This window comes from Eumetopias jubatus, unplaced genomic scaffold (genome assembly GCF_037043125.1).
Source record: "Eumetopias jubatus isolate StellerSeaLion01/CBP00866 unplaced genomic scaffold, mEumJub1_p1.0 scaffold_12, whole genome shotgun sequence".
Taxonomy (NCBI): domain Eukaryota; kingdom Metazoa; phylum Chordata; class Mammalia; order Carnivora; family Otariidae; genus Eumetopias; species Eumetopias jubatus.
The window spans coordinates 16,902,049-16,974,137 of NW_028274818.1; positions in this window are offsets into that span (position 1 = coordinate 16,902,049).

The window sequence follows — 72,089 nt, forward strand, 5'->3', positions numbered from 1 at the left end:
AACATGACAGATTTAAAAACAAAAAAACATTTTTATGATTCATTTCTGAAAATGCCTTTATCTAACCTCATCTTTGAGTTATAGTTTGATTGGTCATGGAAGTCTTAAGCTAACAAGCAGTTTCTCTTGAAATACTGACAGTATTACATCTTAATCTTCTAATATTCGGCCGAGCTTATTGCTGAGAAGATGGATGCTATTCTTCAATTCCAAAATGCTTTTAAGATTTTTCCTCCAAAATGAGATGTTCTGAAATTTCACAAAAACGTGATATGTGTGTGTGTGTCTCTATGTTTGTGAGATTCATCATGCAATGCATGTGGCAAGCCCATTTAATCATCTAAGGACTAAAGTCTGGGGAACATTTTTGTATTTTTCTTTTATAATTCCTTTCTGTTCTCACTTCTTTTTCATTCCATTTTTTTTTTTCCACCACACGTTCCTATTGTCAGAGGTTGGAGTGTCTAAATTTTCTTTTCTAAAGTTCATCTGTTGATCTTTTTTACTATTTTCAGAGTAATTTTACTGACTTTATCTTCCAACTTTTCCATTGCTTTTATGGTTTTGCCATTATTTTTTCTTTAATATATTTAAATTCTGAACTCTAAGTCTTGTTACTATAATGTGGTTCTATATATCATACTGTTCTAGTTTCACAAATATAATATTGCCTCATAATTTGCATTGATTTTAATGACCATTTGGAAACTTCCTATACTAATCTCTTTTGTTAAATCTCCTTTCTGTTGTTGTTGACATTGCCATTGTTTTATTGTTGATGTTTTTATCTGTCTCTTTCATCTTGGACATTTTTCTAGGTCCCGTGATTATTGAGTCTCCACTCCCAGTTAAAATGGAGTCTTTAAAAGCTAATTTAAAACTGAGGTCATAGGTCTCTTATATAGAGGGTAAGTTAATATAAAATTATGACAAGGGTTGACATACATTTACAGAGAATGACTAGATAGTTATATGTCTTTTTGTTGGGAAATCCCAAAAATCATGAACTGTAACTTCTCAAAGAGTCCAATTTCTCAAGCTAAAATTCTTTCACATATTGGCTGGAGTGTTTGTGGCATGAGGTGTGGGAAGAAGAGAGCTATGCTTCACTGCCCACATTCTAGTGCTATCACATATACTTTCAAAGTCTTCCTGCCTTGACCACATGGTTCCCCACCATCTACATGGTATCTGCCACTTTTGTGTCTCTCTAGGATTTTGTAGCAGTGGAATGGCTGACTCCTCGTTATTTTTCTCTGTAGGGATTAGGCTGGAACTTCTTTTGTTGGTTGAAGTCAGTTGCCATTTCCCCGTCTGTTTACTCTTTCTCAGAATGTTGTCAACATAATTCAACTCCTATTATCAACTCTTACATTCTTGTTTTGTGGATTTAAACAATTGTTCATCATTTTATTGACTGAATTGTTTGGGAAAATTTTGGTGATTTCTCATTTTTATAAAGCCAAGTTTGATCATTTATATTTTCCTCAATTATTTTTGATTATATCATGACTTTAATATGCACTGCCACAGAATAGAACATAATTTGCACTGAATTTTAGTTTCTTTTGTATCTGTGTTCATGTCCCCTTTTTATTCATAAGTTTGTTTTTCTTTTGATATTTTTATTCAGTTAGATAAGGTCTGTTTCAGTTTGATTCTTTCTTAACACAATACGCATTTCTAATACTGAGTCTATTAGTGATTGAAACTTTGACTAACTGTATAAGTTATAAGTGTTAATCCTGAGTGCACAAGAGACCATTGAGAACACAATTTTCTTTTCTTCTAAAATGTCATATCAGAGATCCTTTTTTTCCTTTTCTTTTGTAATGAGTTTGCATGGTTATTATTACCTAGCTTATTCTTTGTTTTGGATATTTCATTTGTAATTCTTTTAGTTCACCTATAATTCAACTTGTAAACATTGTAAAAACAAGTAAAAGTTAATTTAGATCCCATGTTCTACCCCTCATAGTTATTACTTATTTAGCCAAATACATTAACCATATTATTTAGAGCAATTATATACTCATTCATTTCTTCCCAACTTGATTTGTCAAAGGCTGAGTCATTTTTATAATTTCATATATTTAATTTCAGAATTTCTTCTAGTTGTAACTTGTTACTCATGCAGAAAGGTACATGATTATTATATCTTTATCATGGATTTAATATTACAAAAATGTAAATTATATATGTTGCTTTATTTAATGTTTCTTGTCTTAGAACATAATGACTTAGCCATTTAATAAATGCCAGTTGTTACTATTATACTTTTCCAAGTTTTACATTTTATAATATGATGATAATAATGATGCTGACATTATTCATTGCTTCTGAGAATTGTTGCATGTAAGGTGTTTTTAAAATGCCTGACAAATATTAAGAACTCAAAAATTTTAGCTTTCTTCTTCCTCTTCCAGTTTCTCACCTCCCATCTTCTTAACTTTTAAATTTTCTTTTCATCTCTTTTATACTCTTATAATTATATTTTATTCTTTGAGCCAACTTTAAAGCTTTGCTCTTAATGGAACACAGGAGCTTAGCTGTAAATCAAACTTTATGTTCATGATATCAAGCTCTCTTCTGTACTCTATAAATTGTATTTGTTAGATTTTCTTTAGTAATTTTCAACAATGCATTTAATTTTTATATTTCAATAGTTGCTTTGTTTAAGGAAAATGTTTCTCTAAGTATCAAATCAAAATTAAATCATCTTTTATCACCAATAACATAAGAAAATTAACTTTTTATTTCTACACATTACTCTTTCATTATCCTGGTTATGTTTAAATGACTAAATTGCTATGTGTTTTTATTATGTGTATTTTATTATCAGGATACTTTTAACCTTAAAGTTTGTTTTGGAATCTATATATGGCATGTATGAAAATAAATTGATGTAAATTTACTTGTGCTTTTTCCTAATCTTGCATTCTATTTTGATTTGTCTCTGGTTGGCTGTGATATAAGCAAATTCTGATAACTGTTTTCAGAAAGCTATATATTCTGAGTCAGATGCTTAACCAACTGAGCCACCCAGGCATCCCTGTTTCATTTAGTTTTTGCAGTAAACATACCCGAGGATAGCTTTTTAAAAAAAATAAAAAATCTTTCCTTATTTTTAATAATAAATAAATTCCTTTTATTTAGCCATTGTTTTTTTTCTTCCCTGGATATCTGTATCATTCTTTATTTCCAAATTCCAAATTTTTAAATTTTCTAATCTGCAGAAAGTTGTCGCATGAAGAAGCTTTTCACTTCAATTAAGTTTTGGGACATGTTTTTTTTAATTTGTCCTTGTGTTTTATTATTTTATTTTATTAAGTTTTTTCTTTATTCATTTGAGACTGAGAGAGAGAGAGAGAGAGAGCATGAGCAGGAGAGAAAGAGGCAGAGGGAAAGGGAGAAGTAGACTCCCCATTGATCAGGGAGCCTGAGGACCAGGGCTGGATCCCAGGATCTGGAGATCATGACCTGAGCCGAAGGCAGATACTTAACCATTTGAGCCACCCAGGCACCCTGCCCCGTGTTTTATTATAGATCTACGTAATTGACATAATATTTCCTTTTTATTTGTTATCATAACTCTCATTTTTTTCACATTATTTTGACTTCCTTAATTTTCTTTCTTTTGAATCATTTTGGAATCCATCTTAGCTTTATTTTTCCCAAAAAATTGTTTTATATTTTTCTGTAATATTTATTCTATACTGTAATGTGATTTTTTAGTCTTATTTTTTAAAATTAATGATCACATAATGATCTTGAGATGTCCATAACACATAAATGATAAACAAAACCCTTCAATACAACTTTAAGCTCTTGGATTCTATAGATACATTTTAAGTATACTGTATGTTTTTTGGCATTTTGATGAAGGGGTCTTGTCTTCTGTTTATATCTTTCTAAATTTAATGTTAATTGTACCCATCCAAATCAAACAAGATATTTGATGGTTTTATTTCTACTTGATCCCACAATCACCAAACTGCATATTTCTTTTATTATAGTAATGCCATTTTTAATGCTTAACGATGAAAAAAGTACATTTTTTTGATTAATGGGTAATTCTTACTAAATATGAAGAGTGAGAGTAATAGGTTCTAGGTAATTATTCCTAGAAAACCTGTACTCAAATTGATTTTGGTAGGCTGTAATAATGAACCAAAAACAATATGTTAACTTTCACATGGTTAAATGTAAAGATCTGCATTAAGATTTTTTAAATTGCTTGAAATTATTTTCTATCAAAATAACAAGTCATTTTCCCTCAGTAGGGGGTCATTATGAGATAAAAATTTTTTTAACAAAATATGACTGAGTGCACTTATAGTTTTTCTCTGATAAAGATAATAACACTATCACTGTATATTGTATTGATCACACAAAACCTGGCACATTATGTTTATATTAGTGACTCCACTAAAGTAGTTCTTTAGAAACAAGAAAATCCAAAAATCAATCTGAATGTAAGAAGTTTGAAGATCTTGTCTTAGAAAATAATTTAATGAAATGAGTAAGTGACCCCAAATGTTTGAAGGCACATTAAATGAGAGAAAGGATTTGTCTTGTTTTGTTTCTCCAGAAGGCTAAAACGTGAACATCCGTGTCAGTTCAACATAAAGAATCGTCTCAAAATTAGCTTTGTAACAAAAAGTCAAACGTTCCCTAATGGGGTGAATTATCTTCCTAGAAAGATTCATATAAATACAGGGTTGTAAAAGGGGTTTTCCAGTTTCTTTTTCTTCCAACGTCAAATCCATACTTGGACTCTAAAATAGGATTTGGTTTCAATGATAAAGATATTTTGATAAAATCTGACAAGTTTTTAGTAATGAACATATAAAAATGGACAATGGACTGATTAATTCTTTCATTTAAAAATATCTATCAGATATAAATAACATAACAATGAAGGAAGGCAGATATGGGTTTTGCTTGTTTGGATCTGTGGTAGGTGGAATGATATCCCTCTCCCCAAGATATCCATGTCTTAATCCCAAGGATCCTGCGAATGTATTACTTCACATGACAAAGGGGGATTTGCAAATGTGATTTAGTTAAGGATTTTGAGTTTGGGAGATTGTCTTGGACACTTCAAGAGGGCCCAATACGATAAAAAAAAAAAAAAGTCCACATAAGAGGGATGCAGGAAAGTCAGAGTCAGAAGGTGATAAGGTATTGGAAACAGAGGGAAAAAAGGTGATGTGACAATGAAATGAGAGTTGAGAGTGGGATGGGGCCATGAGTCAAGAAATATAGATCACTGCTAATTACAATCAATATATATAACTTTCTTTCTTTGACACTACATTTGGTTTTATCAATAGTTTTTTTTTATTTTTTTACAAATTTTTTGTATATAATCTGTAAATACAAATTAAAGAAGTTAGTTTTTCAGAAGTAATTTATGACAGATAATTAATCCATCTGAGATGACAAAAATCTTCTGAACTTTGTCTTCATGTATAGCATTCTTAACAGGTGGTAAATTTTTTAAGTAGGATAAAAATAAAAATAAGACTATGGATCACTTATTACTGAAAGGTAATACATTTTCTATACCATGTTATGATCAGTCAGTTCATGGGCTTAAACTTGTTATCTGGTTTTACCTCTGAAAGACCTGAATGCCCCCACTATCCACTGCTCATAACTAGAAAACTAAAATCTAATTTGTTTCATGTTTTCACCTCCTCCCTGGCCATTTGGATTTTGTCCATAGGTGACTTTGATTGTATCCATCCACCGTTTCAAGATTCCATGGACTAAACTGGCTTCTAGCTCTTAACTAACTCTTCCTTTGTTCTGTGCACCTTCTGAAATCCAGGTCACATACTCAATTTGCTTTACCAAACCACCAACCTAACTCCCAACTAAAATTCCACAATTTTAGATCAGTTTATTTTCAGATATTGCCTTTTCAGGTTTTGACCTAAAAAGTTAGATGTCAAGCACTCAATTATTTTTTCATATCCACTAAAATCTTTCTGCTATTGCTGAATTCTTCTCTGAGAATTAGTTTTCTTGATACACAACAGTCTTTTATAAGTTTATTTCAGATTATATAACATTTAAAATTAGTGTAGATATATAAGAACAAGGAATTTGGCCCTTTAAAGTATAACTAATTATATTAATTGGTTGATTTACAAAGATATTTCAAAGTAACATATCTATCATTGATCCAACAATATAAAATTTATTTTTTAATTATTAAATGTTATACTGAGAAGTTAAAATGATCTTTGACAGGTGGTATTATTAACAATTTAATATTTTCTCTTTGAACTTTTCAAAATTTTCAAATAATTCATTTTTTATAAAAATGCATGATAAAAAGTCTCTGAAATGATTCCAGTAGTTAGGTCTAAATAAAGCATTGGATCAAGGTTTTTTTTTTTAAAAGAGAAAGCAGAAGTTGTTAGTAAATTAAAATTAAGTTGTCATGGGATATCAAAGACTTCTATCCATTAAAGATCCTACTTTTTAAATTTTACATATTACCCTAAGTATGTACATATTTAAATTAATTTTAAGAAAGAAGTAAAGTTTATCACTTTATAAAACATCTGCAAATCTATTAACAGCATTTCTGCAATCATATAATTAAGAATTTTTAAATTTCACTATTCCTCAAATTGCACTTGTAATGTACTTCAAATCACATTTCCCTAATAAAAGCCCATATGATAGTTTCTGATTACTTTGGTTTTTGTCACTATTAGACAAAGTTCAAAGAAAGCTCTGTACTTCTGTTCTTAGCTTGAACTTGACTTAGTCTAAGATTAATGTAATTATTAGTGTTTTTTAAATGAATAAATGGATGAGTACTTGTTGCATTTAGCTGGAAGTATCACAGTACTTTTTGATTATTATTTGTGTGTATTACTGATTCTTTGAAGTAACCATATTCCTTATTAATAAGTCATTGGGACCGTTGTTTTATCTGACTTATCTAGAACAGGATTGCCAGAGGATCTATTTCACAGCAATTGGTTATTATACTTTAAACACAAATCTTTTATGTTATTATATATTCATATATGTTAGAACCTCAAAACAAAATGAGGAATGCAGGGTTACCAAAATTTTTCCTTCCTTCACTATTGCATCATGGCTTGAAATGAAAAATTTTGGAATTGTTTCCCCATTGAAATGGCTGTGTTAGTGATGATGAAGAGGATCTTGAAGTCTAGAAGGCTTTTTGTTTTCCAGGTTTATTAAAATATAATGGATAATATTGTATAAGTTTAATGTGTACCATGATGATTTTTTTTACCTATAGATTGTAAAATAATTACTACAATAAGGTAAGTTAACACACCGATCACCTCACATAGTTACTACTGTGTGTGTGTGTGTGTGTGTGTGTGTGTGTAGGGGATAGGGTGGGGAGGTGTGTGTGGTAAGAACAAGATCTACTCTTCCAGAAAATTTCAAGGATACAATACAGTATCATTAACTATAGTCACCATACAACACATTACATCCCCAAAACTTATTCATCTTATAATAAAAAAATGTGTCCCACCCACTGGGCCCTGGAAACCACCAAACTACTCTCTGTTTATGAGTTCAACTTTTTTAGATTTCTAGGATGCTTTGACAAGACAGTCTTTTGAATATCTCTCTGAATATCAATACCAACATGTTATTATCTAAAATAATAAACTTTAATCATTTGTTGACAATTACATACAATTAGATAAATTGCCTTGTTATCTGACAAGGTTTATATATTAAGACTAGCACTGATGAGGACTCATTTTTTCCAAAGATGTCAGATCTCCTAAGGGGTAAATCATTTATGATGCTTCATGAGTTAGAGCCAAGTGTACAATTTACACCTCTAAGGGTTAGATTTGGAAGGCAAGGAACACGTCTTCATGTCTTTATGATTTTCACTTGATCTAGATAAGAGCTCAGTGCTCAGGGGAAACAAAATATAAACAGCAAAACAAAATAATTAAAAACTGAAAATAAAAAAAATGTTTTTGTGGTTTACCTTAGATTAGTTAAAAGACCATCAGGGCACTCAGAATTGAAAGAGAAACCGATTGATAAAGAAGGTCACTATATCATAATAAAGGGATCTATCCAACAACAAGATCTAACAATTGTAAATATTTATGTCCCTAACTTGGGAGCAGCCAAATATATAAATAAATTAATAACAAACTTAAAGAATGCCATTGATAATAATACAAAAATAGTAAGGGATTTTAACACTCCATTCACAGCAATGGACAGATCATCTAAGCAGAAGATCAACAAGGAAACAAGGGCTTTGAATGACACTGGACCAGATGGACTTACAGATAGATTCAGAGCATTTCATCCTAAAGCAGCAGAATAACACATTCTTTTCAAGTGCAAATGGAAATTCTCCAGAATAGATCACATACTGGGTCACAAGTCAGGGCTCAACCGGTACAAAAAGATTGAAATCATACCATGCATATTTTCAGATCACAGCACTATGAAACAAAGTCAACCACAGGAAAAAAATTTGGAAAGACCACAAATATATGGAGGTTAAAGAACATCCTACTAAATAATGAATGGGTTAACCAGGAAATTAAAGAAGAATTAAAAGAACACATGGAAGTAACAAAAATGAAAACATGACAGTCCAAAATCTTTTGGATGCAGCAAAGGTGGTCAAAAGAGGGAAGTATATAACAATACAGGCCTTCCTGAAGAAGCAAAAAAAATCTCAAATATGTAACCTAACCTTACAAACTAGGAAAAGAACAGCAAAGAAAGCCAAAATCCAGCAGGAGAAGAGAAATAATAAAGATTAGAGCAGAATTCAATGATATTGAAATACAAAAACAAAACAGTAGAACAGATCAATGAAACTAGGACCTCATTCCTTGAAAAATTAACAGAACTGATAATCCCCTAGCCAGACTTAACAAAGAAGAGAAAGGACCCAAATTAATAAAATCATGAATGTCACAGGGTAGAGCACAACCCAAACCCCAGAAATACAAAAAATTATAACAGAATATTAGGAGCAATTATATGCCAAAAAAATAGGCAATCTGGAAGAAATGGATAAATTCTTGAAACATATAGACTACCGAAACTGAATCAGGAAGAAATAGAAAATCTGAACAGACCCATAACCAGCAAAGAAATTTAATCAGTAATCAAAAACCTCCCACCAAACAAGAGTCCAGGGCCAGATGGCTTCCCAGGGGAATTCCACCAAACATTTAAAGAAGAATTAATACCTATTTTTCTGAAACCATTCCCAAATAGAAATAGAAGGAAAACTTCCAAATTCATTCTATGAGCCTCACCTTGATTCCAAAAACCAGACAAAGACCCCACTCAAAAGAAGAATTACAGACCAATATCTCTGATGAACATCGATGCAAAAATTCTCAACAAGATAATAGCTAATTGAATCCAACAGTATATAAAAAGAATCATTCACCACAACCAGGTGGGATTTATTTCTGGGCTGCAGGGGTGGTTCAATATCTGCAAATTGATCAACATGATACACCACATTAATACAAGAAAGGATAAGAACCATATGATCCTCTCGATAGATGCAAGAAAAAAGCATTTGACAAAATACAGCATCCTTTCTTGATAAAAAAAAAAAAAAACCCTCAAGAAAGTAGGGATAGAAGAAACATACTTCAACATCATAAAGTCCACATACAAAACACCCACAGCTAATATCATCCTCAATGGGGAAAACTGAGAGCTCTTCCCCTCAGGTCAGGAACATGACAGGGATGCCCACTCTCAACACTCTTGTTCAACATAGTACTGGAAGTCCTAGCTTCAGAAATCAGACAACAAAAAGAAATAAAAGTCATCCAAATCAGCAAGGAAGAAGTCAAACTTTCACTCTTCACAGATGGCATGACACTCTATGTAGAAAACACAAAAGACTCCACCAAAAAATTGCTAGAACTGATACAGGAATTTAGCAAAGTCGTAGGATATAAAATCAATGCACAGAAGTCCGTTGCATTTGTATACACCAATAATGAAACAGCAGAAAGAGAAATCAAGGAATCCCATCTATAATTGCACCAAAAGCCATGAATACCTAGGAATAAACCTAACCAAAGAGGTAAAAGATCTGTATTCTGAAAGCTATAGAACACATATGAAAGAAATTGAAGAAAACACAAAGAAATGGAAAAACATTCCATACTCATGGATTGGAAGAAAAAAATATTGTTAAAATGTCAATACTACCCAAAGCAATCTACACATTTAATGCAATCCTTATCAAAATCCTAGAAGAGAACACAGGTAGCAACCTCTTTGACCTGGGCCATTAACAACTTCTTACTTGACATGTCTCCAGAGGCAAGGAAAACAAAACCAAAAATGAATTATTGGGACTTCATCAAGGTAAAAAGCTTCTGCACAGCAAAGGAAACAACAAAACTAAAAGGCAAAAAACAGAATGGGAGAAATATTTGCAAATGACATATCGGATAAAGGGCTAGTATCCAAAATCTATAAAGAACTTGTCAAACTCAACACCCAAAAATAAAAATCTCGCTAAGAAATGTGCAGAAGACATGAACAGACATTTCTCCAAAGAAGACATCCAGATGACTAACAGACACATGAAAAAAATGATCAACATCACTCATCATCAGAGAAATACAGATTGAAACCACGAGATACCACCTCACACTGGTCAGAATAGTTAAAATTAACAACTCGGGAAACAACAGATGTTGGTGAGGATGCAGAAAAAGGGGAATCCTCTTACACTGTTGGTGGGAATGCACACTGGTGCAGCCATTTCGGAAAACAGTATGGAGGTTCCTAAAAAAGTTAAAAAATAGAACTAACATATGACCCAGCAAGTGCACTACTAGGTATTTATCCAAAGGATACAGAAATATTGATTTGAAGGGGCACATGCTCCTGAAGTTTATAGCAGCATTATCAACCATAGCCAATTTATGGAAAGAGTCCAAATGTTCATTGACTGATGAATGGATAAAGAAGATGTGGTATGTACACACACAGACACACACACACACACACACAATGGAAAGTCACACATCCATCAAAAAAATGAAATTTTACCATTTGCAACAACATGGATGGAACTAGAGTATATTATGTTAAGCAAAATAAGTCGGTCAGAGAAAGACAAATACCATGGGATTTGAGTTCTATGTGGAATTTAAGAAACAAAACAAATTAACATAGGGGAAGGGAAGGAAAAATAAAATAAGGTAAAAACAGAGAGTGAGGCAAACCACAAGAGACTCTTAACTATAAGGAACAAACTGAAGGCTGATGGAAGGGAGGTAGTTGGGAGGATGGGGTAAGTGGGTGATGGGCATCAAGGAGGGCACTTGTAATGAGCACTAGGTGTTATATGGAAGTGATGAATCACTAGATTTTACCCCTCAAACTAATAGCTATATGTTAACTAACTTGAATTTAAATAAAATGTTGAAAACAAAAGAGAAACTGATTTATTCAGAAGCAAAATATTGTATTTCTGGTACACAGAATGATAATAATAGAGATATTGCCAGGTGGCATTGCAATTCACTCACGATACAAATAAACAAATTATTTAAATTACATACATTTTTAAAAATAAAACAATATATTTAGAAATTATTCTTTTCCTCCAAACTCATTCTAGGTAATATTTCTTTTCTCAATTTTTGCAATTTTCAACAGACTAGAAGGAAAGTGGTTTACGTTTTAGTGAGTCGATTTGGGAGAAAACTAAAACACTAATTATATATAGGGTTTAAACAGAAACAAATAAGTGTATTTCTCATAAAAAAAAGAAAGCTAATCTGAGCTATAGATCACTAGATTTTTGTCCATAATATCAATATTTTTTAAACATGCTGATTTTTTACAAATAATTTTTAAATTACTACTAAAACTTTAGAGATAGTGTTTTTACAAATCCGCATTCATAGCATAAAAGTCATTGGACTGCACAAATCAGTTTTGCTTTTTTTGAGATGAATATGAGTTTTCATTCCTAAGATGGTCTCAAGAAAATTACAGATGTATTGTACAGAAGATACAAAATGAGTAGAAAACATCAATTATAAGCATCAGGGCATTAAATTAGTTTATACACTTTGCTAGTTTTAAACAAAGAAGTTCTGCTCTTTGTATTGCTCATAAAAAGTGAGAGGTAAAATACAGTGTGTCCCCTTCTCTGTTATACCATAGGTAAGCAATGTGTCTAGAAGAGTAAAAAAAAAAATGTTTCTAGTTTGATTGGCATGCATTTACTTTTTAATACATTATGATATTTTTAAAATTTCAACAATATAGATCTTTTTATATGGAAGTTTTATTATTCTGTTAAAGATTCTTGATATTGTATTTATGAGTTTTTCCGAATTTTGTATTTTGGTAGGTGACAATTACATTGGCAAAATAATTCTTTTATAATTTCATGTGTGGTAGGGTCAGTAGTTTATCTGTGCAACTGTTTGGATGATTTCCAGTTATTAATCAACCCTACATGTTTCTTCAAAAACCTTATTTTATAACTAATAGACTTTCTCATAATTCAATGAGCTTGCCAATATTTCAATGCAAATTGGTGTGACACTATTAAGTTCTATACTGAGGCAACACTAAACTACTCTTGACTCATAATTAAACACTTGTTCTAAGCACGTAAACTCCTTGTCCTCAAAAGAACAACTAACTTGCTGCACATATTTGAACATTGGGAACTGGCTTCATAAGTTGAGTCTCAGGTCAAGATATTCCCAGGCTTATCAGAGAACACCTGCACAAAATTCATTGTGACCACTACCCTCTTGAGTCACTTTACCAATATTCTGGTTATGAAACGTATTCATACTAAGATATTTGAAAAACTTTTAGTTATTTGTCATTATGACTGATTCTAGAGGGTAAATTACATCATACAAAAGAAAGACAAATGGAAAACATTCACAGCTCAGTCTGAGTAAACCACAGGGCCCTGGTTATCAAATCAAATGATGTGAAGTACTATAATGATACACTGTATTACACTGTACTATACTATACTATAATGATGTACTATATGTTGGCTAATTGAATACTCATAATTTCTTAACTGGGTAAGAGAAGTAAATCATATAAAAAGTAAAATGTCATTATGTATATATATATATATATATGATGGTTCAGAAAAAATTACAAGCAAATGAATCAATGATAAAGCCAATGAGATTAAATGTTAGCTATAGGTAAATTTTATAAAGCTTCATCATTTTTTGTCCGGATCCTATTCTCACAACTTTTCTTCAAATTTTTAGTTATTTCCAAATAAAATGAAGACCAAGACCAAAAGAAGAACAGAGATTTTAATCTTGTTGAGGAGAAATTATCTTTTCAAATGAGAGGATAATACAAAGCTGTAGAAATAAAATAAAGTTCCAAATTATTTTTACAAATAAGGACTGTAACAGAAGGAGACAACTGAGGATCAAAATGAGGATGAGGAGAGCCCCTCAACACTCATCAAATCAGGACTTTGTCCCCCCAGCCTTCCATCACTTGTCTGAGTCATTAATTTCTCGTATTTTAGTGAATTATGAGCATATAAATTTGTTTCAAGATTACCCTTCTTTTTAAGATCTTGGTCTAAGACAGGAATCAGCAAACTATAGCACACTAGGCAAATTGAAGCAAAGTTTGTGAGTTAAGAATGGTTTTTACACTTTTCTTTCTTTCTTTCTTTCTTTCTTTCTTTCTTTCTTTCTTTCTTTCTTTCTTTCTTTCTTTCTTTCTTTCTTTTTCTTTCTCTCTCTCTCTCTTTCTTTCTTCTTTCTTTCTTTTTTTTTTAATTTTTAAAAGGTTGCAAAGCCTGGAGCAGGAAAAGGAGAAGGAAGAGGAGAAACGTGACAGAATCCTTATGTGGCTTACAAAGCTTGAAATTTTACTATCTGACCCTTTATATACAAAGTTTGTAAAAGTTTGTCTATAAATTTCTTAAAGACCAGAACTGTGTGTTCCACATAGGAGTGTTTGCCAGTTACTTATTGAATAAGGAAGAGATCATTCGGATCTAAAATTATTGAAGACAATTTCACATAGGACATAAGATTTATACTCAACACTCAGAAATATGCATTGATTATATAAGTAAAAAAAAACAAAACTGCAAGATGCTGTGGCACTTCTGGGAAGAGGAATAATGCAAAGTCACTAAAGTACAGAACACACAGCACTTAGAGCATTTAGAAGGAAGTCTCAGTCATATTTCTGAAAGCTCAGAGACCCATTTTGTAATTGGCATTATATTTTTATGAAATGTTCATGTGGTTTTATTTATTTCTTGTCTTCACAAGTAAGGCTCTCTCCTTAGTTAACCCAAAGCTTCCATCTCCCTATGGTAGAAATAAGGGCAAGTATTTTACAATTAATCTAGAAAGAATGAAAATACAAACTGTAAATTAAAATTTAGACTGTGAGAGTAAAAATATAATTTTGCAGCAAGAAAATAGTCTTAAAATAGAAACTATTGAGAAAAAAAGTATATGTTGAGTTCCTTTAATGTTATTTAAAATTTTATTACATTGGGCAAGTAAATAAAAGTCTGCTCTTTTTAGGCTGAGGGTTTGTTGTTGTTGTTGTTGTTGTTTTGTTTTGTTTTTTGTAAATCAGGGTAACAGGAAGATGGACAGGAAAGAGGGGAATAGTGTCTTAATAGTGCATTTCCCTGTCCTCTGGGCCCTTAGGTCCATGCAGTAAGGGAGAGGCACATAATACAGTCTAGGTAAGTAAGGTGGAACCCAAATATATCTTTTAGGTGGAGACCTCGATGTTGGAATTTCTTGTAAGTGGTGAGGTAATGGTGTACAGACAGTCACTATAACTAAATAGATGTGTCTGTATTCTCATGGCCAGGACAATTCCTGGTGTGTGGTGAGAGTCACAGAAAAGGCAAGGGATGCTATTAGACCACTGGGTCAAGCACTGGTACTTGGGTACCTAGAGCAAGTCTGGGGCTCTGGGTTCTACAATGGGCCGCCACATAGAACCCCATTCAAGCCACGTGTGACCCGTTCTACAGGCCAGAGATGAGACAGCTTTAGTGACCAAGAGCAAAGATCAGTGAAGATCCTTTGGACACTAGTGGATACCTTTTCTACTGTACATCCTTTCCACCATATCATATATGTTCCTTCCCTCCCATATGAAAAGCAGGGGAAAGAGTTAATATTTGTTGAAACAATAACAACAATAACAGAGCAATTCAATCCAAAAACTGTATTAAATTAATGTCTCAGTCAGCTGCAATAACAAAATGCCAGAGACTGGGTGACTTAAAAACCACATTTATTTCTCACAATTCTGGAGGCTGAGAAACCCAACATCAAGGGGCCAGGAGATTCAGTTCTTGGTAAGCATCCTCTTGGCTTACAAACACGAGCCATCTAGCTGTGTGTTCTTATGACCTCTTATTTGTTCATACGTGGAGAGAGAGGATGCTCTCTCTCTAACTTTTTTTTCTCATTTTTTTATTATTATGTTAATCACCATACATTACATCATTAGTTTTTGATGGAGTGTTCCATGAGTCATTGTTTGTGCATAACACCCAGTGCTCCATGCAGAACGTGCCCTCTTTAATACCCATCACCAGGGTAACCCATCCTCCCACCCGCTCCCCTCTAGAACCCTCAGTTTGTTTTTCAGAGTCCATCTTCTGTCATGATACGTCTCCCCATCTGACTTACTCCCCTTCATTCTTCCCCTCCTGCTAACTAATTCCTCCTCCTCTTCTTCTTCTTCTTCTTCTTCTTCTTCTTCTTCTTCTTCTTCTTCTTCTTCTTCTTCTTCAACATATATTGCATTATTTGTTTCAGAAGTACAGATCTGTGATTCAACAGTCTTGTACAATTCACAGCGCTCACCATAGCACATACCCTCCCCAATGTGTATCACCAACCACCCCATCCCTCCCACCCCCCACCACCCCAGCAACCTCAGTTTGTTTCATGAGATTAAGAATTCCTCATATCAGTGAGGTCATATGATACATGTCTTTCTCTGATTGACTTATTTCACTCAGCATAACACCCTTCAGTTCCATCCACGTCGTTGCAAATGGCAAGATCTCATTCCTTTTGATGGCTGCATAATATTCCATTGTGTATATATACCACATCTTCTTTATCCATTCATCTGTCGATGGACACCTTGGCTCTTTCCACAGTTTGGCTATTATGGACATTGCTGCTATAAACATCGGGGTGCACGTACCCCTTCGGATCCCTACATTTGTATCTTTGGGGTAAATACCCAGCAGTGCAATTGCTGGTTCGTATGGTAGCTCTATTTTAAACTGTTTGAGGAACCTCCATACTGTTTTCCAGAGGGGTTGCACCAGCTTGCATTCCCACCAACAGTGTAGGAGGGTTCCCCTTTCTCCGCATCCCCGCCAACATCTGTCGTTTCCTGACTTGTTAATTTTAGCCATTCTGACTGGTGTGAGGTGGTATCTAAGTGAGGTTTTGATTTGGATTTCCCTGATGCTGAGCGATGTTGAGCACTTTTTCATGTGTCTGTTGGCCATTTGGATGTCGTCTTTGGAAAAATGTCTCCTCATGTGTTCTGCCCATTTCTTGATTGGATCATTTGTTCTTTGGGTGTTGAGTTTGATAAGTTCTTTATAGATTTTGGATACTAGCCCTTTATCTGATATGTCATTTGCAAATATCTTCTCCCATTCTGTCGCTTGTCTTTTGGATTTGTGGACTGTTTCTTTTGCTGTGCAAAAGCTTTTTATCTTGATGAAATCCCAATAGTTCATTTTTGCCCTTGCTTCCCTTGCCTTTGGGGATGTTTCTAGGAAGAAGATGCTGAGGCAGAGGTTGAAGAGTTTGCTGCCTGTGTTCTCCTTTAGGATCTTGATGGACTCCTGTCTCACGTTTAGGTCTTTCAACCATTTGGAGTCTATTTTTGTGTGTGGTGTAAGGAACTGGTCCAGTTTCATTCTTCTGCAAGTGGCTGTCCAATTTTCCCAACACCATTTGTTGAAGAGACTGTCTTTTTGCCATTGGACATTCTTTGCTGCTTTGTCAAAGATGTGTTGACCATAGAGTTGAAGGTCCATTTCTGGGCTCTCTATTCTGTTCCATTGATCTATGTGTCTGTTTTTGTGCCAGTACCATACTGTCTTGATGACAGCTTTGTAATAGAGCTGGAAGTCCAGAATTGTGATGCCGCCAGCTTGGCTTTTCTTTTTCAAGATTCTTCTGGCTATTCGGGGTCTCTTCTGGTTCCATACAAATTTTAGGATTATTTGTTCCATTTCTTTGAAAAAGGTGGATGGTGTTTTGATGGGGATTGCATTGAATGTGTAGATTGCTCTAGGTAGCATTGACATCTTCACAATGTTTGTTCTTCCAATCCATGAGCATGGAACGTTTTTCCATTTTTTGTGTCTTCTTCAATTTCTTTCATGAGTATTTTATAGTTTTCTGAGTATAGATCCTTTGCCTCTTTGGTTAAATTTATTCCTAGGTATCTTATGGTTTTGGGTGCAATTGTAAATGGGATCGACTCCTTGATTTGTCTCTTCTGTCTTGTTGTTGGTGTATAGGAATGCCACTGATTTCTGTGCATTGATTTTATATCCTGCCACTTGACTGAATTCCTGTATGCGTTCTAGCAGTTTTGGGGTGGAGTCTTTTGGGTTTGCCATATACAGTATCATATCATCTGCAAAGAGTGAGAGTTTGACTTCCTCTTTGCCGATTTGGATGCCTTTGATTTCTTTTTGTTGTCTGATTGCTGTGGCTAGGACTTCTACTACTATATTGAATAGCAATGGTGATAGTGGACATCCCTGCCACGTTCCTGACCTTAGGGGAAAAGCTCTCAGCTTTTCCCCATTGAGAATGATATTCGCTGTAGGTTGTTCATAGATAGCTTTTATGATATTGAGGTAGGTACCCTGTATTCCTATACTCTGAAGAGTTTTGTTCAAGAAAGGATGCTGAACTTTGTCAAATGCTTTTTCTGCATCTATTGAGAGGATCATATGATTCTTGTTCTTTCTTTTGTTAATGTATTATATCACGTTGATTGATTTGTGGATGTTGAACCAACCTTGCAGCCCTGGGATAAATGCCACTTGGTCATGGTGAATAATCCTTTTAATGGACTGTTGGATCCTACTGGCTAGTATTTTGGTGAGAATTTTTGCATCCATGTTCATCAAGGATATTGTTCTGCAATTCTCCTTTTTGATGCGGTCTTTGTCTGGTTTGGGGATCAAGGTAATGGTGGCCTCATAAAATGAGTTTGGAAGTTTTCCTTCCATTTCTATTTTTTGGAACAGTTTCAGGAGAATAGGTATTAATTCTTCTTTAAATGTCTGATAGAATTCCCCTGGGAAGCCATCTGGCCCTGGGCTTTTGTTGGTTGGGAAATTTTTGATGACTGCTTCAATTTCCTTAGTGGTTATAGGTCTGTTCAGGTTTTCTATTTCTTCCTGTTTCAATTTTGGTAGTTGATACATCTCTAGGAATGCACCCATTTCTTCCAGGTTATCTAAATTGCTGGCATAGAGTTGCTCATAAAATGTTCCTATAATTGTTTGTATTTCTTTGGTGTTGGTGGTGGTCTCTCCCCTTTCATTCATGATTTTATTCATTTGGGTCATTTCTCTTTTCTTTTTGATGAGTCTGGCCAGGGGTTTATCAATCTTGTTAATGCTTTCAAAGAACCAGCTCCTAGTTTCGTTGACCTGTTCTACTGTTCTTTTGGTTTCTATTTCATTGATTTCTGCTCTGATCTTTATTATTTCTCTTCTCCTGCTGGGTTTAGGCTTTATTTGCTCTTTATTCTCTAGCTCCTTTAGGTGTAGGGTTAGGTTGTGTATTTGAGATCTTTCTTGTTTCTTGAGAAAATCTTGTATTGCCATATCCTTTCCTCTTAGGACTGCCTTTACTGTATCCCAAAGATTTTGAGCAGTTGTGTTTTCATTTCATTGGTTTCCATGAATTTCTTTAATTCTTCTTTAATTTCCTGGTTGACCCATTCATTCTTTAGTAGGATGCTCTTTAGCCTCCATGTATTTGAGTTCTCTCCGACTTTCCTCTTGTGATTGAGTTCTAGTTTCAAAGCATTGTGGTCTGAAAATAGGCAGGGCATAATCCCAATCTTTTGGTACCGGTTGAGACCTGATTTGTGACCTAGGATGTGATCAATTCTGGAGAATATTTCATGGGCACTAGAGAAGAGTGTGTATTCTGTTGCTTTGGGATGGAATGTTCTGAATATGTCTGTGAAGTCCATTTGGTCCAGTGTTTCATTTAAAGTCTTTATTTCCTTGTTGATATTTTGCTTAGATGATCTGTCCATTTCAGTGAGGGGGGTGTTAAAGTCCCCCACTATTATTGTATTGTTGTCAATGTGTTTCTTTGTTTTTGTTATTAATTGCCTTATATAATTGGCTGCTCCCATGTTAGGGGCATAGATATTTACAACTGTTAGATCTTCTTGTTGGATAGACCCTTTAAGTAGGATAGAGTGTCCTTCTTCATCTCTTATTACAGTCTTTGGTTTAAAATCTAATTTGTCTGATATAAGGATTGCCACCCCAGCTTTCTTTTAGTGTCCATTAGCATGGTAAATCATTTCCCACCCCCTCACTTTCAATCTGGGGGTGGCTTTGGGTCTGAAATGAGTCTCTTGCAGACAGCATATTGATGGGTCTTGTTTTTTAATCCAATCTGATAGCTTGTGTCTTTTGATTGGGGCACTGAGCCCATTTACATTCAGGGTAACTATTGAAAGATATGAATTTAGTGCCATTGTATTGTCTGTAAGGTGACTGTTACTGTATATTGTCTGTGTTCCTTTCTGGGCTATGCTGCTTTTAGGCTCTTTCTTTGCTTACCGGACCCCTTTCAATATTTCTTGGAGGGCCTGCTTTGTGTTTGCTAATTCCTTTAGTTTTTGTTTGCCCTGGAAGCTTTTTATCTCTCCTATTTTCAATGACAGCCTAGCTGGATATAGTATTCTTGGCTGCATATTTTTCTCGTTTAGTGCTCTGAAGATATCATGCCAGTTCTTTCTGGCCTGCCTGGTTTCTGTGGATAGGTCTGTTGCCAATCTAATATTTCTACCATTATAGGCTATATATCTCTTCTCCCAGGCTGCTTTCAGGATTTTCTCTTTGTCTCTGAGACTCGTAATTTTTACTATTTGATGTTGGGATGTTGACCTATTTTTAATGATTTTGAGAGGGGTTCTCTGTGCCTCCTGGATTTTGATGCCTGTTTCCTTCCCCACATTAGGGAAGGTCTGTGCTATAATTTTCTCCAATATACCTTCTGCCCCTCCTTCTCTTTCTTCTTCTTCTGGGATCCCAATTATTCTAATGTTGTTTCATCTTATCGTATCACTTATCTCTCAAATTCTGCCCTCGTGATCCTGTAGTTGTTTCTCTCTCTTTTTCTCAGCCTCTTTATTTTCCATCATTTGGTCTTCTATATCGCTGATTCTCTCTTCTGCCTCGTTTATCCTAGCAGTTAGTGCCCCCATTTTTTATTGCACCTCATGAATAGCCTTTTTGATTTCGACTTGGTTAGATTTTAGTTCTTTTATTTCTCCAGAAAGGGTGTCTCTAATAACTTCCATGCCTTTTTGAAGCCCAACTAGTATCTTTAAAGTCACGATTCTGAACTCTATGTCCGACATCGTCCTAATGTCCGTATTGAGTAGGTCACTGGCAGACGGTACTACCTCTTGTTCTTTTTGCTGAGGTGATTTTTTTCATCTTGTCATTTTTTCCAGAGGAGAATAGATGAATGAGAGAACAAAATGCTAACAGGTTAACAACGTTTCCAGCAAATATACTCTATACAAATCAGAAAGACCTGAAACCAGGGGAAAAGAAAGAGAAAGAAAGAAAAGAGAAAGAAAAAAGAAAAAAGAAAAAGAAAAAGATAAAAACAAAGAAAAACAGAAGAAAACAAACAAAAAAACAGAATATGATCAAATATGATCAGACTAGTGTATAGATCAGTGCCACACACTAGATTTTGGGCGTATTTTAGTCTGTTAGAAGAAAGCGCCTCCTAAAATTTTAAAGGAAGAAAGACTTATATATGTACAAAATAAGGGTTGATACAATGAAGGGATGGAAGATTAATGTAAAGATGAAAATTATAAAAGATTTTATAAAAGGAATTGATAAGAAGTTGTTTGAAAAAAAGAAAGAAGAAGATTAAAAAACAAAGAAGAAAAAGAAAAAAGAAAGGGATAGAATGTGATCATGCAGGAGACTAGAACAAAGCCATATACTAGTGATTTAGGGTATATTTTGATCTGTTAGAAGAGACTGTATCTCAAAATTTTAAAGAGAGAACAACTTATATATATGCCAAAAATGAGGGTAACTACTATGAAGGGATAAAATATGACTAAAAAATGAGAAATAAAAAAAAAATTAAAAGAGGGATTGATAAGGTGTTGGTTGAAAAAGGGAAAAAGAAAAATTCAAAAAAAGAAAAAAAACAGTTAAAAAAAATCAACTTTGAAAAACTAATGAATCATGGTAAAACAGCCATGAATTCTATGTGCAGTATTCCCCTAGCGCTGGAGTTCTCCCTTTCTCCTTTATCAGTAAACTTGGTCTTGGCTTGCTGGCTGTTCGTGCTGATCTTCTGGGGGAGGGGCCTGTTGCCGTGGTTCCCAAATGTCTTTGCCGCAGGCGGAATTGCCCCGCCCTTGTGGGTCCTGGCTAAGCAAGCTGCTCAGGTTTGCTCTCTGGTGCTTTTGTTCCCTCCAAGCTCTCGGTACAGCTTTGGAGGACGAGAGTGATAATGGTGGCCTCCCAATCTCCACCCGGAGGAGCTGAGACTTGGGGCCCCGCTCCTCAGTGCGCCCCCAGAGAAAAGCAGTCACTCCTGTTTCCCCGGTCTCTGGCCGCACTCCATACTCACCTGGCTTGTGACCGAGTGTTTCTATCCCTGGCACCCGACCCCGTGTGGAGTCTCCAAACCCAGCAGATCCCTGCAGTGTGCTCCTGCGCCGCTCCTCCCAGGGAAGGAAGGGGAGTCTCCCCGGATCTGCCGCTTGTTGGGTCCCTGCTGGAGGAGCAGTGGCCCGACTGGGTCACGGATCACAGTTTATGGAAACCCCGAGCTGAGAGCCCACGCCTCGGCTCCGTCTCTGCAGCCGGCTTCCCCGCTCCGATCCCTGGGAACTCTGCGGCACTCAGGCATCCCCGGTCTTTCTGTGACCCCGAGGGTCCTGAGACCACACTGTCCCTTCAGGGTTCCAACCCCCGCTTAGCCACTGGAGTGACGTCCCTCATCGGAGCCGACTTCTAAATGTTCCGATTTTGTGCTTCGTGGCTCTATCACTTGCCTACCTTCCAGAAAGTGGTCGCTTTTCTGTTCAGAGATTTGTTGCTATTCTTCTCTTGGATCTCCTGTTGAGTTTGTAGGTGTTCAGAATGGTTTGATCCCTATCCAGCTGAATTCCTGAGAGTAGACAAAACCCAGGTCTCCTACTCCTCTGCCATCTTGCTCCACCCCCCTCTCTCTTCCTTTTCTTAAAAGAACACTAATTCTGGGACACCTGGCTGGCTCAGTCTGTGGAGTGTGTGACTCTTGATCTTGGGGTTGTAAGTTCAAGCCCCGCATTAGGTGTAGAGATTACTTAAAAATAAAATCTTAAAAAAAATAAGACTAATTTTATGATGAGGGCTACTCCTTCATCACCCCATCTGAACCTAATTACTTCCTGAAGGTCCCACCTCCAAATACAGTCACTTCAAGTGTAAAGGTTTCAACATATGAATGGGGGGGGCAGAGGGCACAAACATTCAGTCTATAACAATGAACAATTGTTTAAATAATGTGATGTCAGAAGTTTTAAAACTGAATTGGCTAACATTAGGTCCCTCTCCCCACCCCTACATTCCAGTAAGTGGGATTTTTAAAGGAAATATGATTTAGAAGTTTTAATGAAATATGGCTTATGATTTAAACAAAATAGCAAAAACTAATGAAAGAGTATGGTATAACAAAGGAAACATAGATTTTAGGGTTCATTCAGCTACTTAGTTTCATTGTTGTTGTTGTTAATATTGGCTCTAGCACCTATCTATAACTGCACAAGGTACTGAGCTGCTTTGATTTGGAATTTTCTCTTTCTTTAATTGAAATAATAGCACTTAATTCACAGGGTTTTTTGAGAAGATTAAATAACATCTCTGCCCAGAGATTTCTCAGAACCTAGTAGTTTCTCAATATTTGTTATGCTCACATAGCACAACATTATGGAAAGTATACAAGAGAACATTTTGGGGAGCCATTTATTAATGTTTCAATTTATCATTGAGAGACACATAACGTCTCTACTGTATTTCTCATATCTCCAGTCATATAACAATTTGTTACATACACTAAAAAAGTTTCTAAAATTAATTTCCTAAAATTAGGGAAAAAGTAAAAATCAATCATAATTCTACAACTTAGAGAAAAACCACTGCTAATGTTAAACATTTTTTATATACTTTCAGAAACATACCTCCTCGTACAAATTTTTTTTTCCTGTGTACATATGTTTTAATTTCCTTGAGTAAATACTTAGAAGATTCATATAATGGATGGATATTTACCTTATGAGAAATTAACAGATTAATTTCCAAGTGGGTTGTCACATTTCAGACGCAATGATATTTGAAAACTCCAGTTGCACACAAAAATTAACTCATTTAGTCCTCCCCCAAATCCTTTGAGGTCGTTATTATCACCATACACATTCATAATGAACAAGTCAGGCTTTGAATCCATCCAGTTTAATCCCTGCATGGGGTTCTTAACCATTATATCACACCAGCTCTCAGCAAACTCTTTTTAATTCTATCCATCTGATTGAGAAGGTAGAAATTTAATGTGATGGGGAATTTAATCTCTTGGCTTTCATATGGAGCCTCCCATTTCCTCTGGCAACATTTGCTCATGCATATGAACCACTCCTCTGCTATCCAGGCTTCTGCTTCAATATCTGCTCATTTTTTATTCTTCATTCTAAGGGCAAACTAATCCAATATCCTGCTCAAGAAGGGTTCCCTTTGCTGTTCTGCTTTGGGTGCTTCTCTCTGAGTCTCTAAGAGCCCTTGAGTGATTCACAGTGTCCTCTCTTGAATGAGGGAAATCATCTTCCCCTCCCATAATCCTACCTTTTAGTCATCAGGTCACAAAGCCTACAGTCTCATGTTCTCAGATTCCTAGATCTTTTAGTAAGACAATTTCTTAAAATTGTTCACTTCTTTGCTCTCCAGGCTATCATACATGACCCTGGGTGCATGGAAGAAGCCAAAGAACAATTCAAGCTGTGCAAACTCTGACCTTGAGCCATCCTAGTACATCAGACTTTTACCACCATTGACTGAGTTAAATAAATCTTGGGATACCCTGTCAGTCACTCTCCCTTCTGCTATAAACTACTTGGAAATGCTGAAATCAGTTTTTTAAGCTGAAGTGAAACCCAAAAAACAAATAAATTCAGATTAAAAAAAAGTCAAGATTGCTATCTAATATTGTGCATATGTCTTATTTGCTTGAAATTTTCAGTTTTTCAGTTATATTAACATTAAAGCTATATTGACACGGTGTGGAATATCCAAGGATTAGTATTGTGGTTCAAATACTCATTCTAAAAATACAATATCATTACCAAAATGGTGGTTCTGACTTCTAAGGCATAGGTATCACATCAGTTATAAAACAAAGCTCCTTTTAGTCACTACACCATTAGACTGAAGACAGTACCAAAGCTGTCAATAACGGGTCTTGCTCCTTTCCTGGCATGTTCCTGGAAGGTAAGCTATGTTTTCAAGGTTCTTGATGTCATTGAAAATAAGCTTTTGAAGTCATGGAATTGGGGATGAATATATACTTAAAATAGTAACTTTTATTCAAAGTCCTGAAAACATAAATAAAAGAGAGAGAGAGAGAAATTATACTTAAGTGGCACCTATACTGCACCCATCTATGTTCTAAGCACATTTATAACCTCAACTAATTTCAAGAACAACTCCGTGAAATAGCTACCATTTTTATTCCTACTTTCAAATGAGGAAATGAGGCAAAGATATAAAGTATCTCATTTAGGATCATGTAGCTTTTGGGATTTGAACACATGCTTTCCAGTCCCAATGTAAAAATAAGTAGGATCTAACTCCATTGGCTTCTTTTCATTCTTGGGAGGAAAAAACATATTTTCTTGGAACCAAAAATAGAAAAATCACTAATTTTGAGAATATGGGTAATCACATTTTTGGTTCTTTCTCTACACACTATTTTTTGAGATATGGACTTAATCATGGACTAAATGCAGACTGATCATTTTACAGTCTTTTATGTGTTTTCACAGAATGGAATGGAAAGACTTTTTTTTTATTATTATTGTTATTATTGCTAACCTCCCTAACTACTTATGCTTTAACTTCATCCTGAAGGAGAATTTCCAAAATGGAGAAATAATAATACTTTCATGCAGATCCAATCCTTGTGTGGCAGAAAGGAAAAGTCATTCTTACTCTTTCAGGATGGAGATGAATGCACTAGATACCACTTCTCTAGTCAATTGTGCCCACACGTTTTTGATAACCTGGGAAAATTTGTGAAAGTGGAGAATAGAGGATCTTACTCTGTGTTTACTATGTCTCAGTACTTACATATAAGTAGCCTTAGCAGTTTGGCACGTTTTCTAGAACTGGGCACTAGACAGTATGTTTTAAAGGGAGGAAAATACATTTGCTGATATGACAAGTGGACAAATTTGAAGCTGGTTAATGGATGACAGATTGGATGGAGTCTAAGGGTATTTGATCTCTGTCCCAACTGCCTGGCTTCCAGTTTTGTGTCTGATGCTTATTAGCTATGGGACATGGGAAAATTTGAATAAATAATCTCTTTAGGTCTCAGTTTTGTTGATAGTAAAGTGTTAGTGATAATAATGCCTACCTAATAAGGCTATTGGGAAGATTAAATAAGATGGTCCATGTTGAAGGGCTCTGTGTTATGTCTGACTTATGGAAAGTCCTAAACAAGGATTAGCTTTCATTTCCTCTTGATAATTAAACTTCACCTATCATATCTTCTACACTCATTATTTGATCTATCTCAGAAACAATAGATATAGACAAAAAAGTACAAATCATGGTTTTCAATGTAGTCTACTGATAACTGGATTTCTGACCTTTGTCAAGTCACTCATTTCTCAGACTTTCAGTTTAATTATTGGCAAAATGGAGTTAGACTAACCAATTTTAGTCTCCACCAGCACTATAATTTTATGCTTTTTTATGAAGTGCATAATTCTTCACATGATAGTCACCCAAAACGTTGGACATTATAAATCTTAAACATGATTCAAATAAAGCAGTGACTTTTTTTATAGAAAAAAATTCCTCTTGTTACTTGGATAGCCCCATGATTTCCAGTTTTATTTTTGCTGAAGATACATAAATTTTGTTTTTTTTTTTTAAATCTTTTATGGGTTTAAGTACATGAAACATTATGGTTTTTAATGTAAAAAAGTAGGTAAATCTAATACATCATAAAATTAAGGGGCAGATTCTGAGACAAAATTAAAATCAGTATATTCCTTTTTTTTTTAAGATTTTATTTATTTATTTGATAGAGACACAGCGAGAGAGGGAACACAAGTAGGGGGAGTGGGAGAGGGAGAAGCAGGCTTCTCGTTGAGCAGGGAGCCCGATGTGGGGCTCGATCCCAGGACGCTGGGATCATGACCTGAGCCGAAGGCAGACACTTAATGACTAAGCCACCCAGGTGTCCCAGTATTTTCCTTTTTTTAAGATTTATTTATTTTAGAGAGAGAGAGAGAGAGTGCATACATGCAAGTGGGGGGAGGGGCAGAAGGAGAGAATCTCAAGCAGATTCCCTGCTGAACCTGGAGCTCCAGGCAGGCTCAGTCTCAAAAGCCATGAGTCATGACCTGAACTGAAATCACAAGTCGAAGACTTAAACAATTAAGCTACCCAGGTGTCCCTAAAATCAGTGTGTATTCTTATTTCATCCTCATATTACAGACACAAAATGTTTTACAAAATCTGTATCTACTGTTATTACTAATATTCTTAATTCCTCTATTACTCACTGAAGATATATTAAACTACTTATAAAAATGTAATCAGTAAATATATAAACTCAAATTCTTTCCTTTCTGATAAAAATTTCCAGTGAATTTCTAACTGTTAGTGTATTTGCTTCTCATGAAATAATTCCTTAAAGTTCTACTGAAGTTATTTAATATTCATTCTATACAGAAATGAATATATACACATATTTTTTATTTAAAAATATGATTCCCTTATTCTAAAAGGTTTAGAGTACCAACTCTTCCCACATAACTCAGCCATACTGGGTTATGTAAAGCATTCTATTAACTGGACTGTAATTTTGTAGAAAAATGAATATGTTAATAGAAATATACTGTATACTGAAATGGGCAGTCAGAAAATATCAATTTGGAGTATCAAAGTGATTTTCAATACATGTTGCTTACAAACTTCTTTGGAATTAAGAGCTGAAATAAGAAAGATACTTTTAATATCTTTATTATATCCATTTTCAAAAAACTGTGGGACCATATTTGATTTTTTTCTGGTTAGTCCTGTGTTGGAAGAAGGGGCAAAAAATAGGGAAACTAGTCATCATTGATCAGTTCTGATCTTTCTGTGCCATTTGCTGCAGATGCTGTGGTTTGGCTTCCCAGAGTTGGTTGCTGTAGAGATTGCAGGTCAGAGTTCTATTATCCTATACAGCCTGGCCATTGTCTTTTTGTATATTCAGTCTCTCAATAAGCTGAAATAAATCTTTACCCAGTGTTTTAATGGGATCTAGCATTTTTGGAAGTTGCATGCATTCTTTTTTTTTTTCTTTTAAAGATTTTATTTATTTATTTGACAGAGACAGAGACAGTGAGCGAGGGAACACAAGCGGGGGAGTGGGAGAGGGAGAGGCAGGCTTCCCGCTGAGCAGGGAGCCCGATGTGGGACTCGATCCCAGGACTCTGGGATCATGACCCGAGCTGAAGGCAGACGCTCAACGACTGAGCCACCCAGGCACCCCAGGTGCATGCATTCTTTAAGGCATTCATTATTTGTTCAAGAATGACTGACTGAACATGCTTAAATCCTCTAAATCATTGCTTGGAAATATGCAATGCATTCAGAAAATCTGGTTTACTTAGAAATCACGTGGATTAAGGAACAATCTTACCAAAATATTTACTCTTTTTAAAACTAATACTCCCTATTATGAAAAGCCATGTGAGAATTCATTCAACATATTCGATGTTGAATATATTGAAATTTTACGAATAATATTTCATTAGAACTTTATATCTTCGATGTTAAAAAGAATGAGGTCGATGAGTAGCAGAAAAAAAATTCAAAACCTTAGACTTTCTAGTTATGTTAATAGAAACATGCTTTAAACCAATGAGTTGTCACCAATGACCTGCATGCAGGTTTCTTGTTCTATAAATAAAGTTTTATTGTAACACAGCTAACCCATTCCTTTAAGTATTGTCTATGATTGCTTTCTTTTTTTTTTTTTAAGGATTTTATTTATTTACTTGACAGAGAGACACAGCGAGAGAGGGAACACAAGTAGGGGGAGTGGGAGAGGGAGAAGCAGGCTTCCCGCCGAGCAGGGAGCCTGATGCGGGGCTCAATCCCAGGACCCTGGGATCATGACCTGAGATGAAGGCAGACGCTTAACGACTGAGCCACCCAGGTGCCCCTATGATTGCTTTCTATACAACAGCAAAGTTGAACAGTTGTAGCAGAGACCATGTGGTCCAGAGCCTAAAATATTTGCTCACCTACCCTTTACAGAAAAAAGTTTGCTAACTCCAAGAGGATATGTCAAAATATGTGAAAATATAATATCTGTGTTCATACCAATAAATTGAGGCTGCATAATCAACCCTTGAGACAGATATAATTTATTAAACATTACTGAGCAAATTAGGACACTATAAGAAAAGTAAAGTTCTTTATTTTCCCTATTGCAAACACAGAATTCCATTAGCTCTTCAGAGGAAAGACTCCCTTAGAGCTGGTTTTGTCTTCTACTTATAGGATGCATCTGGATCAATTAAATCTTTGTCATGCATGAATAATTTCAACCCCTTAGGTAATTAGAACATTCATTCTGCCTCACAGTTAACTCTGAGATTAAAAAGGTAACTTTATTTTCTTTAAGTCCACTAATCAAGCTTCAAAGTGTTCACATTTTCATACTAATGAAAAGCTAAGAATGGAAATCATTTCTTAAATATATCAATTAGCTAATAAGGTACTTTTCTGAATGTTTGTGTGTCTGATAAAGTATCTTAGAGGCTGAATTTTTATATTTTTGTTTCTCACACATAAACCATTTTTTAAAAAGATGACTAATTGTATGAAACCTTGTTTAAGTTTTCTTTCAATTTATAAGCATTTACTAATGGCTATTTCTTTATCTATGCATTCAGAGAAGACTATCGAGTGTTTTCACACATGTGAGCACACACACTCCTACACACCTTTGATTTGTTGAGCAACACATAAGTAGTTTTACTAGATAACTGAGTCCTTACTTTGTAAGCTCCCAAACTACACACTATAAATAAATAATAAAATATGAATAAATTTTTAAAATAAATCATATAGATAAAAATCTCTCTAGAAAATATTAGCAGGAAGAAAATAAAAAAAAATTCTTATTTTCAGTACACGTATTTTAATAACATTTTAAGGTATTTTTATTATAGTACACACTTCAATGTTCCCATAAAATAAATATTTTGAAATTATTTTCAGCCTTCCCATTTTGCTGAGTCATCAAAACCTAACATGATTTACTGTATTGCCTTGTGAATTAGTAATATTTAAGGGGCAGAAGATATATGACTGTGTGGCTTTAAAAAAAATAGTTCTAAATTGCTGTACCTTTTGGTTCTTTTTGTTTGTCAGTATTTTTTTTTTCTTGCTGGAGATTATTCATTCTTATTGCCAAATATGTTTAATTCCATATTGATTCTGCTTGCTACTTTTGTCTAATTTCACAGCATACAAACATTTTTAAGTACCTCTGTACCTAAGAAGTGGAGTAGCTTCTAGTGATAAAAAAATAATAAAATAAAATCACATTTTCTGCTCTCAAGGAATCCAATCTGTTTGAAGTGAAGGGAATATATACAATTACATTCCTCTGATAAACATTATAATACGCTAATGAAAACACAGGGGAGCGAGAGTAATTCTTCCAAAGCATATTAGAAATATATCATAAAAGAGGTATGCATAATCATCAAAGTAAATCAATATATATAATTTGCTATTTCTTCAAATGATTTTTTTAAAACAAGCTATGACAGATGTCATCTGTACTTCTATAAATAAAATATTTTATAAAATAAGTAAAATTAGTATGTCTTAGTGGATCTCTTTGATATTTTATTTTCCCAGAGATAAACTTTCATTACATGTCTGAATTAGATATAAATAGAATACTAATACAAATAAGGTAAATTATGTGCTTATTTAATATCTATCTATCTCTATCTATCTATGTAGATATACATTATACTTTCATATACAATTTAGAAGAGAAGTAATTTTTTTTTTGTTCATAAACATAAAGGGAAATATCTATATCTACTTTACCCGCATTAATAACTGCTTCTCTCCCAGGAATCACTCTTATTACTTTTTATTGTAAATACCGGTTACTATACTCATGAATTGTATGAAAAGAAAGTTGTATTCTACACTGTGACTTATCACCACATTAAGCAATGCCAGCATTGTGTTACTGTTTTATAGAAGTACACATGAAAATATGTGATGTATTTCAATGGTTGAAGAGTAACTGAAAAAAAAAGACAATTGAAAATGACACAAAGAAATGGGAAAACATTCCATGCTCATGGGTTGGAAGAACAAATATTGTTAAAATGTCTATACTACCCAAAGAAACCTACACATTTATGCAATCCTTATCAAAATACCACCAGCATTTTTCACAAAGCTAGAACAAAGAATCCTCAAATTTGTATGGAACCACAAAAGACCCAGAATAGACAAAGTAATGTTGAAAAATAAAAGCAAAGCTGGACACATCACAATTGCAGACTTCCAGCCGTATTACAAAGCTGTAATCATCAGGACAGTATGGTACTGGCACAAAAACAGACACAGATCAATGGAACAGAATAGAGAACCCAGATACAGATCCACAACTCTAGGGTCAACTAATCTTCAACAAAGCAGGAAAGAATATCCAATGGAAAAAAGTCGCTTCAACAAATGGTGCTGAGAAAACTGGACAGCAACATGCAAAGGAATTAAACTGGACGACTTTCTTACACCATACACAAAAATAAATTCAGAAGGCATAAAAACCTAAATGTGAGACAGGAAATCATCACAATCTTAGCTGAGAATAAAGGCAGGATAGCACCTTCTTACTAGATCTGTCTTCAGAGGCAAGGGAAACAAAAGCAAAACAAACAAACAAACAAATAGAACCAAAAACAAACAAACAAACAAAAAACCAAATCAAACAAAAAGCAAAGAAACAAAAAAGCCTATAGGGGCTTTGTCAAGATAAAAAGCTTTTGCTCTCTCGGGAGCAAGACGAAGGAGGAGTAGGAGACCTGGATTTCGTCTGGTCTCAGGAATTCAGCTGAATAGGGATCAAACCATTCTGAACACGTGTGAACTCAGCAAGAGATCGAAGAGAAGAATAGCAACAACTCTCTGAACAGAAATGGGACCACTTTCTGGAAGGAAGGACGTGCGGAGAAGTGAATCCGAGGCGATATTCGGGAGGATAGACGGCGGGGGAAGGGGTCTCCGTCGGCCGCTTCTGGCAAGTGATAGAGTCGCGGAGCACAAAATCGGAACTTTTAGAAGTTGGCTCCGCTGAGGGACGTCGCTCCAGTGGCTAAGCGGGGGGTGGAACCCTCGCGGGACAGTGTGGTCTCAGGACCCTCGGGTCACAGAAAGACTGGGGGTGCCTGAGTGCAGCAGAGCTCCCAGGGATCTGAGCGGGGAAGCCGGCTGCAGAGACGGAGCCGAGGCGCGGGCTCTCAGCTCGGGGTGGCCATTAACTGTGATCCGCAGTTCAGTCAGGCCACTGGTCCTCCAGCAGGGACCCAACAAGAGGCAGATCCGGGGAGACTCCACTTCCTCCCTGGGGAGGAGCGGTGAGGGAGTGCACCGCAGGGATCTGCTGGGTTTGGAGACTCCACATGGGGTCGGGTGCCAGAGATAGAAATGCTCAGTCACAGGCCGGGTGATCACAGAGGGCGACCGGAGACCAGGGAGACGGGAGTGACTGCTTTTCTCTGGGGGCGCACTGAGGAGAGGGGCCCCGAGTTCTCAGCTCCTCCGGGTGGAGATTGGGAGGCCACCATTTTCACCCTGGTGCTCCAAAGCTGTACCGAGAGCTTGCAGGGAACAAAAGCTCCTGAGAGCAAACCTGAGCAGCTTGCTAAGCTGGGACCCACAAGGGTGGGGCAATTCCACCTCCAGCAAAGACATTTGGGAACCATGGCAACAGGCCCCTCCCCCCGAAGATCAGCAGGACAGCCAGCAAGCCAAGACCAAGTTTACCGATCAAGGAGAACGGGAGAATTCCAGCACTAGGGGAATACTGCACATAGAATTCATGGCTTTTTTTTTTTACCATGATTCATTAGTTTTTCAAAGTTAATTTTTTTAACTATTTTTTTTTAATTTATCTTTTTCCCTTTTTCAACCAACATCTTATCAATCGCTTTTTTAAAAAAACATTTTTTATTTTTCATTTTTAGAGTCATATTTTATCCCTTCATAGTAGTTACCTTTATTTGTAGCATATATATATAAGTTGTTCTCTTTTTAAAATTTTGAGATACAGTTTCTTCTAACAGATCAAAATATACCCTAAATCACTAGTGTATGGCTTTGTTCTAGTCTCCTGCCGGATCACATTCTCTCCTTTTTTTTTTTTTTTAATCTTCTTCTTTCTTTTTTCAAACGACTTCTTATCTTATCATTTCCTTTTATAAAATCTTTTATAGTTTTCATCTTTACATTAATCTTCCATCCCCTCATTGTATCAATCCTTATTTTGTACATATATAAGTCTTTCTTCCTTTAAAATTTTAGGAGGCACTTTTTTCTAACAGACCAAAATATGCCCAAAATCTAGGGTGTGGCACTGATCTATGCACTAGCCTGATCATATTATATCATATTCCGTTTTTTTTGTATTGTTCTGTTTTTGTTTTTATCTTTTTCTTTTTGTTTTTCTTTTTTCTCTTTCTTTTTTCTTTCTTTCCCTTTCTTTTCCCCTGGTTTCAGGTCTTTTCTGATTTGTATAGAGTATATTTGCTGTGGATGTTGCTAACCTGTTAGCATTTTGTTCTCTCATTCGTCTATTCTCCCCTGGACAAAATGACAAGATGAAAAAAATCACCTCAGCAAAAAGAACAAGAGGTAGTACCATCAGCCAGGGACCTACTCAATGCTGACATTAGTACGATGTCGGACCTAGAGTTCAGAATCATGACTTTAAAGATACTAGCCGGGCTTGAAAAAAGCGTGGAAGTTATTAGAGAAACGCTTTCTGGAGAAATAAAAGAACTAAAATCTAACTAAGTTGAAATCAAAAAGGCTATTCATGAGGTGCAATAAAAAATGGGGGCACTAACTGCTGGGACAAACGAGGCAGAAGAGAGAAACAGCAATATAGAAGACCAAATGATGGAAAATAAAGAGGCTGAGAAAAAGAGAGAGAAACAACTACAGGATCACGAGGGCAGAATTTGAGAGATAAGTGATACGATAAGATGAAACAACATTAGAATAATTGGGATCACAGAAGAAGAAAGAGAGAGGAGGCAGAAGTTATATTGGAGCAAATAATAGCAGAGAAATTCCCTAATGTGAGGAAGGAAACAGGCATCAAAATCCAGGAGGCACAGAGAACCCCTCTCAAAATCAATAAAAATAGATCAACACGCCGACATCTAATAGTAAAACTTACGAGTCTCAGAAACAAAGAGAAAATCCTGAAAGCAGCTCGGGAGAAGAGATATGTAACCTACCATGGTAGATATATTACATTGGCAACAGACCTATCCACAGAGACCTGGCAGACCAGAAAGGACTGGCATGATATCTTCAGAGCACTAAACGACAACAATATGCAGCCAAGAATACTATATCCAGCTAGGCTGTCATTGAAAATAGAAGGAGAGATAAAAAGCTTCCAGGACAAACAAAAACGAAAGGAATTTGCAAACACAAAACCAGCCCTCCAAGAAATATTGAAAGGGGTCCGCTAAGCAAAGAGAGAGCCTAAAAGCAGCATAGATCAGAAAGGAACACAGACAATATACAGTAACAGTCACCTTACAGGCAATACAATGGCACTAAATTCATATCTTTCAATAGTTACCCTGAATGTAAATGGGCTCAGTGCCCCAATCAAAAGACACAGGCTATCAGATTGGATTAAAAAACAAGACCCATCAATATGCTGTCTGCAAGAGACTCATTTCAGACCCAAAGCCACCCCCAGATTGAAAGTGAGGGGGTGGGAAACGATTTACCATGCTAATGGACACCAAAAGAAAGCTGGGGTGGCAATCTTTTTATCACACAAATTAGATTTTAAACCAAAGACTGTAATAAGAAATGAAGAAGGTCACCCTATCCTACTTAAAGGGTCTATCCAACAAGAAGATCTAACAATTGTAAATGTCTATGCCCCCAACATGGGAGCAGCCAGTTATATATGGCAATTAATAACAAAAGCAAAGAAACACATTGACAACAATACAATAATAGTGGGGGAATTTAACAACCCCCTCACTGAAATGGACAGATCATCTAAGCAAAAGATCAACAAGGAAATAAACAATTTAAATGACATACTGGACCAAATGGACTTCACAGACATATTCAGAACATTCCATCCCAAAGCAACAGAATATACATTCTTCTCTAGTGCCCATGAAACATTCTCCAGAATTGATCACATCCTAGGTCACAAATCAGGTCTCAACTGGTACCAAAAGATTGGGATTATGCCCTGCTTATTTTCAGACCACAATGCTTTGAAACTAGAACTCAATCACAAGAGGAAAGTCAGAAAGAACTCAAATACATGGAGGCTAAAGAGCATTCTACTGAAGAATGAATGGGTCAACCAGGAAATTAAAGAAGAATTAAAGAAATTCATGGAAACCAATGAAAATGAAAACACAACTCTTCAAAATCTTTGGGATACAGCAAAGGCAGTCCTGAGAGGAAAGTATATGGCAATACAAGATTTTCTCAAGAAACAAGAAAGGTCTCAAATACACAACCTAACCCTACTCCTAAAGAAGCTGCAGAAAGAACAGCAAATAAAGCCTAAACTAAAGAAGAGAGGAGAAAGAATAAAGGTCAGAGCAGAAATCAATGAAATAGAAAGCAAAAGAACAGTGGAACAGATCAACGGAACTAGGAGCTGGTTCTTTGAAAGAATTAACAAGATTGATAAACCCCTGGCCAGACTCATCAAAAAGAAAAGAGAGATGACCCAAATGAATAAAATCATGAATGAAAGAGGAGAGATCACCACCAACACCAAAGAAATACAAACAATTATAGGAACATTTTATGAGCAACTCTATGCCAGCAATTTAGATAACCTGGAAGAAATGGGTGCATTCCTAGAGATGTATCAACTACCAAAATTGAACCAGGAAGAAATAGAAAACCTGAACAGACCTATAACCACTAAGGAAATTGAAGCTGTCATCAAAAATCTCCCAACCAACAAAAGCCCAGGGCCAGATGGCTTCCCAGGGGAATTCTATCAGACATTTAAAGAAGAATTAATACCTATTCTCCTGAAACTGTTCCAAAAAATAGAAATGGAAGGAAAGCTTCCAAACTCATTTTATGAGGCCACCATTACCTTGATCCCCAAACCAGAAAAAGACCCCATCCAAAAAGAGAATATTAGACCAATATCCTTGATGAACATGGATGCAAAAATTCTCACCAAAATACTAGCCAGTAGGATCCAACAGTCCATTAAAAGGATTATTCGCCACGACCAAGTGGGATTTATCCCTGGACTTCAAGGTTGGTTCAACATCCGCAAATCAATCAATGTGATACAATACATTAACAAAAGAAAGAACAAGAATCATGATCCTCTCAATAGATGCAGAAAAAGCATTTGACAAAGTACAGCATCCTTTTTTGATCAAAACTCTTAAGAGTATAGGGATAGAGGTTACATACCTCAACATCATAAAAGCCATCTATGAAAAACCTACAGCGAATGTCATTCTCAATGGCGAAAAGCTGAGAGCTTTTCCCCTAAGGTCAGGAACGAGGCAGGGATGTCCACTATCACCATTGCTATTCAATATAGTAGTAGAAGTCCTAGCCACAGCAATCAGACAACAAAAAGAAATCAAAGGCATACAAATCGGCAAAGAGGAAGTCAAACTCTCACTCTTTGCAGATGATGTGATACTGTATATGGCAAACCCAAAAGACTCCACCCCAAAACTGCTAGAACGCATACAGGAATTCAGTCAAGTGGCAGGATATAAAATCAATGCACAGAAATCAGTGGCATTCCTATACACCAACAACAAGACAGAAGAGACAAATCAAGGAGTCGATCCCATTTACAATTGCACCCAAAACCATAAGATACCTAGGAATAAATTTAACCAAAGAGGCAAAGGATCTATACTCAGAAAACTATAAAATACTCATGAAAGAAATTGAAGAAGACACAAAAAATGGAAAAACGTTCCATGCTCATGGATTGGAAGAACAAACATTGTGAAGATGTCAATGCTACCTAGAGCAATCTACACATTCAATGCAATCCCCATCAAAACACCATCCACCTTTTTCAAAGAAATGGAACAAATAATCCTAAAATTTGTATGGAACCAGAAGAGACCCCGAATAGCCAGAAGAATCTTGAAAAAGAAAAGCCAAGCTGGCGGCATCACAATTCTGGACTTCCAGCTCTATTACAAAGCTGTCATCAAGACAGTATGGTACTGGCACAAAAACAGACACATAGATCAATGGAACAGAATAGAGAGCCCAGAAATGGACCCTCAACTCTATGGTCAACACATCTTTGACAAAGCAGCAAAGAATGTCCAATGGCAAAAAGACAGTCTCTTCAACAAATGGTGTTGGGAAAATTGGACAGCCACTTGCAGAAGAATGAAACTGGACCAGTTCCTTACACCACACACAAAAATAGACTCCAAATGGTTGAAAGACCTAAACGTGAGACAGGAGTCCATCAAGATCCTAAAGGAGAACACAGGCAGCAACCTCTTCGACCTCTGCCTCAGCATCTTCTTCCTAGAAACATCCCCAAAGGCAAGGGAAGCAAGGACAAAAATGAACTATTGGGATTTCATCAAGATAAAAAGCTTTTGCACAGCAAAAGAAACAGTCCACAAATCCAAAAGACAAGCGACAGAATGGGAGAAGATATTTGCAAATGACATATCAGATAAAGGGCTAGTATCCAAAATCTATAAAGAACTTATCAAACTCAACACCCAAAGAACAAATGATCCAATCAAGAAATGGGCAGAACACATGAGGAGACATTTTTCCAAAGACGACATCCAAATGGCCAACAGACACATGAAAAAGTGCTCAACATCGCTCAGCATCAGGGAAATCCAAATCAAAACCTCACTTAGATACCACCTCACACCAGTCAGAATGGCTAAAATTAACAAGTCAGGAAGCAACAGATGTTGGCAGGGATGTGGAGAAAGGGGAACCCTCCTACACTGTTCAAACAGTTAAAAATAGAGCTACCATATGATCCAGCAATTGCACTACTGGGTATTTACCCCAAAGATACAAATGTAGGGATCTGAAGGGGTACGTGCACCCCAATGTTTATAGCAGCAATGTCCACAATAGCCAAACTGTGGAAAGAGCCAAGATGTCCATTGACAGATGAATGGATAAAGAAGAAGTGGTATATATACACAATGGAATATTATGCAGCCATCAAAAGGAATGAGATCTTGCCACTTGCAACGACGTGGATGGAACTGGAGGGTGTTATTCTGAGTGTAATAAGTCAATCAGAGTAAGACATGTATCATATGACCTCACTGATATGAGGAATTCTTAATCTCAGGAAACAAACTGAGGGTGCTGGAGTGGTGGGGGTTGGGAGGGATGGGGTGGCTGGGTGATAGACATTGGGGAGGGTATGTGCTATGGTGAGCGCTGTGAATTGTGCAAGACTGTTGAATCACAGATCTGTACTTCTGAAACAAAGAATGCAACATATGTTAAGGGAAAAGAAAAAGAAGATAGCAGGAGGGGACGAATGAAGGGGAGTAAGTCGGAGGGGAAGACGAACCATGAGAGACGATGGACTCTGAAAAATAAACTGAGGGTTCTGGGGGGGTGGGGGGATGGGTTAGCCTGGTGATGGGTATTAAAGAGGGCACATTCTGCGTAGAGCACTGGGTGTTATGCACAAACAATGAATCATGGAACCCTACATCAAAAACTAATGATGTAATGTATGGTGATTAACATAAGAATAAAAAAATTAAAAAAAAAAAAGCTTTGGCACAGTGAAGGAAACAATCACCAAAACTAAAAGGCAACCAATGGAATGGGAGAAGATATTTGCAAATGACATATCTGATAAAGGGTTAGTATCCAAAATCTATAAACAATTTATCAAACTCAACACCAAAAAATGAAATAATCCAGTTAAGAAATGGACAGAAGACATGAATAGACATTTTTCCAAAGGTGACATTCAGTTGGCTAACAGACACATGTAAAAATGCTCAACATCACTCATCATCAGGGTAATACAAATCAAAACTACAATGAGATATCACCTCTTACCTGTGAAAATGGCTAAAATTAACAACACAGGAAACCACAGATGTTGGAGAGCATGTGGAGACAGGGGAAACCTCTTACAGTGTTGGTGGGAATGCAAGCTGGGGCAAACACTCTGGAAAACATTGAGGAGGTGCCTGAAAAAGTTAAAAATAGAGCTACCGCATGACCCAGCACTTGCCCTACTAGGTATTTATGCAAAGGATACAAAAATACTGATTTGAAGGGGCACCCCAATGTTTATAGCAATAGCAATATTATCAACAATAGCCAAATGATGGAAAGAGCCCAAATGTTTATCAACTGATGAATGGGTAAAGAAGAAGGGTTGTGTGTGTGTGTGTGTGTGTGTGTGTGTGTGTGTGTTTGTGTGTAATGAAATATTACTCAGCCATAAAAAGAGAATGAAATCTTGCTATTTGCAACAACATGGATGGAGCTAGAGTGTATTATGTGAAGCAAAATAAGTCAGAAAAAGACAAAAACTATATGATTTCATTCATATAGGGAATTTAAGAAACAAAACAGATGAACATAGGAGGCAAAAAAAGAGAGACAAACCATAAAACAACCTCTTAATGGTAGGGAGCGAACTGAGAGTTGCTAGAGGGAAGGTTGAAGGGGAAGGAGTTAAATGGGTGATGGTCATTAAGGAGGGCACTTGTGATGAGCACTGTGTGTTATATGTAAGTGATGAGTCACTAAATTCTACTCCTGAAATTAATATTACACTATAAGTTAACTAACTGGAATTTAAAATAAAAATCTGAAACAAACAAGCAAAAATACACTAATTTATTTGGAATTTTATTCCAGTGACAATCAGGAAATTGTAAAATGACTAACAATTCAGTTTGCATATTTACTGTAATAACTCCCACTTGCATAGTGTTATTTATCGTTCTTCAAGGAATTCTTATTTATTATCAGCATCTTTCGTCCTGAAACAACCTTTGAGATATAGCAGACTGGTGATTATTACCATTTTTTCAAAAGAGGAAGCAGAAGTTCAGAGAGTTTAAATGATGTTCCCATGGATACAGAGTACTCTTAAAAAGAAAGGCCACAGTAGATGTATTTTTTTTATAGACAGGATTCAAGGGCGGCAATATGTTTAGAATTTAATTTGATCTATAAACTGAATGTTAATGTTTTGTTCTAATGTGTGTTTATGTGAGCAAACTTGAGAGTAAAAATAAGAATGTGTGTATTGTTCTCTTGAAAATGAATATTATATAAAATAATAAGTCAAAACTACTGTACCATTTTCTTAATTTACTCAATCTTTCTCACTTGTGATTATTTTAAAGGTCTTTCAGTTTATAGTCTATTTATCAAATATCTTACTTTGGGTTAGAAATCGTATGGTAGGTATAATATTGGACTTACCACATAGATGAATGTGTACTTATATATTAGTTTTCTTAAAAAATACACATCTATACAATCTTTCAATAATAAAAGTGAATTCTGTAGCTGATCCCAGAGATACAAAATTAAAAATAGAAAAAAAGGAAATAAAAGTAAAGTTATATTTAGTATATTAATAAATTTCTTACGGTACTTTTTTTAATGTTATGATGTCACATTTAAAGATAAACCTTCAATTCTTAAATGTGTTAGCTCACATTTTAGAATCCTTTTGATCACCTTATATATGATAATGTAAACACATTTTATAGGGAGCCATTTAAACAGATATAATTCCCACATTCAAGATGTTACATTCTAAAATATTCTGACTTATCTAGAAGTAGTACAGAAATCCTAATAACTAAATAAATTAGTTAAGAAAGATGATAAATTTGATACAGACATAACCAACTTTTTATTATCTTGGGGGAAGATAGAAAATGAAATCTATAGTTAATCCTGAAATCTGATTTCTGCAGTTACATTCAATCTGCTGCCTTATTAAAACTTTCAACAGAGCTGATCATGCAGTCACATTAGCTAAAGAGAGTAACCTTTTTTCTCCTTTCCTTTAGACCAGCTTCAGGAGGAGGGCAAATGGAGGTAGGCTGACAGCAAAGAAAGCAAAGTCTCTCTCTGCATCATTCACAAGACATATTTAAAACCTGCCATTCTGCATGGCTACCTCTTATGTTACTAGGCACATATGGGTAGTTCCAGCCACCAAGTTCACTTTGCGATTATAAGCTTGAAACAAGATTTGGATGGCTCCTGAAGAGTTGCCACAATTTATACTCAACTGTATTTCACAGATGGAGAAGGAGTCAAAGGTGTGGAACAAGTCAGAATTCTGTTTGCATTCTAGGTTTGCCATTTGTAGCCGTAACTTAGGGACAATACCCTAACTCCTGTAAACCTCGGTTTCCTCAGTACTTAAAATGAGTTTCGAAAATCTACCTCAGTAAGTTTGTTGTTTGGATTAGAGCCTGTGTACTTTTCCTGACACAGTGACTCAGGCATAGAAGGGGAACAATGAAAGGGTCAAAGAGCACAAGAACGATCAAGTGAAAATGAATTTAGTCTGGGGCACGTGGGTGGCACAGTCTTTAAGCCACCAACTCTTGGGTTTCTGCTCAGGTTGCGATCTCAGGGTTGAGCTCAAGCCCCCTGTGGGGCTCCATCCTTAGCTCAGGGTCTGCTTTGGATTCTCTCTCCCTCTCCCTCTGCCCTGCCCCCCCCCAAATAAATAAATAAATCTTAAAAAAAAAAAAAAAAAGATGAACAGGACACCTGGGTGGCTCAGCCATTAAGCATCTGCCTTTGGCTCAGGTCATGATCCCAGGGTCCTGGGATTGAGTCCCACATCAGGGTACTCTCTCAGCGGGGAGTCTTCTCCCTCTGCCTGCCACTTCCCCTGCTTGTGCTCTCTTTCTCTGGCAAATAAATAAAATCTTAAAAAAAAAAAAAGATGAACTTAGTCTTCCTTTAACAATAATGGGTTATTTGCTTAATTATAAAAGGGGGAAGGGAAGTATTTCTCAGTTCTAAAATATGTGCATTAGTGACCTCTTTCCAAAAAACCTGTTAAAAATGTATTCGACTCAGGTTGTGATCCCAGGGTCCTGAGATCGAGCCCCGTATCGGGCTCCTTGCTTCTCCTTCTCCCACTCCCCCTGCTTTTGTTCCCTCTCTTGCTGTGTCTCTCTCAAATGAATAAAATCTTTTAAAAAAATGTATTTGTAAGCCTTTTTTAAAAAGATGTATTTATTTATTTGAGAAAGAGAGAGAGAGAGCATGCACACAAGTGGGGGCACAGGCAGAGGGAGTGAATCTCAAGCAGACTCCCTGCTGAGCCTGGAGTTTGATGCCTGCAATCTCATCACCCTGAGATCATGACCTGAGCTGAAACCAAGAGTCGGACACTTAACTGAGTGAGCCATCCAGGCGTTCCTATATGTAAACATTTTTGTGATCTATGCTTTCTTATTGGAAATAGTTTAACAGATCTGTCTGCTTCAATAGAAGTAGCACTACAAAACAAATCTGTTGGATGAAAAGGAAATTAGATTAAGATTAGGGTCTAAGTGCAAGAGTCCAGGACTATTCTATTTAGTTAAGTGATGCTTGCAGGACTTAAACCTTGGTCCTGTGAAGGATGGGGCAGTATCTGGAGCAAGAATGCCAATGCCCTATCATGAATTATCTGAAGTCCATGGCTTAAAACTCACTCCTCCCTTATAGGTAAACATAAGACTAACAGAATGATCAATGGCCAAGATCATCTTCTTTAGAAAAAGCATTTGTGGAATTGAGAAAGAGGGCAAGAGAGGGAAGAACAAAGGCATGTGAGAGACAGGAGGCAGAAAGAGAGGAAGGAATAAGAGAAGAAAAAGTGTGTTAACCGAGGGAGAACCCTCGGGTTAACGAGGAGAGAAAGAGAAACCCTCGGGTTTCTCTCAGGAGAAAGAGAACCACGATTTGACTAATTCTCTTAGTCTCTTAAGTCTGCTCTAAAAACACAATTTGTTTGTTGCTTTGATTTTACTAGAATTCTGACTTTATGGTCCCTTCCAGCAAAAGTAACTTCAAGGGAGTGGATCATAGTACTGGTTTTAATAGATTACCAAGAGGAAACAAAAGCAAAAACAAAACCGATCTTCTCTTTTGCCCTACCAAAATTTTACTTAAAATAAGCTTCAGTGCCAATTCAAAGGAGGGAAGGGGGGAGAAGGTACAGTGCGTGCAGGGTGTCTGTATTCTATTTGCCAGTGATGCCCTGCTCTCTCAGCACTTCCAATACACGTAGAAGGGGCGTGGATGCTTATTTCCCCCAGAAGCATCCCGGTTACCTGGCATGCACAGTGGACAAGCAATCTTCCACCAGAGCCAAAGCAGCACATTTGAGTTGTAAGTTATGAGATACTGTACCCTTTAGGCACAAAATCAATCTCTGCAATAATCCACCATCCCCATGGGCCCAGCACCAGGCCTAACATCCCTGTTTCAGAAACTCCTTTGAGTTATGATGTGACCTTCAGAAAAATCTTTGTTAAATCAAAGTATATGACTTGGGAGGTTTAACAATCCAGTGTCTTATCAGTTTGAATTAGATAATTAGCTGTCATAAAGAGTCCCTTGAGAGAGAAACAGGTTAAGTATATTTAATTGAGCCGAAGAATGAATAGACATGGAAGGATTTTCACATAAGCAGCCCTGGTGCCGTCTGTTATAGCGGCACACGGAAAGCAGGGACCTCAGAAGGATTTAGAGTATCTACTGAAGAGAAACCTGCAGAAAGAAAAGATAACAGCAAAGGCCAACGTCATCCTAGAGTAAAAACAAAAACACAATTGCCAACTCTCTGATTTCACTTAGACTGCCCCTGGCCTGGATGTGACCTGTTCATTTTGACCCTGGTTCTAATGGCGGAATATGAAAAGCGGCATGCTGGAGAGAGCACTGAATCATCACGTATCACAGCAGCGATGCAACTTCTGGAACAACCTCCTGTGTCATTCTAAAGATAATTAGATTGCAGATTCTCTGCAGGCAGAAAAACAAACAAAAACTGTACAGTGGAGCTCTGTTTTCTTGGTAATTTTTTTTCTCATTTGTCCTTGCAAACTTACAGGGAAAAGAATGGCTGTTATTTCTTTCAAAACAGTGTCATTCCAATTTCTAGATGTGTTTTCCTCTCCCTCTAGCTAATTACAATGAAACCTTATAAACATCATGCATAACACAAATACGAAAGGTCTGTGAGACGTGGAGAGAAGGCACAATGGCAAGGAACCTCAACACCTGAGGACAGATACAGTGTGAATTCCCTAGGTTTTCTTTTCTCCTCATCTATCCAGACGAAGAATTGAAGCTGGACACCCAGAAAGGCTAACAGGCGCAGACAAAAAAAGAAAAAAAAAGACCCAGAAAGGCTAACAGGTGCAGACCCCCTCCCCCCCGCAAAAAAAAGACCCACAAAAGCCTGACGTCTCTGGCCAAAAAATCCAGGAAAGAAAGAGCCTAGCAACACAGAAAACTTTGAGACAATAACCACTCTATTCCAAACAAATACACAAAACAGACAAACACAAAGAAACAAAATCTGTGACCTTCTCTCAGCCCTGCCAGCAAAGGCTGAGTGGAGAGTCTAGACGCTCCCACACTCCTTGTCAGAGGGAGTGGAGTGGCAGCTACCACATCTAGAGGCTGAGCTAGAGCTCTTGAGGATGGAGCCCAGACAGTCACCACCTCCAGGCAGGAAAAAGGGATGTTCCTACCTTCTTGCTCCACCACTGTCACTGGTTACCACACGGGAGCCTACGTCCGTGCCCACGCGGCAGTAACCAGCTGGCATCCATCTTCACCCGTAAGAGCAATAAGAAGTAATAAGAAATAATAAGAAGTAATAGAAGAGGAAGGCTTCTGAATCATGAGATTCAAACATGATCCTAAGGCTTGTACCACAATATTCAACACATTTGGGGTTCAATGGAAAATCACTTGTTACACCAAGAAACAGGAGATCTCAAATAGAAATTTTTTTTCCTCAAAATTTTGGTATCTAGTCATCCGTTTATCATTATTTCCTGTTTTGAATATTTATTATTTTATGTGAAACCTAAGTAATTTCATACAAATACAGAAGTATATATGTTTTATGTGTATATATAATATGCAAATTATATCCAGAAATTTTATATTTTTGGACTTTAGTTTCCAGCCATGATGTAGTAACATGGACCAGACTTCTTTTCCTGTCATAAACAACTAGAAAACTAGACAAAATATATAAAATGATCATTACTAAACATTAATAAGCAAAAGAAATCCTAAAAATCCTAACTAATCCAAAAGAAGCCACAAAAAGAGGAAAATGTGAAACAAAAAACACATGGAGGAAAGAGAAAACAAAGAGCAAGATGATAGACTTGAATCCACCCATATTAATACATTACACTAAAAATAGTCAAACGCCTCATGTAAAATACACAGATGGTTAGACTGCATTTAAAAAAAAGAATGAATGAATAACATACCATATGCTGTCTATGAGAAACTCACTTTAAATAAATGAAACATATAGATTAAAAATGAAAGGAGGAAAAATGTGTTAATCAGGACCCAGTGAGGAAAGAGACACCATAGAATACTTTGAACAGAAAAATTTTAGTATAAGGAATGATTATAACAGGGAACCAGAGTCAGGAGGGATTGGCTAGGAAGAACTACAGAGAACTCTAGGGAATGCAGGAATCACAGATAATAAAGACCAGCTACCGCGCCTAGAGGCTGAACTAGAGCCTGTGAGGAAGAATCCCTTGCCAGCAGAGGTTAGATCCAGACCTTGTTGGAGAGAGCATAGCCAGCAGAATTTGTTGGAAATCTGACCAACGAATCTTGCTGGAAATTCATCTTCTAGGGCAAGAGTTGGCAACCTTTTCTATATAGGCCATAAAGTAAATATTTTGGGCTTTGTGGGCCACACAGACTCTGTCACAATTAGTCTGCAGGTATAGTGTGGAAATTCCCAGTACAACCAATTAAAGGAATAGGCATGGCGAGCTTCCAATGAAACTTTATTTACAGAAACACCTGGTGGGCTCGACTTGGCACACAGGCCATTGTCTTCCAACACCTACTCGAGGATATCAGGGAATTCGGTTCAAAAGAGGATGTCTCACTGGAGATGCTCAGCCACAAAACCACCTCTGGGGGAGAGTGGATGCTGGGGAAGCTTCCAGCTGCTGAGTGTTTCCCAGAGCGTGGTGCCAGAGAAACCCATCTTGCTATAGGAACTGAATACTGGGGAAGTTGTGCATGCTGCAGGAATCACTTATTTTTCCAGTGGTTTTTGCCAAATAAATTTTTAAAATTCCATTTTGCATCCTAACATAATTTAGGAATTTACAGTATTTTTATTCCCCTATTTTTTTTTGTTTCTCATGGCTTATGTTTATCAATAAATTATTATGTATTTCTTCATATTGGTGTGGCTTATTTCCTGATACTTATTTTTAAATATATTATTTTTTGTGTTGCTGTTCTTAGTATGATCCCCTTTAAAATACAGCTTTAACTGCTTATCGCCAAAAGATGGATAATAGGTACTAGATGCAAATGACTGCTTTGCCTTGTCCATTCAATGTTACTTCATTGTGATTAACCTCTCATAGTGATTAAGATGTAGAATGTAATTTGAAAATAGGTATCTTAGGTACAGAAAATATTCTGGTCTGAATTTACTAAGGTTGAAAAATCAATAATGAATATTGACTTTTAGGAAATGTCCTTTTGCATCAATTAAGATGCTTAATTTTTTCTCCTTCAAACTGTGTATAAAATTTTAAGAAAAAGAAATTACCTTTAAGTGATATCTTATAAAATGTTTAAGCTGTAGCATTGGTTTTTATTTTTTTAATACAGTTTTAGATGCATCACTTATACAATGATATATAGACAATATGGAATATATATGAACAGTTTATTACCTAAAAGTTAAATAATTTTGGAATAATCCTGAAAATTATTTTTTGAATAATAAATTAGTATTATAAGTAAATATATAATTTGGATATTTAAAATTCAGCTGCATTTCTTTCCATCTTATTTTTAATATTTTTCTAGTTCACAAGGTATACTTTAGATATCAATGAATAGAAAATTAAAATGATTAATTATTCTATCAAAGTCAAACAAAAGTCACAATGTCTACATTCAGCATCTATCATGTTTTCTATTAGACTTTCAGAGCTAGTTTCCTTAAGTATATTCTACTTCTACGGAATCATAATCATCAAAGAGAGTGTAATGAGACATCGTCAATTTAATTTAAATTTTCAAAAGTGCCAAGTTGATTGATCTTTTAAAGTGCCACAGGGATCTTGAAGGTAAACATTCTTTTCAGTATTATTAGTTTAAATTCGGTGGTACAGTGGATCCTATGAGAATATTATGAACACTGAATCCTACATAAAATTTTATATGCTACTGCACTAAATTATAACATATGCTTGAAAGACTAACAGTTAATTAACACAACCCATGCAGGAAAATCAAGAAATCAATATGATAATCTCACAAGAGGTCTTTAAACTGTTTTAAATATACAATTAAAAATATCATATCTGCTCACAACCATGAAAAAAAATCCATGTTGCAAAGGGCCTAAATAAATAACATGCAATTCAGAAGTATAGGATAATATATTGGTAGTATATTGTATGGATTCAATTATGTGACAAGTAACTCAAACTTCTTTCTGATAATCAAGACATTGGTGAATCATATTGGCACCAAGCTTGAACTTGTTCCTCTGTTTCCTGGCCTTCCTCCTTGACAAAAGCTTCATATGGCAACAGTTTAGCCTCCTGGTAAGTATGTTCTCTAGAATTAATAGATGTTTATTTATTTACTACTAAAAGTCTACCACATCCATGAATCATTTTTCAGGTTTAAGGTATTCTATGTAATTTTAATTTTCTAGGAATAGATAACAGAAAAAAATATTAGTGCAGGAAAAATATCCTTAATACCAAACCAAACTTTAAAACTTAACTCTCTTTGATCAGTTAAAGGTATGGAAAGGGAAAACAACCTGAGTTATTTTAACTGACATAATTCAATATAAAGAATCATTGGGCGCCTGGGTGGCTCAGTTGGTTGGGCGACTGCCTTCAGCTCAGGTCATGATCCTGGAGTCCCAGGATCGAGTCCCGCATCGGGCTCCTTGCTCAGCAGGGTGTCTGCTTCTCCCTCTGACCCTCCCCCCTCTCATGTGCTCTCTCTCTCTCTCTCTCTCACTTCTCTCTCAAATAAATAAATAAAATCTTTAGAAGAAAAAAAAGAATCATTCACCAGCTATAGAATAATTAAAAAGGCAAAAATGGAACATGGACATACCAACATGTAGAAACAGTGGGAAGCAGCTACCACAAGAAGTGTTAGAATTACTGATGTTTCCAGGTTGAGAGAGGAGCCCCAGGAGTTGGGAGCCAGACCACACACAGCCTCCAGGGGGCTGGTGTTATCATCTCTGAAAGCATGCGCGAAGCTGGTTCAGCAACTGTTGGCAAACTGAAAATTGGAATAAACTACTACTGCAAGTGTGGGGAAGGAAAAAAAAAAAAACAACCCAAATTAACAACAACAACAACAAAACCCCAAAAACCCTGCTCCAAGAGAGATGCTGAAGAAGGAAACAAGAAGGCTATGCTTCTTCCTTCTCTGGCTGCCAGTCTCCCGGTGTTCTCTGTTGTTAGAGTCAAGTCCGTTGTCAAACGAAAAACGTGATTTGCAGAGACACGGACCCCTTATCACAAAACCAGTAATATAGAAAAGTGGGTTTGAAACCTGGATAATGTTTAACAACTGGCATAATAGTGTAAGAAAATTCAATATTCTTAAAGTCAAGCCAGAACTTGAAAACATCATTCTATAAAAGCATTTCTGTGAAAGACTGCTGTATTTCTCTTTTCTAACTCAGTGTGAGACTGCGTCTCGGAAATTCTAGTTGAGTGGATTCTTTTAGTTTTCATAGCAATGTTTCCATTCACCTACAGGTGAAAGATTTTTCTTACTTTGTGTCTTGGCAATTATCTGATACGATTGAAGCATTCTCTTATTTTCTTTTAAATTATTTTATAATTATGATATCCACATATCCACTTGTTTAATTTACCTGGGATTTATTTTCAGTTTGGTGTGAGGCATGATTTTATGTATCACTACTCCCATCCCATGTGTGTGGGCAATTACCTCAGACAATATAGTGAATAACCAAGATTTCCTCCCAGCTCCAAAATGCCACTTCTGACATATATCAAAAACCCAAATAGCTGTAGGTATGTTAGAAGCAATTTATTCTGTTTGGTCAACCTTTATTCTTAGTTTTTATTTTCCCATTTGAATTTTAGAATAAATTCTATCAGTTTTTTGAAGAAAATACAATTGCAGTTTTGCATGTAGTTCAAATTAATTTGAGAAATATCTGTTTTTACAATATTTAACCTTCATATGCATCTCCTTCTAAGTTCTCATTTTATTTCTTTCCTTTTCTTCAATAGTCTTAGTAAAATACCAACATATGTTTATTAGCTTTGCTCTTTGGTGAATCATATCTTTTGATATTACTGTACATGGCATTTTAAAATAAACATTTTATTTTATAATAGTTGTAGATGTACAGAAAGGTGGACAAGCTAATAGAGTTCTCATATACCCCAAATCCAGTTAATATCTTACACTATTATAGTACATTTGTCACAATTAATGAACAAATATTTAATGAATCATATTTAACATGTTGTTACTAACTAAGTTCCATACATCTTTTGGATTTCATTAGTTTCCCCTAATGTAATTTTTTGTTCCGGGATCATATCTGGGATACCATATTGCATTTAGTCCTAATGACTCCTTAGCCATCTCTGGCTGGTTTCTCAGACTTTCCTTGTTTTTTGATCATCTTAAATGTTTTGAGGAGTACTAGTCAGGTATTTTTAGAATATGTTTCAAGTGAAATTTGTTTGATTTTCTAATGACTACACCGGAGTTATGGGTTTGGGGGAGGAAGATCACAGAGATACTGTGCCATTTCATCACATCTTATCAAGGGCACCTACTATCAATATGACTATCATTATTGACATTAACAATGATCACTTGGCTTAAGGTAGTGTTTGTCATGTTTCTCCACTGCAAAGTTCTTTTTTTTTTTTTTTTTTTTTTTTTACTCTTTCCATAAAGTGCTCTTTGGAAAGAAGTCGCTTTGTTCAGCATACACTGCAGGGGTAAAGAATTATACATGAGTGGTGTACATAAAATTGCATTTTATACTTTTTTTGGTAGATAGGAATACTTTTAATTTCTATATATTGATGTTTGCATTCACTGTTTTTAACTTTTTTCTAATTCTGTTAGGTTGTAGACTCTTATTTTCTATATAGACAATTATGTCCTCTAAAATTTATCTAGATTCATGTCTTCCTATTTCCAATCTTTGTACTTTTATTTTTCCTCTCATATCCTAATTTGCTGGCTCAGCCCATTAGTAAAAAGGGTATTTTTTAAATTTTCTTTAAATAGAATAATTCTACAGTTTCACAAGGAGGTATAATGTTTTCTTTATATTTTAACGCTTTTATCAGCATATGGGAGATTTCATTTTCTCCTAATTTTCTGAAAGGAATTTTTATCCCCTTTTAAAGAATTAAAGACTTATTTTTTGGAGGTTATGAAAATCTTTCTAGTATTTTGGTAAATTTAAATTAAAAAATATTAGTTGGACATACATAAAAATGAATTATTCTGCTAAATTTTAAAAAATGGTTTTCTGTTATTATTGAAATAACGTGCTCTCTTTTAATCTGTTAATATGATATAAAGAAAAGTTTCCTCAATATTTACCCATAACATGTTCTCCAGATACATATTTTTATATTTTTCATGCAATGTGTACATACATTTGTGTGTGTGTGTGTGTGTGTGTGTTCTTGTTTCAATTAATAATATTTTCTTTAGAATCATTTCATCTATTTTAGCACTAAAATTGGATAATTTTGATTTCTCAACTTCTTGGGTTTTCCAATGAATGTTTTAGTAAGTAGCCTTGTAAAACACTCAAGGAGCTTTCCCTCCTTTTCTCATCTCAAAAACTATTTGTATAATGTAAAGAATATTAGTTCCTTTAGAGATAATAAAACTGTACATATTTTAAAACATTTAAAAGTTTTTAAAACTCTACATCACCCTAAAACTTTCCAGGTACCTTTTTTTGTAGCTGTGTTTTAAAGTTTGGATCGATTTCTTAAATGGTTTCAACCTGTTACAAGTTTTCATTTTTCTTAAATTTGTTATGTTAGTCTACATTTTAGGGAAATAATCTCATCCATATATTCAAAGCTATTGTCATGGGGTTTTCATTCTATTCTGATATTATCCTGAATATTTCTTTTTTTATGTTATGTTAATCACCATACATTACATCATTAGTTTTTTTAATTTTTTATTGTTATGTTAATCACCATATATTACATCATTAGTTTTTGATGTAGTGTCCATGATTCATTGTTTGCATATAACACCCAGTGCTCCATGCAGAACGTGTCCTCTTTAATACCCATCACCAGGCTAACCCATCCCCCCACGGGGAGGGTATGTGTTATGGTGAGCACTATCTTGTATATTTCTTAAATATACTCATTTATTGTCTTCCTCCCTCCTATTTCCTGTGATGTAAGATCTTGACTATAGGAATTTTGTCTTGCTCACTGACGTATCTCTGGGCCTGGTAGTGCCTGATGTATAGTAAATTTCTCATCTATAGTTGTTGAATGAATGAATAAACTGTGTTATGGTGTAAAAGTTAAGAATATGGACTCTACAATAAAAGTTCTTGGTTTAAAGGAAGTCCTCCGTTTTCTAGTCATGTGATATCGGCAAGTTACTTAATCTCTTTAAAACCACAGATTTGTATCTGTAAGAGAATTAAGCATTATTTGAAGTAGGGTTTTCTTTAAGAATTCAATTAGATGATAGAAATGTGAGACTGAACACAGTACCTGTTTAGTAACCATAAAAAATCTTAACTTTAATTATTATTATTGTTATTAGTATTATTGTTGTTGTTATTAGTATTTAGCTGCTAAATATACAAAGATGAATAAGGGATGATCCCCCCTTGGAAGAACTGACAATCTCTCCTAAGAAATTGAAGATTAGCATCTAATTAAATGCAAAATGATGAATGCTATAAAGGTATATATCGATATAACGCATGCACTTAGTTTTCTTAGTTGCTATAGTAAGTAATATTTTGAAAAACTTTAATTATTTTTGCCATTTATAATGCCATCTGAGGAGCTTTAAAATACGGTTTTGGCTGTATGGTGTTCTATTTAACATGACCCTGACTGTATTTCTTTGGGTTTTTACAGGTATGGTCAATCTTACGGCCAGTTTTAGCATTTCTGCCAGTGAAAGGCAACTATTCCCCCCCCAAAAAAAGAGTATGTAAAATATTATCAGATATAAAACTTTGTATAAGGAATCAATGTGCTGTGAGATTTTAATTTTATCCTAGATTCCCCACTCTCTAAACTTCAATTTTACTCTTCAAACTTGGTATATAGGCAAACTGAGACTTGGAAATGGTGAAGGCCAGATTAAAGTAAAAAAGTTCCATTTCAACACAATTTTAGATTTGAGAAAATAGTGTGGATTTTGATCAGAAGAAATACATTTTTCCTATATGGACAAGAGCAGAGACAGGTGCAATCCAAATTTGGCCTCCACAAAAAAATTGTGTAAACTGACTGCATGAAAAAAAAAAAAAGCAATTGAAATCTCAAGTATGTGGAAATTCATTGTCAAAAAGAAATTTTCTTAAATCAATATAAGAAGGTTAAAAATATAAATTTATATTTATGCTCAGTATATTCTTAATAGCCTATTTGTAACCCCCCAAATACAGACAAGGCATTTTTTTAAATGGAAAAGAACAATTTGCAGTTCGGTTCTAAGGATTTCTTGGTCATAGCAATTATTTTCTAATCTATTTTATTAGAGAACTTAGGACATTTCTGAACACTTTCATCTCAGAAATTTTGGACACATAAAAATATAGCTAGACTTTCATAATTACACTTAGAAATAAATTTATAAATTGTAACTACTACATGGTTTTGTCAGAGCTCATATTGTGTTGTTTACATTCACCAATTCAAGGTTAGTTTTGAAATGTGAATAAGAAATTTCTAAACTGGGAAAATGAGAAGAGCATTCACAGGCAGAGGGAATAGTGTATGTGTATTCTATGAGATAGAATGCAGTTTTGGGGCACCTGGGTGGCACTGTTGGTGAAGCCTCTGACTCTTGGTTTCTGCTCAGGTCATGATCCCAGGGTCATGAGATCAAGCGCCCCCTCACACTCCTTGCGTAGCATGGAGTCTGTGTGAGTTTCTCTCTCCCTCTCTTTCTGCCCACCCTCCCACTTTGCACTTGCATGTGCATGCACTTTCTCTCTCTGGAATAAATAAGTAAATCTGAAAAAAAAAAGAATGCAGTTTTAAGGAAAAAGCAGTTTTTTATATCTGGAACATAGGGTTTATTGGAGTAATTGCAGATGAAGCTAAAAAGGCAATCATAGCCAGATTATAAAAAGACATTCTGCCAAAACAAACTGTCTTACATACATCAATGTATGTATGTTTTTTATGCATAATTACAAAACAACTAAGATTTGCATTATGTTTGATCCATGGACAATAAAAACACTCATAAATTAAGGTCACAGGTATACTTCTATTGCCAAAAATTATTAGTAGTCTGAAGCCCTGTATTCTGCCTCACTATAGCAATTTAATACATATTGGTGAATGATAACAAATCTTTGATTTCCATGAATATATTTGGATTTAGGGCATCGTAGTATATATTCATTCATTTATTTACATATACATGCAGGCATTCAACAAATGTTTCAGTTCCTTTGTATGTTAAGCACTGTGCTAAAGCTTGCGGTGTAAAGATGAATCAATTTCATTGACTCCCTAAAGTGGCAAAATCTACAGGAGGAGATAAAGTTAAATGCATATCATTAGTCAGGTTATACATTTTTTAGCAGAAGTATATGCAAAGAATTGTGGAAATAACGGGAAGAAAGCACAAAGCTGGTTGAACAGTAAAGAGAAGAATCTACAGAGGAGGATTTAAGCCAGGACTCTAGTTGGATCAATACTTAAAGATGCTTTTACAAAAAAAGGGCAGAGCTGCATTTCACTTAACCTAAACTGCTTATTGTTCACAAAAGGTACCTACCGTATCCTCTTTTTAAAATATATTTTTTTACTTTAATATAATTTAAACTTACAGAAAAATTACAAGGATCGTACCAAGAGTTTCTGTATTTCCACACATCCAGTTTCTGCTATTAACATCTTACAGTAGGATGGTAACTTTACTATAATTAATTAATGGACCAATATTAACATATTTTTATTTTTTATTAGCTAAAGCCCATACTTAATTCAGGCTATCTTAATTTTACCTAATGTTCTTTTTCTGTTCCCATCTGTGGTTCCACATTACATTTCATTGACTGTCTCCTTGGGCTCCTCTTGTCTGTGACAGTTTATCAGAATTTTCTTACTTTTGACACCTATGAAATGTTTTAGGAGGAGTTGTCAGGTGTACCTTAAAATATCCCTCAATGAAAATTTGTGTGATGTTTTTCTCAGGATCAGACTGGGATGATGAGTTTCATGGAAGAAAACCACAGAGGTAAAGTGCTGTTCTCATTACATCATATCAAGGGTACATATTACCTATACAACTTATCTCTGTTGATACTGATCCCCTGGCTGAGGTAGCATCTGTCAGGCTTCTCCACTGTAAAGTTACCTTTCCTTTCTCCTTTTCATACTATACTCTTTGGAAGGAAGTCACTATGCACAGTCCACGGGGAGTGTATATATATATATATATTATTTGAAATTTTTCTGCATGAGAGATTTGTCACTTCTTAATGATTTACTTATTAACTCAATCATTTGTTTATATCAGTGTGGATTCATAGATACTTATTTTATATTTTGGGTTATAACCCAATAATACTTAATTTAGTTTACTGCTCAAATTTTTCCAGCTTTGGACATTGGGAGCTTATTGTTGTCACATTGATGTATCTTTGACATTTTTAAATACTTTCTTACTTTCTAGCACTGCCTATGAGATGATCTGGACTCATTTTGTATATTTCCCTCAGCCCCGAATCAGCCATTTCTCTGAGGAAGCCCAGGTTCTTTTTAATGGAGAATGTATTATAATCCAAGATCTGGGCACTAAGTGTGCTCACTGTTACTGGGGTGTCATTGTTTCTAGACCCTCTCAGCTGACAAAGTAAGGAAATATATGTACTTATGCAACGTGGTTTTATATGCATATTTCATTGTTCCTTATTATACTAATTGTTCAGTTGTTGTGTCTCTACTGTACTGTAGCTGAAGCGAACATTAATTATTTCAAGAAAAACCTTAGGAACATCTATTTGTTCAATGAATATTCTATTTTTTATTTAAAAAAAATTTTATTAACATATAATGTATTATTTGTTTCAGGGGTATGCATCTGTGATTCATCAGTCTTACACAATTCACAGCGCTCACCATAGAACATTTTAATAATATCTTTACCTTTCTCCATTCCTTGAAATGAAACTTACCAGAAGGTATGAGAAATTAGAAAATAAATGAATGTAAATATGCCTAAAAGGATAGTCTTGCTGCCACTTAAAAGGAATTGAGCCAAGATTGTATTTTCTCTAAAATGTAGTTTTAGAATTACTGAACTTAGATGATTAAAATATATCAAATTACAGCTATAAAAGATACTCATTTTGTTAGGGCTGTATATGACCACATGCTTTCCCAAGTATCTGTCCATGGACAATGACACAATTATCTGTACTCAGAATAACATACACGGTGCTTATGATTTTCTTAGTCTGTGGAAGCTACTTGTATTTGAAGTTGATGTCAGCAATGTCAATTAAATTAAATTTTTCAATAAGATGATCTTCCAAGATAACATGAGTGTAAGCTCCAGCATGTGGAGAGCTCACAATAGAACCCTAGAGTCATTAACTGAAGATAATTGATTTATGGAAAACGTAAACTGATTAGACAATTAGTAGGTGATCACACTGCTTTTTATGGGGTGAGGAACTACCATCATGCTGTCCTGTCTTGTTTGGCATGTTGAACCAACTGTGTTTTGTGTTTGAAATAATGGCTAAAGACTGTAATTCCCCTTACAAAAGAGAACTGGGCTAAAGTTTGCATTTTTGCACCATTTCTCTAAGAAAATCTTCAAACTTAAATTAGTATTGCTTAGATTTGAGGGATGTATATAATAGAGAAATATTAAAAAAAAACAAAAAAGAAATAAGACTGTTTTTTCATTATATGGATATTTGGAGTTTTCACTACTAATGTTCTATGTAAGAGGCCATGTTGATGTCCACTCTTTAAAAAAAGTTATAAGCCTTTTTCGAATCATCCCTCTTTCCAAAATTCTCCTTTTAATCCATTTCATAAATGTTCTGATAATTGGTCACATATCAAACTTACATTAGAAAAGCCAAATTTTCAATTTTTGGAGTTGGTGGTTAACAGAGGAAGTATTTTAGTTTTGATGGGCTAATCTTTGTGGGTACTAAAAAATCACTTTAATAGATTTTCAAGACAAAATATATATTTTTGATTTTCCCATGAGAGTTAGTTGATTACATTTTAGAAATTTAGATTGAAATAGTTGTTAAATATCATGGAGATATGGTAGTTATTTTGAAAGATAAAGCCTTAATCCTCTGAGCCATATAAGAAACTATAAAAGAGTATTATTTACAATGCTTATGATGACCCTGGAAGCCTACTGCTTGTTTCACTAGATGTTCTGCCTTTCAGACATAACCTTCTCTCCTTAATCAAATACTCTACAGGATTCTCAATTGGATAATAAACTCTAAAACTGCAAATCCCCCCTTACTTTCCTGAGACCTTCTGGTCAAGGTTTTGTAATATGTCTGAACCATAAAAATGAATCTCTTTTTTCAATTTTCTATGCTCTCTGCTTTTGCAAATCTTGTTGGTATAGTCACAGACTTCATGAAGGATAACTGTCAAAAATATTGGTTAACTTGAAATATGTTATTGAACTGCACATCTAAGATAATATCCAGTGGCACTTGCTGAAAACTCTAAAATATTCTGTGGTCACCGATTTACTTGTGTGTGTTCAGTAGATCAGAATTTGGTCTAACTGGAACAAAGATTGAGTTTTCAAATGACTAAAAGTTTCTCGTTTTTTTTTTCTTATTCAGTATGAATTTTATTTTGAGGTAAAATGAGATGCTCAACATAATGCACTTAGTCCTGTGCCTAGGATATAGTAAGTGTTCAATAAATATGAATTATTATTATAATATTATTTAGTAAACCACCCACACTGTTAACACTAAACAGCTATTTATTTAATAGATTAGATAACTGAAGCTCAGAATATTTGCTATTTTTCCATATATGGTAAGTAATTGAACTTTTTCTTTGAGCACTGATATCTCTGACTTCCTAGTCCTCTGAAATGTGCAAGCTGTATCAGCCCATGCACACAGGTGCACAAGCACATTTTCTTAGTCTAAGTAAGTAAAACTTCTTAGTCTAATTTTCTAATTATTAAGATGGAACTGAAATCTACAAGTGGATGTCATTCATGCCAGCCATAGCTCTAAATTGGGAGCGCAGAAAGGTGGCAGAGAAAATTATGGTTAAGGAAGGGGAAAAAGCTTCCAGTTTCTTACCCCCTCCATCAGAATATGGTTTATGATGTTGGTGATAGAACAAGGGAGATGGAACTATTCTGTAGTCTGTGTGTTCTTGAAAATCTGGGTTTGCCCTAGGTAGGCAGAGCAGGAAAGACCCCAGGAATGGCATGGAATGGTTGCCACAAGAAAGAGCCACTAAGGGGAACTTTTGCTATTAGGTTAACTGGATGTTGTAGACATTTAAAAAGGCTACTTGTCCATGCAAAAATAAGCCATTCATACCTAATATAAAGTCAAAAGCTTTTCATACTTTTTCACTCCATATATAACATTTATTCCTAAATGCAAATCAGATGTTATTTACTTAGTTATAATAAAGGCCTATTGGTTTCACCTAATTAAGGGTGTAGTATAGTGGCTGGAAGAAGAAAAGTTCTCTGCTATAAGGAAGACTTAGGGTCCAAAAGGCAATTTCCCCAGAGAATTTTACCAATGGACACACATGCACACGCAAACATTATAATTTCAAGTAATTATGTTAAGGCATGCCAGCATTGACAAAATTCATTTGAAAACTTCATTTTCAGAGTGATTACACAGCATTGTTGAGGGTGAGCTGGATTTCAAATTTGATTAACGATTTTGTAAGCTCACACAATTGTTCCCTTCCTACGTTGTCATTTCATCTACGTTCAAGGAGTTGTAACCTTATTCAAGACAGTGGACCTCTTCTTTGGTATGCCTACTAGGTCTACAAGCAGTACATCATTCAGTTTGAATGTTTTGAGGCCAATTAACACAACAGGTAAGTTTAGAGTAATGATTATAGAATTTTTTAAATTCTTTTTTTTAATATTTTATTTATTTATTCATGAGAGACAGAGGGAGAGAGAGAGGTAGAGAGAGAGAGAGAGAAGCAGAGGGAGAAGCAGGCTCCCAAGGAGCAGGGAGCCCAATGCGGGACTCGATCCCAGGACCCTGGGATCATGACCTGAGCCGAAGGCAGACGCTTAACCATCTGAGCCACCCAGGTGCCTGATTATAGAATTTTTTAACTAATCTGTTAATTTGCTGAGTTAGATAAAATTTATCTATTGCATTTTGCCTTATAAGATATAATATATATTTAGATAAGAGGATGTAAATGTAATTCATAAATTTCACAAGTTTTTTTAAATTTCATTTATTTATTTGAGAGAGAGAGCTCACACATGAGCTGGGGAGGTGCAGAGAGAGAGAGAATCTCAAGCAGACTCCCTGCTGAGCATGCGGAGCCCAACATGGGGCTCGATCTCACACCCTGAGATCATGACCTGAGCTGAAATCAAGAGTCAGACACTTAACTGACTGAGCCACCCAGGCACCACTCACAAGTTCTTTTAATACCATGCAAATAGTAGAATTAAGGTTCTAGGGATCTTATTTAAGGCAAGATGGAGATTGTGAACTCTATTTTTTGTGTCCAGTAGATGAGTCATATATTAAAAAAAAGGATAGTTATTTTATAGTGCTACTTGAGCATATTTTAGAATTTCTTCCTCTCTCCGTTTTGGTATTTCTTTTAACTCTGGCAAATTCAGAGAAAAAAAATTGCAACATTTTACATAAAATCCAGGCAAGGGAAAACATGGTAAATTAAAATTCAAAAATATCACAACCTTAATAATTTCAGATCATCATAAATAGTTGAAAGCAAATTTAAAGTATGGTACAAATTAAGTAGCCTTACCAGGAATAAAAAATAGGGTGATTTAACTAAATAGTATGAAAAGTAACTCTATAGGAAATTCCTGTGCTCTATGTTATGATGGAACAAAATGCATGTTATTTTTGGACCAAAAATGTTCCCTGGAAAAAGTAGCATCACTTGTTCAAAGCTTTATAATCTACTTGGATAAGGTAATATGACTCACTGAAAGTCAATTTGCAATAACAGCTCTGCTGCCAAAAACTTAAATGACAGCTGTTGACACAGAATGTAGTTAAGGAGCAAAGACTGAAGAAACTTATTTTGAATAAAAGACTAAACTATCCTTGAACTAAATAAATGGGAGTACTGCTAACTATTAGTCTTGTGAAAAGTAAAAATTGTCAGAATTTATTTTTCAATTGACTTCAATTTTTCCAAAGAGAGCTTGCTACAGGCAGGGGTTTGTCGAAGTCTACGGACTGTAACTCAGATGTGCCCAAAATACAACTTTCCTTGCTTTCTAGAACTGATTGTATCTGCTGCTGGAGCCCCATTCTCACTGATGGGGTGGGAGGTTGGAGAGGGACTTAAATATGTCCCTTTAAGGTAATTTAGCTCTTCTTTCTGTTGAAACAATCTGTGTGTGTGTGTGTGTGTGTGCGCGTGTGCGTTACATTACCCACACCAGCCACTGGTTTAGGAATAAGGGAGTTTCTTTCCCAGGTCACATTGTTGCCCAATGACGTGATTTGCCATTTATAATTTAGTGTAACCATTCTTCTCTGTCTTGGCAAAAGATTCTCTAATAGAGTTGTTTTTGTTGTTGTTGTTTCTTGGAGGGTGTTTTTTTTTGGTAAGCAAGAGGAACAAGAAACTGCATTCTATCTCTAGTCCTGAAAACTCTCAGATCTTTCCCTCTCTATATTCTTTAGCCCTCAGTCCAGAGTTTAAAACAGATAGATGGGGAGGGTAACCAGGAAATTCATTATCACTTGTCCTTCCATTTTCAACCTTTCTCACCTCTCTGTTATTATACATATTATACACATAACAAATAGAATATATATAATACATAAGCATACACAATATATGAGACAAATGAAAACATATATATGTATTTATATAATTTTATATATATGTAATCACCAGGGGTTAGACCTGTTTCTTCTTGCTGCAAAGTGACCTACTAGTATTATTATTGTTTAGTGTTTCAAATCCCAGTTTACGTGTATCACTGTCCATCTATCAGCAGATGTTATTTTGTGAAATTATTCATTGCAATTTCTTTGCAGTTATTTGAATTTGGTTCACTAGACAACAAATAAGTCAAAATGTTACATATCCTGATCCTTTGGGATTACTTATGAATAGCTGAATCTGTGATAATCATTATCCTTTGTACTTATGATTTTTCTAAATTGTTTCTAACACCCTATAACCATTATTGTATTATTTTAGGAATGGCTCCATTTATACACCGTATAGTATTATATCTCTGTTCTGATTCTTCCTAATTGGAGAGCTTTTTGCTCTGGCTTAGTATGGGAACAGGAGAGGAACTTGAATCCAAGTAACTATCAAACTCACTTGATACTAGCACCTGAAAACATTTTTTGGTAACTAAATATAGAGCAATTATAATCGATGTGTAACATCATTACATGTACTCTGGCCCTATGTTTTGCCAATCTATTTAACCTTTAACTTTCTAAATAGATTTATTGATATTCAGACATCTCTTTGTCATACAATCATTCCGCTTATTTCACCAACTATTTATAAAGCATTATATCTAACAGAAAGAAAAAGATTTTTGAAGAGAGGATAATAGAGAAAACAAAGCCATCTAAATAAAAATACAAAGCAATATAGTAATTGTAAATTTAAGTTTCTAAAAGCTATCAAAAATCTAGATTTCTTTCACAAAATAATTTTTGTGCACCACTCAGGATTTCATTTTGCTCCACATTTATGTGAACTTATAAAATGGTACTATCAGTCTATATGTAATATCAGCCTTTTATATTACTTTTTTTATTAATATTGTTTTACAAATCATTTTACCTGTGTTTTTAAGGTCATTTTCTTCTCTAAAAGATATAACCAGCAAAGACACATGTTTTCTAAAAATAATGTCAATTTACATCATAACCTTTCTTACTTGATGATAGACTGATCTTAATTTTTCAAAAGATCACTTATTTTTAAAATTATGTTTCTCTAACTTCCAGCAATAACTTTTAGATATGTTTCTTATGAGAAACATCACAAGGAAACTTAATTTTATATATTAAAATGAAACTAAGTTTTACTGAAATGTTTTGAAATAATTTTAATGAAACATTAAATGGAAAAATCCCAGAAACTCAAGAATAACATATTTCTGAGCAAATACTTCATGGAGAATTGGACTCGATATACTTTACAAATTTTAAAGATATTATCTGTGACATCATCAGAAGGAGATGCTAGATGTGGGGAAAGATACAAGTGGTAGCAGAGAGGGGCTCTTCATTGTGTTTTATACACTCTGATCAGAACAAAGAAGAAAACCCAAGTGGGTTTATATAAAGCCTATCTTTTTAGAATAGCTTCTGTTTTGTTCAAGTGGCAAATTTTACTTCAGATGGAAAGTCATATTCGATTTTGTAGTAAGTTCAAGATACCAATTTAAAATGCCTGAGAAAAAGTTAACAAATATTATCCTCTATGGAAGAAAGAAAGGAAAGAGGCAGGGAGACAGGGAGGGAGGGAGGGAGGAGGGAACAAGATGATTGAAAGACTTCTATTCTCCTACAAAATAAAATCCCTGGCTTAACCTTAAGAGTTCCATGAACTTGGCCATACATAGATGGTGTGTCTTCTACTTCCCTTTTTCATTCCATGTTTTTGCTAAACTAAGTACGATGTGTTCTTTTTCATAATTTATATTTTCTCAGGGCTCAAAAGCATTGTCCATCCACCAGTCTTTCTTTCCTGGTAGATGGAAATCCTGTTCTGTGGTTTCTCAAGATAAAAAACTGGGAGACTTCTCTTTAATAACCCAGATCCTATCTGTCCAAAAGTCCTATCAGATTTACCAACAAAATATATTTAAACTTCAACTTTTTTTTTTCCTTTTTTGTATCATGACTGATACCACTCTGGTCCAATCCACTGTCCTTTCTCCCAGATCATCGCAATAGTTTCTCAATAGGCCTTCCTCTTTTGACCCTTGAGATCTTACTCTCAGAGAGCAGTCAGTGTGATCTGTTTAAAATATAAGTTGGATCATGTCATACTCTGCCAAAATCCCTCTACTGTTTTCCCATGTCAATGACAGTAAAAGCCAAATCCTCACAATGATCTATAGGCTTTTGCACATACTGTCCCTTCTGTCTGAACACTCTCCTCCTAGATATCAGCAAGCCTTCCTTTATGATCTTTTTTAGATTTCCAATATCACCTAATCACAGAGGTCTTCCCTGACCATCCTCTACCAGATATTCACATACTCCCCACTAGTTGCCTTAAACTCCTTAAATTCCTCACCCCCAGTTCTTATATCTATATGATAAATGGTATTAATAATTATAGCAGGCATTTCTTTGACATTACATCCCATACATTATTCTAGGAACTCATTTAATCCTCATAACAATACTGAGACAGTTTTATTTTTCCCATTTTACACGAGGCATTGTGATGTTAAGAATTAGCTGTAGACTACAGAGCTATAAAGTGGCAGAGCTGAGATTCAAACCCTTGTAGTTTGTCTCCAGTTTCTGTGCTTTTTTTCAATATGTGATAGTGACTCATATTATAGACAATCTTATAGATAATTCCATTGATTTTTTTTATTGTTTGTGTTCTCCTGAAAGAAGGAAAACCTTGAAGGCAGAGATTTATTATTTTATTAACTACCATATCCCAGTTCTTAGACCACTCCCGGCTCACAAGAGATTATCAATAAATATTTACTGGTGGATGATTCTGTGCCTTCAGTCACACTACTCCAACTAAATGGATGGGTTTTCCTACAACCCTGGTTAATCCTAGCTTGAATTTTAGTTATATCCTCTACTATAAAGTCAGTTCTTTGAAACTGAAGACATTCCTGATGTTCTATGTTGGTTATCACAAATCTTTGTACATGATAATATGATAAATTAGTCTTGTTTTAGACATGAATGAATATGTTTATCTGGAAGAAGGTATGACCCAGGATAAAGAAATCTCAAAGAGCAGTTACCAGAGACGGAAACATGTTTATAAGGATGTATCCTAACTATATTTAGAATTAGTTCTATGTTCTCTACCTCCCAAAGTAAAGGTGATATTAAACATAAAATAATCAAGGTCTTCATTCTGGGCATACAGTTTTATTATATTTTATTCAAATAGAATATTAAAAGAAACTTTTCTGGCCATACTCAATTGAATAGGTTCTTTTGTCATTATTTTTTTTCACTATATAAAAAATATGTTTTAAATTACAAAAGGAAATCTGAAGGCTTCATTATTTTTTAAGAATGCTTATATTTAATTTAAATTGTATATACATGCAGTGTTTACAGTCAACATTTTAATGCATGGCACATTTTGAATATACTAATGAAAAATCATTGGAATATGCAATTTAGTAACTGTAATCGTAGAGAATAATAACCTAAGAATCTAACCAGATTAAAAATCAATTTAGTAAGACTTTGTTACATTCCCTTCATTTCCTAATGGTTTTTAGGTGTACACTTTAGTTAATAGATGGGCATGCTAGGTAATAATTTCTCATGCAAAAGTTATTTTGTTGACAATATGAAAATGCTTTCATACTGCCTGTGGAACAACTTCATGATGAAGCCATAGTAACTTATGAGTTATGCAGACAAAATGAACTTCTGTGACAGATGACTTTATAATTGCTTGCTTTTTAAATTACTTTTACAAATCATTCAGCAAACCTTGGTAACAGAGAGATCAAGATATAATATTTCATGGATATGATATTAGTAAAAATGAACCAACATTGATCATCTGAAGTTAAATATGTTTCCTTTGTTGAGAATAGAATAACCTCTCAAAACCTTGCATGCACCTTTTGTTAAGTTTAAAATCTGGAGGTTATTACCATTTTTTGCCCCCTCTATGTGCTGGGCATACACAGTGCTGGAATTTACACACATTGTCATGTTTGTTCCTCACAACCAATATACGAGGAGGTTGAGATACCTATCATTTTGCAAATTAAAAAGGCATGACTCAGAGACATTATATATCTTACCTAAGAAATACATGGGGGTATCTAGGATTCAAACTTTTTCCTCAGACTCCAACATAACTAACCCCGCTTAACTAATAGTGACAACTAATATAACTACATTTTGTAATGTATGAACATTAATATAAATTAATATTCCAGCACATATTATAAGCCTGATTAAAAATAAATTGTTCAGTTTACAATCTCTGGGGGCCATGAGAGCTCCCCCTTCAGGAGGGTCACTGCACACGGGGCCCAGCCGCTCCCTCTATCACCCTTTGGGCTGAGGAAGAGTCCTCTGAGGTTGACATTGGCCATAGACTACATAGCGATCCTCCTCTCCTCCATCACTCAGGGTTGGACTTGCCCTCCCTGACTTCTCCAGACCCGTCCATAGTTTCTCTTACAATTTTTGCCTCTAATAAAACCCTTACACACTTAATTCTGTCTTGGTACATACTGCTGGGAGTACTCAGGCTAACATACAAACCGTTCCTCTAATAAACGCAATACTTCCTGGGCTCTAGTCTGTTCTCACTTTATATCCTTCCTTCAAACTTCAGTATTAGAGTGAAAGAGAATCTACTTCAGTCTCCTTCAGTCAGATGTTATGTTACCTTCCTCTATGTGCGCCATTCTGGTGGCACTTTTGTTCTAGAGAAATGTGGGGTTATGGCTTGTCATTTCTTTCTTTTTCTTTTTTTTAAAGATTTTATTTATTCATTTGGCAGAGAGTGACACAGTGAGAGAGGGAACACAAGCAGGGGGAGTGGGAGAGGAAGATGCAGGCTTCTGCCAGAGCAGGGAGCCCAATGCGGGCTCGATCCCAGGACCCTGGGATCATGACCTGAGCCGAAGGCAGACGTTTGATGACTGAGTCATCCAGGTGCCCCTGGCTTGCCATTTCTATTAATTCATAAAAATACACCTTTTAACATTATATAATTCATTGTGTCTGGTGCAATGCCTTATATAGTTAACATTCAGGAATTCTTTGTATTTATTCATAGGTTGGGAAATCATAGCCCATGGCCAAATTCAGCAGGCTGCCTGCTTTTATAAATAAAGTTGTATTGGAGCGTAGCTACATCAATTTGTTTAAGGATTGTCTGTAGCTGCTTCCCCCTTACAACACCAGAGTTGTTGTCTGTCACCACAAACCCCAAACTAGCCAACACAGAACCGTTTCTTCTAGAAGATATACAGAGTTAGTTTCCTGTAAGATGCTGATCACACATTTCCATTAACCGATTAATATATAAACATGTTCTATATGTGTTTCTGTTAAAGATACCATATTTAATATGGGTATCTTTACCCATATTATACAATGTTAGTATTCACTAACATTGAGTTCTTGGTCAACAGCACTATAACTCATGCCTGAAAGAAGCTTATCTAAGACATGTGTTTTTTCCCTAACACATCAGTGTCCTCTTCTGCTTAGGCACACCAGACAGTAATTCAGCAATAGGGGCCGATTTAAATAAAAAACTCACCAAAAAAGTCACAAAAGTGCAAAAACCATTGCAGTATACTTCACGAAAAGGACACTTGACAACAAGAGAGTTGAAACCAGAAGGTGGAGAACTACCTTGTCAACCTCAGTCAAGGATGTGTTTGCTGGGTGACAAAGCTGTTGCCACCCTCTATGTTGTCTGAAAAGTGGGCAAATATTGACCTGAGGTTTACAAGTAAATTTGAGCAAGTAGGCAAATTTGTGAATACAGAATCAGCAAATAAGGAAGCGTGACTGTAGTTGCATCTGAGAACTTAAGGCCTGCAAAGCCTAAAATATTGACTGGCGCTTTACAGGAAGAAAGTTTGCCAACTCCTGAACTAACTGAAAAAAAGAAAAAGAGGATTGGAAAAATGGTGCTAGATGAATTTAAAAATCACTATAGTTATTAATAATAACATGTTAAAAGTTTATTTTCCTTGGGGTACCTGGGTGGCTCAATAGGTTAAGGATACAACTCTTCCTTTGGCTCAGGTCATGATCTGAGAGCCGTGAGACCAAGCCTTGCGTTTGACTCTGTGATCAGCGCATTCTGCTTAAGAGTCTCTCTCTCCCTCTCCCTTTGCCCCTCCCCTCATTCTCTCTCTCTCTCTCTCAAAATAAATAAATAAGTCTTTTTAAAAAATGTGTTCTCCTTATATACATATAATATGTATACAGAAGTATGGTACATACATATAAAGAAGTATGGTCATTAATTACCAACTGAAATAATTCAAGAGTGCCTTCTCTGTTTCCAATAGCATAATCTTACACTCCACTTAGGCAAGCTATCCATTTATAATGATTAACCCAGAAGTACAAGCAAGTATAGCAATAAAGGTGCTTGCCATACTTAATTCAGGAAATTATAAAAACTGGCATTCAGTACTCTGCATATGTGATGTATTCTGATTCTAGAAGACGGAACTATCCTTAACTCTACTGTAGATGATATAAATTTTTTATGTACTAGAAAGTATGCATTTAGGTTTAAAATTATTTGAATCATATAGTCCTAATAGTTTAAGTAGAAATATTTGATGAGTGTCACTAAACTATTTTTAATAGTTGGTACTTTGTTCATTAAGTAGTAAGATGTAGTAACTAAATCACATTAAATAATATTGCAAAGATTTGGTCATATTTGATCCTTGCTCCAGGTATTCTTTTATTTCCTCATGTAATTGAAATTCTGACATATTTATGAAAATTTGGAGACATTTTTAAATGATTAGGAGAAATTTTCATTCATTATAAGTAGAGTGTGCATTCTTAGCCTTTAAAAAATGTTCTTATTAAGAACATTATTAATGCTAATAATGAATGTTAATAATTAACATTAATGTTCTTATAAAGAACATTAGCATTATTCATGTTCATAGTTAACATTATTATTATCTTAACATTATTTAAGGTCTTATTTTGAAAGTGTTTTTAATTGATTTTTAATCTTTTTCTTGGCATACTGTCAGCTTTCAAAATGAATTATAATTTACTCATTTTTTTTTGTATTTTTCAAATAGACTAAATCAAAATTTTTAAAGATTTATTTATTTATTTGAGAGAGAGAGAGCGCTTGTGCATGAGAGAAAGTGGGGGGAGGGGCAGAGGGAGAGAACCTTGAGGCAGACTCCCTGCTGAGCACAGAGGCCAACATCGGGCTCCATCTCACCACCCATGAGTTCGAGACCTGAGCCGAAACCAAGAGTCAGACACTCAACCAACTGAGCCATCAGGTGCCCCTAGACTAAATCAAATCAAAAAAAAATTTTTTTTCAAATCTCTTGGTTAGTGATAATCCAAGATAAGTATAAATTGAAACATGGTAGAAAAAAAACATATCGGGGCGCCTGAGTGGCTCAGTGGGTTAAGCATCTGCCTTCGGCTCAGGTCATGATCCTAGGGTCCTGGGACGGAGCCGAGTCGGGCTCCCTGCTCAGCAGGGAGTCTGCTTCTCCCACTCCCTCTGCTGCTCCCCCTGCTTGTGCTCGCTCTCTGTGTCAAATAAATAAATAAAATCTTAAAAAAGAAAAACAAACATATTGATTAGGAAAATATAAAGCATTACTCATTATTTTAAGGTCTTCTGTGTCCTGAGAAAATAGATGCCAAAAATTCCTCGTTTTCACTACAACAGATTTTTATGGCAGCTCCTCTTCAGAACGGCAACCGTTTCTGAAAGCTTGCTTGCATGTAATATTTTAGGTGTTCAGCAGTGCTTGTTGCCCAAGTTTTCCATCATCTCAACACTGTTTATCTGAATGTTTCAGCTGTTTTCCAAGAAATTCAATAAGACAGGTTGCATCACTCTGCAAGTACAAGCTGCTATTTAGATGTGCTATCCACCATTCATTCAGTATTGTTCTTCACCATTTTGTGTTTTTGAGGATACAATGGCAATCAGATCCCTCTTCTGACCTAAATATAGAAGTCTTTTATCCTATCATTTTATATGTAAAACAACTTACTTTTGTTGTTTAAACTATAGCAATTATTCATGCACCTTCTTTTATATAACAGAGCTGCTTTACCTGCCATCTGTGTATATGCATAATTACATCTGGAAGGTAATTAAAAGCATTTGGCCCAGTATAAATTTTGACTTATTGTTTCTGGTTCTGTTGTGGGTATAAAATTCACTTGAGCATTTCTTCAGAATTGCTCTGAATGATTTTCAAATATTTTATTCACCTATATCCAGAATTGATGAAATGCTATTTAACTCAGAAAGAATAATTGTAAAACATTTGTATGGATTCAAGACTTTTACTTCTATTAAACTAATACAAAAGACTAGAAATTAAGAAAAAAAACTGAGTTGAGAGTTGTATTCAGAGAGTACATACAAAGAAAAAAATAAAGAAAACCTTTGTAAATTTAAATTCAGTTAATTAACATACAATGTATTATTAGTTTCAGAGGTAGAGGTCAGTGATTCATCAGTCTTATATAGCACCCAGTGCTCATTACATTATGTGCCCTTCTTAATGTCCATCACCCAGTTCCCCTTCACCCCATCCCAGTCCCCTCCAGCAACCCTCAGTTTGTTGCCTATGATTAAGAGTCTCTTACGGTTTGTCTCCCTGTCTAATTTTGTCTTGTTTTATTTTTTCCTCTCTTCCCCTATGATCCTCTATTTTGTTTCTTAAATTCCACATATGAATGAGATCATATGATAATTGTCTTTCTCTGATTGACTTATTTCATTTGGCATAATACCTTCTAGTTCCATTCATATCATTGCAAATGTCAAGATTTCATTTTTTTTTTTTTTTGATGCTGAGTAGTATTTTATTGTAAATGTATCTATATACCACTTCTTCTTTATCCATTCATCTGTCGATGGACATTTGGGCTCTTTCCATACTTTGGCTACTGTGGACATTGCTGCTATAAACACTGGGGTGCAGGTGCCCTTCAGATCACTACATTGTATCTTTGGGGTAAATACCCAGTAGTACAATTGCTGGGTCATGGGGTAAGCTCTATTTTCAACTTTTTGAGGAACCTCCATACTGTTTTTCATGGTGGCTGCACCAGCTTGCATTCCCACCAACAGTGTAGGAGGGTTCCCCTTTCTCTGCATCCCCGCCAACATCTGTTCTTTCCTGACTTGTTAATTTTAGCCATTCTGACTGGTGTGAGGTGGTATCTCGTTGAGGTTTTGATTTGGATTTCCCTGACGCCGAGCGATGTTGAGCACTTTTTCATGTGTGTTGGCCATTTGGATGTCTTCTTTGAAAAAATGTCTGTTTGTGTCTTCTGCCCATTTCTTGATTGGATCATTTGTTCTTCGGGTGTTGAGTTTGATAAGTTCTTTATAGATTTTGGATACTAGCCCTTTATCTGATATGTCATTTGCAATTATCTTCTCCCATTCTGTCGCTTGTCTTTTGGTTTTATTGACTGTTTCCTTTGCTGTGCAAAAGCTTTTTATCTTGATGAAGTCCCAATAGTTCATTTTTGCCCTTGCTTCCCTTGCCTTTGGTCATGTTTCTAGGAAGAAGTTGCTGCGGCTGAGGTCGAAGAGGTTGCTGCCTGTGTTCTCCTTTAGGACTTTGATGGACTCCTGTCACATTTAGGTCTTTCAATCATTTTGAGTCTATTTTTGTGTGTGGTGTGAGGAAATGGTCCAGTTTCATTCTTCTGCATGTGGCTGTCCAATTTTCCCAACACCATTTGTTGAAGAGACTGTCTTTTTTCCATTGGACATTCTTTCCTGCTTTGTCGAAGATTAGTTGACTATAGAGTTGAAGGTCCATTTCTGGGCTCTCTATTCTGTTCCATTGATCTATGTGTCTGTTTTTGTGCCAGTACCATACTGTCTTGATGATTAAAGCTTTGTAATAGAGCTGGAAGTCTGGAATTGTGATGCTGCCAGCTTTGGTTTTCTTTTTCAAGAAATTTGGTTATTCAGGGTCTTTTCTGGTTCCATACATAAAGAAAAACATTTGAAAATCATTCAAAAGCTTTAAACTAGTTGATAACATAATTAGTATAGCCCAAATTCACTTTTTGTCTCCTATTACATTTCCATAATAATGATTATCATGAAAATATTTTTAAATTGATGTGCATCATTTACTCAACTATGAATGTTTCAGTCTGAGTACATTTTTTCAGTAAACTCACAGCTTTTGTATACTAGGTGTTTCCATTAATTCTTTTAAATTAGAAATCTAAAAACATGGATTTTTCTCTTCTCATGTATACTATATAGGTAGTACTGAGAAATGCACTACTGTGTAGCATTGGGAAATCATGTTGGTTCCTTATTTCCAAGGTGTTTTTTCCAATTCACAAATTTCATGATTCCATGGCTTTCTATACAATACACACAATCTTTAGAAATACTGTTTTCTTTCTAGAAACGTATCTCAAATTTTCCATTGCAGCAATCTTATTCCATGTGCATTTCGCTTACTACTTTATTGATATCATTGGGATACATAATATTGGGTACTTGAGGTACTTGAGCCCCATTTCATATATATCTGATAGACACACTTATTCATTTAGTCTACACTTAATGAGAATAATGCTAGGAACTCAGTAGATAATAATGAATGAACCAAATGTGATTCCTGAGTAGAATTTTTATGGTGGAATATATAGGCAAGTAAACAAGTTAATGCCAATTAAACTGGGTTACACTACAAGAGCCTTGTCAGAGTTCAGAGCCTGGCAAGAATGGTGAGTCAGAATCAGATTAAATAGCTTTCACTTTGTTTTACTGCTTAGTATGAAAACAAAATTGCGAAGGACTTGTGATATAAGAAGTCAATTAAAAGTAAGCAAACAGCTCCTACTATTTCTCTAGTTACTTTAGTTAATCCACTCAATCAAGATTGAATGAGCAAAGAAAGCCATGGACTCATACCTTTTATATCATTAGACCATAGGAAGTGACACATAAATATTCAGGTATCTATAAATACCATATAAATAAATTCCTTGTGGTGCTATAAGCACATATGTCAATGGACCATTTTTTTGCAAAAGCCTTAGACATACAGCAGACCTGGACATGACTCGTCATAATTCACCTTTTTGTTTCTGGCACCAGTTCTTATTCCCAGTAAATATGCAACAATTATGGATAATGTGAACAGATGTAAACTTTTTAACCTTGTACACAGTCACCCTGATAAACAGGTGATACAAATCACTATGTAAACTTCCACCTTGAATTTTCTATAAATTATACAAACCTTCAGGTGACTCTGAGATTTTTAGGATATCTGATTCTCCTTACCATACACTGTTATCAGTTGTTTTTGGTCTTTATTCAGTGGGAGACTTATTGTGCACCTCAGTGTGGTGATAAATTGTGGACAGCAACAGAAAGTTCCAGGCCTGTCTTAGTCCATTTAGGCTGTTATAACAAAACACTGTAAGTTGGGGGGGCTTAAACAACAAACCATTATTTCTCACAGTTCTGGAGTCTGGAAAGTCCAGCCTCAAGACGCC